This window comes from Mesoplodon densirostris, chromosome 15 (assembly GCF_025265405.1).
Source record: "Mesoplodon densirostris isolate mMesDen1 chromosome 15, mMesDen1 primary haplotype, whole genome shotgun sequence".
In the NCBI taxonomy this organism is placed as follows: Eukaryota; Metazoa; Chordata; class Mammalia; order Artiodactyla; family Ziphiidae; genus Mesoplodon; species Mesoplodon densirostris.
Window position 1 is genome coordinate 26,923,647 of NC_082675.1, and position 67,835 is coordinate 26,991,481.

The window sequence follows — 67,835 nt, forward strand, 5'->3', positions numbered from 1 at the left end:
AGACAACTGTAATGGGTGTAAAATACACACAATTTTAACAGCAAGATCATATGGCAAGGGCTTCCCTGGTGGCGCAGTGGTTGAGAGTCCGCCTGCTGATGCAGGGGACACGGGCTCGTGCCCCGGTCCGGGAAGATCCCACATGCCGCGGAGCGGCTGGGCCCGTGAGGCATGGCCGCTGAGCCTGCACATCCGGAGCCTGTGCTCCGCAACAGGAGAGGCCACAACAGTGAGAGGCCCGCGTACCGCAAGAAAAAAAAAAAAGGTCATATGCCAAGGGCTTCCCTGGTAGCACAGTTGTTAAGAATCCACCTGTCAGTGCAGGGGACACGGGTTCGACCCCTGGTCCAGGAAGATCCCACATGCCATGGAGCAACTAAGCTTGTGCGCCACAGCCCACGAGCCGCAACTGCTGAAGCCCGGGCACCTGGAGCCTGAGGAGAAGCCCGCGCACCGCAACAAAGAGTAGCCCCCGCTCACCGCAACTAGAGAAAGCCCACGTGCAGCAACGAAGACCCAAAGCAGCCAAAAATAAACAAATAAAATAAATAAATTAAAAAGAAGAAAAAAGTTCATATGCCAATCTGAAATAGGAGGGAAGGGGGCAGGGCACAGCCTTTAAAAGAATGACATAGGGGGCTTCCCTGGTGGTGCAGTTGTTGAGAGTCCGCCTGCCGATGCAGGGGATGTGGGTTCGTGCCCTGGTCCGGGAGGATCCTGCATGCCGCGGAGCGGCTGGGCCCGTTAGCCATGGCCACTGAGCCTGCGCGTCCGGGGAGGCGGGGGAAAGAATGACATAGCCATTGAGGACAGGACAAAAGCTGGTTAGAACCAATGAGGCACAAGATGGTGGAAGATTTGACTTCCAGTGGACCTTGAGCCGCATTATACTCTCATTGTAATACATTAGCATCTAAATGACACACCCACAGGCACCTTGACAGTTCTGAGGTGGACCATCAAAGGCCACAAAGTGGGCTGTGGCCCACTTCCTGGAAATCTCCACCCCTTCTTCAAGATAGCTGGTATAATCCTCCCACTCCTTAGTCTATGAAATTACCCAGCCCATAAAAACTCCCCACCCAGGGGCTTCCCTGGTGGCGCAGTGGTTGAGAATCTGCCTGCTAATGCAGGGGACACGGGTTCGAGCCCTGGTCTGGGAGGATCCCACATGCCGCGGAGCAACTAGGCCCGTGAGCCACAACTACTGAGCCTGCGCGTCTGGAGCCTGTGCTCCGCAACAAGAGGCCGCGATAGTGAGAGGCCCGCGCACCGCGATGAAGAGTGGCCCCCGCTTGCCACAACTAGAGAAAGCCCTCACACAGAAATGAAGACGCAACACAGCAAAAATAAATAAATTAATTAATAATAAAAAAAAAAACTCCTACCCCCAACATCTTCTTTAAAAAAAAAAAAAAAAAAAAAAAAACTAACCACCCAGGGGCTTCCCTGGTGGCACAGTGGTTGAGAATCCACCTGCCAATGCAGGGGACACGGGTTCAAGCCCTGGTCCTGGAAGATCCCACATGTTGCAGAGCAACTAAGCCCGTGCGCCACAACTACTGAGCCTGTGCTCTAGAGCCTGTGAGCCACAACTACTGAAGCCCACGCGCCTAGAGCCCACGCGTGCTCGGCAATGAGAAGCCACCGCAATGAGAAGCCCGTGCACCGCCCCCGCTCTCTGCAACTAGAGAAAGCCCGTGTGCAGCAGCAAACACCCAACACAGCCAAAAATTTAAAAAATAAATAAATAAATTATATTAAAAAATAAAACTAACCACTCCATATTTCAGGGCCTCTCACCTTCTGAGATGGCCCACACTCAGTCTGTGGGGTGTGTATTGCTCTAAATAAATCCACTTCTTACCTATCACTTTTTGTCTCTCACTGAATTCTTTCTGTGATAAGACATAAAGAACCTGAGCTTCCAAAAAAAGGCTGGCGGGTGGGTGCCGGACTTCCCTGGTGGTCCAATGGTTAAGGCTCCATTCTTCCACTGCAGGGGGCAAGGGTTCGATCCCTGGTCCCTGGTCAGGGAACTAAGATCTCACAAGCTGCAATGCATGACCAAAAAAAAAAAAAGAGTCATTGCTACATCACAGCCCCTAGATTACCTGCTGCAGGTCATCCCACAGAACCGATGCAGCCCGGTTTATTTATGGACAGATGTTGCAGGAGAAGGGGGTGTGAGAGGATGGTCATGTCCCAGGAATCGGGCGAGTCCCTGGGACTGGCCGCCAAGTGAGAGTCCTTGGCTTCATGCAGGAAAGAATTCAGGAGTGAGCCACAGTAAAGTGAAAGCGAGTTTATTTAGAGAGGTATACATTCCATAGACAGAATGTGTCCCTCTCAGAAAGTGAGAGTGGCTCCGGGCTGCGGGAGTGGTTAGTTTTTAGGGCTGGGTAATTTCAAAGGCTAAGTAAGAGGATTATTTCAATTCTTTTGGGGAAGGGGCGGGGATTTCCAGGAATTAGACCACTGCCCACTTTTTGGCCTTTTATGGTCGGCCTGGGAACTGTCCTGGCCCTGGTGGCTGTGTCAGTTAGCTAATGTATTATATTGAGCATATAATGAGGCTCAAGGTTCACTGGAAGACACACTTGCCACTGTTTTGGACCTAGTTGGTTCTAACCAGTTTATATCCTCGATGGCTGTGTCATTCTTTTAAAGGTTGTGCCCTGCCCCCTTCCCTCCTGTCTCACATCCACTTTGGTTCTGCTTTTTCACAATTGAAAATATGCCACAGTGAATATCCTCCACTACGCTGTCTCACTTCCATCTGGGGTATTTCTCCAATGTAGATACCCAGAAGTGGCATTGTTGGCTTGCAGAGAGCCACTGTACATTTATTTAAATGTTAATAGCTACTACCAATTGTTCTAGGTATCAGTTATCTAGTGCTGCTGCATAAGAAATTACACCACAGCCAAGTAGCTTAAAACAACAATAATAAACATTCATTATCTTCCACCCTTTCTGTGGGGAATTCAGGAGAGGTTGAGCCGGGTGCTGGCTCAGTCTCTCTTGAGGTTCCAGGCAGATGTTGGATTCCTTCCAAGGACCACAGTCCTCTGACAGCCTGGCTGGGGTAGAGGATCTGCTCCCAAGGCAGCTTGCTCCTAGCTGGCAAGGTGGTGCTGATTTTGACAGAGGTCTCAGGTCCATGCAGGCCTCTCCTCAGGGCTGCTTGAGTGTCTTCATGACATGGTGGCTCATGGCCCACAGACAGAGCAAGACACAAGGTGCAATGCCTTTTATAGTCACACATGTTTCCTTCTGTCTCATTCTGTCTCTTAGAACCAGTCACTAAGTCCAGCCTGCATTCAAGGGGAGGAAGGAAGATTGGGTTTTACCTTTTGGAGGGAGGAGAGTGAAAGATTTTGCAGGCATGTTTTTTTGTTTGTTTTTTTTTTTGCGGTACGCGGGCCTCTCACTGTTGTGGCCTCTCCCGTTGTGGAGCACAGGCTCTGGATGCGCAGGCTCAGCGGCCATGGCTCACGGGCCCAGCCGCTCTGTGGCATGTGGGATCTTCCCGGACCGGGGCACAAACCTGCGTCCCCTGCATTGGCAGGCGGACTCTCAACCACTGCGCCACCAGGGAAGCCCTGCAGGCATGTTTTTAAACCACTACTAAGCTCCAAATTGGCTGTTCCAACTTACATTTCCATCAGCAATGTACGTACTTTCCCACCCTCACCAACTGCTGCTTCATCTCCCCCTACTTTATATTTTGCCATGTTGATGTTGACAAAGACTCTCCTTGAGCAAACTTTAGTCAGCTCCTTTGAGTGCTCTTGACTAGGCCTCCACTGTGGCACTTGTCCCGTTCTTGGCCTGCCTAACCCAGCCTAGGCAAACCATTCTGTCCAATCAGTTCGAGGAGAATCCCCCCCACCCCTGAAATCTGATCAAGTTCCTCGTCCTCCACTCTGGATAACCCCATTGGGCCAGTGTAGTAAGAATCCCCCACCCTTGATGTCTCAAGTTAATAATTTTTTGGGGGGGCCCCACTGCACGGCATGCGGGATCTTAGTTCCCCGACCATGGATCGAACCTGTGCCCCCTGCAGTGGAAGCGTGGAGTCTTAACCACTGAACCGCCAGGGAAGTCCCTCATGTTAGTAACTTTACATCCAACGACCCCCTCAGCCTGCTCCTTTGCTTTACATCCCCAGCTATCTTTGCTGTATCCAGAGTTGAGCCTGAGCTCTCCCCTACTGACAACCCCTGATTGCAATAGTCTTCCTGAATAATCTTTCTTACTGTTTTAACAAATGTCAGAATAATATTTTCTTTAACAATGTAGGAAAATGTGGTGTAGCATTTGCATTTCCTGAGTTTTAATGTGATTGAACTCTACTTCCTTTGTTTACACCCTCTGGGACTTCCTCTTCTGTGAGTTCGTAGTAAAGATCCTTTACCATTTTTCTGGTTGGTTGACTTTCTAATTATTGATTTTTAAAAGTTCTTTATTAAAAAAATCCCTTATACATTTTGAATAATAATATTTTGTAGGTTATGTTGCAAATACATTCATTGATATATGTTGTCATTTGCATTTTTTTACTTTCACTGATACTGATGATTCTCTCAGGTATTAAGTTATGTATTTGTCCCTCCTTTTTTTTTTTTTTTTTTGGCAGTGCCACACAGCATGTGCGATCTTAGTTCCCCAACCAGGAACTGAACCTGTGACCCCCGAATTGGAAGCGTCGAATCTTAACCACTGGACCACCAGGGAAGTCCCTGTTTTTGTCCTCTTTTGAGTGTTAACTGTTCATGTTCATTTCCATTTAATTAATGGAATCAATATCGTTTCTTATTGTTTTGTATGAAAATAACCTTTTTTTTTTTTGGCTGCACCACGCAGCTTGTGGGATCTTAGTTCCCCAACTAGGGACTGAACCCTGGCCCTGGCAGTGAAAGCGCCAAGTCCTAACCACTGGAGCGCCAGGGAGTTCCCTGTATGGATTTTTTATATACTATTTGCCACTTGCTCCCAGTTTCGCTGCCAGTTTCCTCAATTGTTTTTTGTTTGTTTAGGATGGCTGTGATCAAACTGTTGTGCAGGCAAATGCATTGGTCCTTTCCTTTAAGATGTTTCTGTTGTGTTGAGACTTCAAATCTTCCATTATCTATACCAGCCCTTTTATTTTTTAAAATAAATTTATTTATTTATTTATTTATTTATTTATTTTGCGGTACGCGGGCCTCTCACTGCTGTGGCCTCTCCCATTGTGGAGCACAGGCTCTGGACGCGCAGGCTCAGCAGCCATGGCTCACAGGCCCAGCTGCTCCGCGGCATGTGGGATCTTCCCAGACCGGGGCACGAACCCGTGTACCCTGCATCGGCAGGCGGACTCCCAACCACTGCACCACCAGGGAAGCCCTATTTATTTATTTTAAACAACAGTGCTCCAGTTTTTTAAAATTAATTAATTAATTTATTTATTTTTGGCTGTGTTGGGTCTGTTGCTGCACCTGGGCTTTCTCTAGTTGCAGTGTGCGGGGCTACTCTTTTTTTTTTTTTAAATAAATTATTTATTTATTTATTTATTTATTTTTGGCTGCATTGGGTCTTCATTTCTGCGCCTGGGCTTTCTCTAGTTGCGGTGAGTGGGGGCTACTCTTCGTTGCGGTGCGTGGGCTTCTCACTGGGGTGGCTTCTCTTGTGGCGGAGCACAGGCTCTAGGCGTGCGGGCTTCAGTAGTTGTGGCTCATGGGCTCTAGAGCACAGGCTCAGTTGTTGTGGTGCACGGGCTTAGTTGCTCCGTGGCATGCATTGGCAGGTGGATTCTTTTTTTTTTTTTAATAAATTTATGTATTTATTTATTTTTGGCTGTGTTGGGTCTTCGCCTCCGTGTGAGGGCTTTCTCTAGTTGTGGCAAGCAGGGGCCACTCTTCATCGCGGTGCAGGGGCCTCTCACCGTCGCGGCCTCTCCCGTTGAGGAGCACAGGCTCCAGACGCGCAGGCTCAGTAGTTGTGGCTCACGGGCTTAATTGCTCCGCGGCATATGGGATCTTCCCAGACCAGGGCTCGAACCCGTGTCCCCTGCATTAGCAGGCAGATTCTCAACCACTGCGCCACCAGGGAAGCCTGGCAGGTGGATTCTTAACCACTGTGCCACCAGGGAAGTCCCTATATCAGCCCTTTAACCAGTCTCTCTGCTTCTGATTTCTCTCTACTCCAATTCCCACAACTTGTATTTACTTAGCACCTACTGAGCACCAGGCCAGCCCTGTTCTCGGTGCAGTGCAGGAATACAGATATGAAGGAGCAGATAAAGCTCGTAACCTCGGGGAATGGAGGATTTGCTAGGAAGCAAACACATCCCTGGCAGGACACCCCACTTCTGAGGCCTCCCCCACCTTGCCACTCCTCTCCTTGTGAACGTTACTGTGGGGGAACCACAGACTTGATCCAGGTGGATTTTGAGATAATGGTCCCTCCAGCTTAGAGAAGACTGGGGCATGTCCTCGCCCCTGAGTCCTGGCCAGGGGCCCCCCTTGCTCCTGACCTCCTCCCCTCACTCATCCTCATGCTCCCCACCCACCAGCTCCTCTCTCCTATCCTGGAGGTGTCCTCCTTCAGCCTCTCCCCCAGACTGTCGTCCCATCTGTCCTCTAAGGGGTTGGGCCTCTGAAGCCTGTCTTTCTGTCCTCACCTCCTTTCACACCTCAGTCACTGCAGGCTGGCTTCTGACACCCCGAGGAAAGGCCTCCCCTATCCCTGGCCCCATTGGGCCTTTGAGATGACTCCTCCCCTGTCCCCTTTGGGTGCCCCAGAACACCACTGTGCTCTGCACTCAACCCACCCTCCTTTTCCCCACACCTGTTCTGACTCGGTGTATCACCTCCAGAAGTGCATGACTCCCCCAGAAAGGCCCTCAGCTGGACATCTGCAGCCTCCTTACCGTCCTGGGGCCATGGTGGGTCTTGTCTTTCCCTAAACCTGCTCCTGCTCCAGGCTCCTTGTGACAAGGATAGCCCCACTGTCCACCGCCATGTCTTGGTCTCACCCCTCCTCACCCATCACTCCGTGGTACTGGGGGACCTGCCTCCCTCCCCAAGTTTCCAGCTAGCACTGTCCTTTGACCTCACTACCTGTCCACCTGAGGCCACAGCTTCCCTGATGCCCCCTCCAGTCCAGTCTCTGCAACAGGTGCTGGCATCTGCCGCCCAGGCTTGAAGGCTGAAGGCTGCCTTCAGGGCCACATCCATCTCTAGAGGTCCGGGTGTGGTCTCTAACTTTCCCTTCAGGCTCAGAAACTCCTGGCAGCCTGCCAACCACTCGCTTGGCTGCATCTGTCCTCCATGCCTCTGCTAACACTGTCCCCTTCCTGGAATGCTTTCCCGCTCCCCAAAAGTCCTCATCTGTTACGCAGCGGGAGGGTTACCACCTCCGTAAAGCCCTCCTGGAAGCCCTCTCCCATTGGGAACCTCCGCTCCTCGGCTGGCTCTGTCTCCGAGTCCTCTTTGGAGCCACACGCAGCTGTCTACGCTCAGCCAGGACAGTGCTTCTCTTTCACTTACTTTCTCCCTCTTCCACGTTCGCTCACCGTTCTTTTTAACCTCGAGCCATCCCCAGCCACATGCTCCTCCACAGCTCCCCACCCTCCGGACGCGGCCATCACCCATGAGCCTCGGAGGATGGGGTCCTCTGGGGGTGAGGCGGAGAAAAATGAACGCAAGAGCCGCCGGGTGTAGTGGTGGGACCCGGCTGCGGGATGGGGAGCGGATTTACTCCACAACCTCGATAAACACGAAAACACCTGTTCACACTGGCGGTGTTTTATGTCCCTGCCAGCATCCAGCAGGGGGCGGGCGACTCAGGGGACCGCGAGGGAGGGACCGAGGGGAGGAAAGAGGAAATGGATTTACAGGGCCCCACCCTCGCCAGAACGCATTCCTTCCCGTCCTCCTTCCCGTCCTCATTCTTCTTGCGTTCTGCCGCCCCTGCGTCGGAGTCGGGAAGCGCTCGGAGACTCGGCCTCCAGGGAGTCTAGCCTCCGCCCGGGCCCCGCCCTCCGCCCCTCCCCGCCCCTGCCAGGGCCACGCCCCCCGCTCCACCCCGCCTCTCCTCCGCCCGCTTTCGTCCGGCGCCTGCGCAGTGCGGCCACGTGATGCCAGAGGCCCCGCCTCGCGCGCCCCGCCCCGCCTCCACGAGTGCGGCCTCAGCGTGCGGCGGCGCCAGGTGAGCGGCAAGCGCGGGCCGGCGGGGATCTCGGCGCGGGGCCGGGGCCGGGCTCGGGCCGGGCGCGCGGGGTGCGGGCGCGGGAGGACACGGGCGGGGGCGCGGGCCGGGCGCGGACGGGGCCGGGGTGGGGGCAGCGGCCTGAGGCGAGCCGGCGGCCTGACGTGGCGGGGGCGGCGGGCGGGACCCCCGGGCGCTGCGGGGTCGGAGCTGAGGGGCCGCGGGGACGCCGGCGTCCGGGCCTTGGTGGGCCTTTCGCCCCCGCGGGTCCGCGCGCGTCCTTTGGGGCCGCGGCCCCGGCGCTGCGCCGGCGGCCCTGCAACAGGCGGCCGGTCGGGCGCAGTCCCCCTGGCGCGACCTTGGACCCCGGCATGCCAGCCTCGGCCCCTCAGCCGGCCCAGGTTCGGCTCCCACTTGCTGCACGGACGGACCTGGACGGACCCCGACGGCTCCGGCGGCCGCGCTGTCAGTGCGACGCCTCGGCCCGGAGCGCTGGCCGCTGGTCTGCCCACTCCCACCCCGGCCCCGAGCCCAGCGCCTTCCGCCCGGGCGCGTCCCTGCCGCGCTCCGGCCTCTGCGCCGCGATGGTCCAGAACGCATCCCATCCGCACCCGACGCGGGCCGTCCTCTGGGAAGTGGGACCCCCTTTCCCTTTGCTGCAGACCTTGCTTCGTGCTGCCAGGGACTGGGCTTCGTGGACGGCAGACACTGTTTGGGGTCCTGCAGAGGACTGAGGGTGCCTACTCAGTAAATTGTGTTGAGTTGAACATTGTTCAGAGATGCTTCCGACTCTGTCATCCATGAATTCATGAAAATTCATTTTACGTCCTTCAGTTTGTATCTACTTGGGACATAAAACCTCCTTCCTGCTCCCTCCAAAGCTCTGAACTGAACAGCACTGAACGCAGGGCTTTGCTTGCCATGACTAGAATCGGGGACATTATGGGGCCGAGGGTAGTTAATCTAGGGAAGGGCTTCATCATAGAGGAACCTGGGTAAAATGAATAGGAGGTGAGGGTGCCAGAGAGTGAGCCCCCAAGAACATTTTTTATTTCAGAAAAACAGGCATGGGAAGGCAATCGCAAAAGATGTGCAGCATTCCACTTAATATTTTATTTTTTGAAATTTTATGAATTAGCAAAACGAAGTTACACTGTGAAATGGTGTTTTTCATCTAAGTCAGCAAAGATTACAAAAAAAACACTATTGGTGTGCTAGACAGTGGTTGCAATCCGGTTCTCATACTTTGCCGGTGGAGAATAAATTGGTACAACCTCTACGGAAGGCAATTTGGCAATATCTATTGAAATGTCAACTGCACATTCAAATTAAGATGATCCAGCAGTTCTGTATCTAGTAAATGTTCCTCATTTAACTGCTACATATATGGCATATCTCAGTGAATTTCAGTGCAAAACTGTTGGCAACAGCAAACAATTGAAGGAAACCCAAATGTCTCTCTGAAAAGGATCGGTTAAATAAAATATGGTTATACATACAACGGACTGTGGGTGGGATACGAGGATATCATGTGTAAAAGCTAATAAAAAGGGGGAAATTTTGTTCTACAGCTCTGCCTGCAAATGCATAGGTGCTACCTGGAAGGGTGACGGGAAAGTAGAATAGCTTCCTCTGGGAGAGGATCTGGTTAGGGGGCATGAATGGGAGGGAAATTTAAGTTTCATAATACAGTATACCTTTCTGTTTTATAGTAGAGTCTATTTTTCATTTTTTCTTTCAAGGGTCTAGTAGGGGATTGAAAAAGAAGCACATTTGGGGAGGGGATAGTGGAGGAACGTGAGGTGGGGAAGGAAGATGTGGCAAGTGGTCCGCTGGCTGGCAGTGCTGTGGCCCGGAGAGTGCACAGCTCGACCCCACAGCTCGGTGTAGGACTGGCTGCCCCCTGACCCGGAGCAGCCAGCTGTCCACAGTCACTTGTGGTTGGCTTGGAGTGCTTGGCCAAAATGTGTTTGCATTAGCTGGTTTTACTCATGGGGTTTCTGAGGCTCCTGTTCAAATCAGTTTGCATTTTTTTGAACATATTGACTCAATTATTAGAAGTTAAGCTTGAATTTAAAAGACGATGCAGACAATCTTGAATGTACCAAATTTACTTGAAGTTACAGTGCTTGACTCAAAATCTCGGTAAAAGAAGGTAGGGCCTGGAACCCTCCCCTGTACCACCACCTAGGCCTGTTGTCTTTTTTATGCATCCATTCCTGTTGTGGGGGGGGACCCAGTGTTCTTTCCCAATAGAAGAGAGGAAGAGCCCTTGAGAACCTGGTCTGTGCTGGTGCTTTGTGTTCGTCCTTTAGGAAATTTGAGAATGCCCCGAGGGGCTGGGTGCTTGTAGTCCCCTTTTCTCAGCTGAGGGGCTTGACACTCAGGTTCACCACACTGAGTCCACCGTGGGTCTGGGTTTCCTGCCTGGGTCGGTCTGTCTCTAGAACCCTTTTGTTTCATGGCGATGCTGAAGCAGATAAAATGGAAAGGAGAATCTTGGCAATGAAGGGACACAGGTCAGGAGGAAGAAGGCCCCAGGTTTGGACAGCAGTGGGAGGGGAGAGGGAATTAGAGGTTTGAGACCACGGGGAAAGCACAGGTGAGCAGGAGGGAGGGACCCGAGCAGCTGGCCAGCCCTACACAGCCGGGGCTGCCTCCCAGGCTCATTCCTCGCCCCTGTGTCTTGGCAGCTGACAGCCGCGGTGCTGAGGTTGGGAGCGGTGGTCAGGATGGCGGAGGAGCAGGAGTTCGCCCAGCTCTGCAAGTTGCCGGCACAGCCCTCCCACCCGCACTGTGTCAGCAACACCTACCGGAGCGCACAGCACTCTCAGGCGCTGCTCCGGGGGCTGCTGGCTCTGCGGAACAGCGGCATCCTCTTTGACGTGGTCCTGGTGGTGGAGGGGAGGCACATCGAGGCCCATCGCATCCTACTGGCTGCGTCCTGCGATTACTTCAGGTGAGTCTGCATAGTAAGGTAGCAGGGATGCTGGCTCCACCAGGTGGACGCCTTGGCACCCCGGGCTTCTCCTGCTTCTCGCTGTGCAGGCAGAGGGGGCTCAGGGTCTGTTTTTCTCTCAGCTGCCCCATCTCTGGGGCATGTGCTCCCTTTTTTTTTCTTTTAAAGGCGGTATGCTTGGCTTTACTTATAATATTGTATTTTCTAGAATGAATTTTCTACTATAAGTACAGTATCTTGGTGTGAAACAGATTTTCTTTCTACTTTACTCTGGCTTCCCATCATCTCATTTAAAAAAATTTCAAACCTATGGAAACGTTGAAAAGAATAGTATCACAAACACCTGGACACCAGTTGTTACCATTTTGCCGCATTTGCTTTCACTGCCTTTGTAACACACGCCTTTTTTAAAAGACATTACGATGCTTTATGCCTTAGACTTTTCAGCCCCACCCAGTGTTCTTGTAAAACCGTCAGGAAGCCCATACGGGCCCAGGCACCTCTGTGGGGGCCGAGGCAGGTGGTCAGTACCATATGCATGTCGTCCACACAGCTACGTGATGTGGAGTCACTCCGTTTGCACCCTCACCTGGCCATCCACCTCTTGCTCTCACCTCCTCATCCCTTGGGCCTCGGCCTCCCACCCTCCCTGTGGGTTCTGTGTCCCCCTGAGTTTCTCATGACCTCCTATGTGACGCCAGCCCAGCCCTGAGCACGTTGGGCAGAGCTGGTGCCACCATCCCACTTGAGACCTGAGACCCTCTATTCTGTCTCCCATTCTGTTTGGTTCTTTTGTCTTCAAGGCTCATTTGTAGTTCTCATCTTTTTTTTTTTTTTTTTTTTTTTTTGCGGTACACGGGCCTCTCACTGTTGCGGCCTCTCCCGCTGCGGAGCACAGGCTCCGGACGCGCAGGCCCAACGGCCACGGCTCACAGGCCCAGCCGCTCCGCGGCACGCGGGATCCTCCAGGACCCGGGCACGAACCCGTGCCCCCCGCATCGGCAGGCAGACCCCCAACCACTGCACCAGCAGGGAAGCCCTAGTTCTCATCTTTTAACTTCAGGAACTAATGAGCAAAATATTTCTTTATGGTTAAGTGCTTCCTGTTCTCCAGAAGGAGTTTATGGAGAGGGTGACCCCGTGGTTAGTGGTGCCTTAGAACAAACATGTCCAGGGACAACATGTCCCTTCAGTTCATGGGGATTCAGCTTTTACAAGCCTTGAGAAGACAGGGCAGTGGGCAGGGCAGAGTTGTGGGAGGCCTCAGGGCCCAGAAGTTCAAGCACTGGAGTCCTCCTGGCTTAGGGCCTCCTGGACACACTGTCAAAGCCCTTCAGGTGGAGCTCCTCTCCCCACGCAGGCCATCCTGTCACTGTCACAGTCACGGTCCTCTTCCTAAAGGACAGTTACTGGCGCCACCTCTCCCTTCTTGGTGGAAACCTCCTGTGTCTCCCCACATCCTCCAGGAGCTATTCCTGGCCCTTTGGCAGCCGCTTCCAGTGGGCCTGTCCTGGGAGGTGTTCCCCTCTCAGGCCCGGTCACTGTGCAGGATGACACCCCCTCCCACTGGGACCAGGGAGAACCCAGACTCATCTCTGGTATGTGCATATGAAATGATGATTCCCAAGCTTTAGCGGGTTTATTTCCTTATTATTCATTTCAGTTATTGACTCAGGTTGAAATGATGAAGGGTTTTTCCCAGTGAGGCTGGTGAAGATATCTGATGTGGGCAGGGGTGGAGGGAAGGGCTTTGGAGGGCAGTGGGCCCATGGCTGGGCCCTGTAGGGGACGCCCTGTGGGGTGTCTGCCAGGTGCTGAGCGGTGTCCAGCCAACACACGGAAAGCTGTAGTTCCTTATGAATCAGAGTGTGTGAAATGCTCAGTGAGACCTGGGCACGTGGAGCAGTAGACCCCCGCCTGCTGGGCATTGTTTGTGGAAGGACAGTTGGTTCCGTGTTAGGAAACCTCTCTTCCAGTGCGAGTCCCTAATCAGCCTGAGGCGACCTGGTGTGTGGCCATCTACAGACAGGTCAGCAGGCATGTGGTCACATCCAGCATCCACTGCCACAGCTGAAACGCTGCTGGAGTAGGAAATCATGGAAAGCACCACTTTATCCCTGCCCTCCCACCTCACCCTTGTGGTAACCATTTATAAACGTTCCTTATCATCCACACTGTTTTCCCTTGCAAATCCTAGTTCATAATACTCAAACCGCAAAGCTCTGATACACAAAGTTGTTTGGTTTTTGTTCTAATGTGTTGCTAAAACTTGTCAAGTGTCCTCTGGAAGTCTCCCGGAGCTGGTTTTTCTGATTGATTTATTTATTCATTCATTCATTCATGCTTGCATGCATGCATGCTGTGCCGGATCTTAGTTGTGGCATGCGGGATCTTTTTTTTTTTTTTTTTTTTTGCGGTATGCGGGCCTCTCACTGTTGTGGCCTCCCCCGTTGCGGAGCACAGGCTCCGGACGCGCAGGCTCCGGACGCGCAGGCTCAGCGGCCATGGCTCACGGGCCCAGCCACTCCGCGGCATATGGGATCCTCCCAGACCGGGGCACGAACCCGTATCCCCTGCATCGGCAGGCGGACTCTCAACCACTTGCACCACCAGGGAGGCCCCATGCGGGATCTTAGTTGCGGCACATGGGATCTAGTTCCCTAACCAGGGCTCGAACCTGGGCTCCCTGCATTGGGAGCGTGGAGTCTCACCCACTGGACCACCAGGGAAGTCCCTCCTGGAGCTCTTTTGTTTGTGGATAGCTGTCCAGTCTGTCCAGTCGTTGATCTTTGAGGGGGGAGGCAGAAGTTGGATTCTCCTACTTTTTAAAAGTCTAAGTTTGGCAGAAATTCATTAAACCACGAAACCCGCCCTGAACTGATATGAGGGTACTTTTATATGTGTCCTACTTAGCATGGGTCTTTGTACATTTTGGTTTGGAAATATTGAGGTGTTTGGATTTGATTCAGACCCTGTGGGGGGCAGCGTGACATCATATGTGGCACAGATAAGGGTTTCTTCAGGTGAAACGTTCTGAATTCTGAAACACACCTGACCTCAAAGGTTTGGAAGAGGGGTTGGGGGCTGGTACAAGCTGGCACAGGAAATGTTCTCCCCACCTCATATCCGAGGCAGCTTATTGGCACCTTGTAACATCTGATTATGACATCCTGGCAGTAGAGGTGGCCCGGGTTCTCTTTGTGGTCTGTGCTATCTGTGCCCGCCTGCTGGGGACTTGGTGAACATCCTTTAAAAAAAAAAAAAAAAACCCTATAGAATTTACCATCTTAACTATTTTTAAGTGTACAGATCAGTAGTGTTCTTTTTTTTTAATAAATAAATTTATTTATTTGTTTGTTTGTTTTTGGCTGTGCTGGGTCGTTGTTGCTGCTTGCAGGCTTTCTCTAGTTGCAGTGAGTGGGGGCTCCTCTTTGTGGCGGTGCGCGGGCTTCTCGTTGCTGTGGCTTCTCTTGCTGCAGAGCACGGGCTCTAGATACGCGGGCTTCAGTAATTGTGGCACACGGGCTTTAGAGTGCAGGCTCAGTAGTTGTGACTCGTGGGCTTAGTTGCTCCGTGGCATGTGGGATCTTCCCGGACCAGGGCTCAAACCCGTGTCCCCTGCATTGGCAGGCAGATTCTTAACTACCGCGCTACCAGAGAATTCCCTGGATCACACTCTGTAATTCTGTTTTTCATTTTTTGAGGAACCCCATACTGTTCCACAGCAGCTGTGCTGATTTACATGCCCACCACCGATGCACAGAGGTTCCAGTTTCTTTAAATTGACAAGACAGAGTCTAACAGAAAATGGGCAAAGCATCTGGACTGTTTGGAAAAGAATATAGAAACAGCTGTTAAACCTGTCAAGAGAGCCTCTGTCCCATTGTTTACAAGGTTTCTCCCTCACCTCCTGGCAGTTGGAGCCGCGTCTTCCTCTGGTTCTGAGGGTGTGGGGGTGGCGCTACCTGACAGGCTGTGGGCAGTCCCATCCAAGTGCGTGTGTATGAAACTCTTTGACCCAGCAGTTGCTCTCCTGAAATTAATCCTGGCGTTCACATGAGCAACAGCTCGTGGGCGCAAAGCCATCCACTGGGAGAAATAACAAGAGATTAGAAGTAACCCAGGTGGACCCCGGCAGGAACGGTTAAATCAGTTGTGATCGCCTTTACAGAGAGGGGCAGCGCTGTGTGTACGGATGATCGGGGCTGTTTCCAAGGTGTCCTGTGAAGTCGAAACCAGGTGGGGATTAAGGCGCGGGCACTGCCTCTGGGGATAGTGCCACCCTTGGAGGGGGGCTGGTGACCAGAGCACCCTTTCATGTAATTTAGGTCTTGAGAGAGAGAGAGAGAGAGAGAGAGAGAGGGAGAGGGAGAGAGAGTATGTGTGCGTGTGTGTGTGTGTGTGTGTGTGAGTGTGTGTGATATAAAATGTAACAATAGCCACTCTGTCATCTCCGTGTTGCTGTCATATTTCAGCCCAGATTCCTCCCCTGACTGCCAGCCTCCTCCCTCCAGACACCTAACTGACACCCCTGCTGGGATGCCCTGGGGCACCCACAGTGTTGGAGCCACAATGGGACTCCCACTGCCCTCTCTCACTCCGGTCCCGCCAAGTCCCTTCCTGCCCAGCCTGGGTTCCTCCTGTGCTCTCCTGGGTTCCCTCCATTGCTTGTTCTCTCCTCTCGGCCCCAGAGTGGTCTCTACTCCAGCTCCCCAGTCGTGTGGCCTCCCCAGCCCTGCAGGAGCCTCCCTGCCTCTGCTCCAGCCTCTCCACTCTGGCCAAGGAGCCCAAGATCTGAAGTTCCTCTGCTCAGGCCTGTGTACGACTCGCTGATAGCACCTCAGTTGCCTTGATTTTGGTCCAGACCCTACCCTGCCCCGGGGGTAGCAGGACCTGGCCCAGGCTCACCTCCTGCCTCTTCCTCCTCGCCCTGCCTGCCTGCCTGCCTGCCTGCAAGCTCTTCCTGGCCCTGGGCGCCTGCCACCTCCACTTCCTCATCATGGGCCCTTCTGCCATCGCTCTCCACCCACTATTCTCCCGCGCTGGGCACTCCTCCGTCAGATGCCCTGTTGTGGTCCTTGACAGTGATTCCACCACCGGAAGTGCCCTGTGTCTTCGTGTCTGTCCTTTGGCATTAACTCCATGCACGTAGGGATCCTGCCGCTTCACTTCACTGTTGTCACATTGGCTCTGTGCACGGTTCCTGGCGTTTAGTGGCTGCTGGGTACGGAGCTGCTGAGCAGAGGACTTTTACTATTTGTTTCCCATTCATTTATCCTTTCACCGTGTGCCCTGGGCTGCGGCTGTGGCCCAGGAATTGCACGGGTGGATGCAGCAGAAAGCGCGCTGGACGTGGTCCTGCCCGCAGAGACTCACGTGCGGCTCCTGGGGCACATTAGATGGGAGGTTTCCAGAACAGCTGCCAAGCTTGGTCAGGAGCTGTGGGCGCTTCTGGGTGTCCCTCCTCTGCGGCCTGGCATCCTAATGGGTGTAACCCTGCCATCTCCTTTCTTCCCTTTGCAGAGGCATGTTTGCTGGGGGGCTGAAGGAGATGGAGCAGGAAGAAGTCCTGATCCACGGCGTGTCCTACAACGCCATGTGCCAAATCCTGCATTTCATTTACACATCCGAGCTGGAACTCAGCCTGAGCAACGTCCAGGAGACGCTGGTCGCCGCCTGCCAGCTTCAGGTGAGGCTCCTGGTCTGAGGCAGGCAGAGCCAGGCCCAGATGGGTCCTGGGTGCCCGCCAGGCAGTGGTGTGAGGGTGGGTGGTGAGCCCTTTGCTCTCAAGAGTGTTGGCAGGCTCCTCGTTTGGCTCAGAAGACAGCTTTTCCCTCGTGTCCTGAAACTGGAACGAAGTCTTATGCCGAGTTCCTTATCCTGACGTTTTATGAGGTCAGAGCACGTCTGGGGCAGTAGGAAAAGCAGCCTATTTGGGGGTGTCTGGAGGCTTCCCGCATGGCGGGGCCCTAGTAGCCCTGTGCCTTTACCCTCAGTGGTGGGTGGGCAGGTGGAGCTGAGCCAGGGCGGCCTTCACGCAGAAGTTCCCTCTTTTACTCAGAGAGCTCCTCTGTCCCCATGTCCTGTCCCCTCATTGCTGCTCTGGGGACCACACTTACCTCCAGTAGCCAGCCGCCCCCAGAACCTCTCCCCCGGTGCTTGCTGTTGGCGTCGCCCCCCGCTCCCCAGCACACTGCACACTGCCTTGCTCCCTGCACCGTGTATCCCACGGCCACTCTTCCAGCACCAGGCTCTCCTCTGTGTCCACCTTCGTCCTCTGGGTCCATGTCTGGACGAGTCATCCTTGTAAATGTGACCGTGTTCTCTGTTTCCCTGCCCTCGCCTCTGTCCCGGCCTCCTTCTCTCCGTTTCTTCCTCCCAGCTGGACTTTGCCTTCTGCTGCATCTGTCGCGCACACCAACACCAAACCACCTCCCCAAACCCACCCCCTCCCTCTGCCACCCGCTTGCTCAGAGACCTGCTGCCTCCCCTCAGACCTCAGGGCAGAGCCGTGGCTGGTGCTTGGGGCAGCCCAGCTTGGTTTTGTTTTATTTTTAACATACCGGGCTTCTATGCAATGTTGTTTTTTTTTTTTTGCGGTACGCGGGCCTCTTACCGTTGTGGCCTCTCCCGTTGCGGAGCACAGGCTCCGGATGCGCAGGCTTAGCGGCCCTGGCTCACGGGCCCAGCCGCTCCGCGGCATGTGGGATCTTCCCGGACCGGGGCACAAACCCGTGTCCCCTGCATCGGCAGGCGGACTCTCAACCACTGCGCCACCAGGGAAGCCCTGGCAGGCGGATTCTTAACCATAGTGCCACCAGGGAAGCCCCGCAATGTTGTGTTTAAAGCAAGTTTTACTTGGCATAACAGTTTGGAGCCCACAGGCCCACCAGGTCATGTTTGTTCATGTAGCCAGTGGCTGTTGGTGGCCTGTCCCCCATGTGCTGTGCCCTTTGTGGTATCCCCAGGGACGTGGATCTGAGTGTTGGTGAGACCGTATCCACTGGGTCACCCCGAGCAAATGAGTTCCCTTCTCTGGGCCTCTCGTGGGCCTCCTACACGGGGCAGGCCGGGCGATTCCTTGGTGAGATTCCCTGCCAGAGGTCCCTGCGCTGAGACAAGGATGAGGGACCTTGACCTTGCCAGGGAGGGCAAGACAGTCCCTGGTTCTCAGGAGCTGCTCCTCAGGCCCACTCAGGGCTATCAGCCCTCACCTTCCACCCAGAGCCTGGTGCTCAGCTCCTGGTCTCTGAGAGGTCAGAGGTAATATTTTAGGCAGAAGAGGCCAAGCAGAAGCACCTGCTTGGGAGGAAATGGATGGTCGAGTGAAGACCCTCAGGACCTAAGGAAGCAGCACTATGGGGACGTTCCTGGTGGGGGGACACACGCCTGGCACTTCGCAGGTTTCCTTCAGCCTTCAGCATGTCACCTGGCAAGCACCAAATGTCTAGAACCAGAAAAAATAAAAAGACTTTAAACATTTATTAATAAGCTTCAAATTCCAGCAGAATTAGTCTACATGTAATGAATTTGTTGATGGTGCTGGATAAGAGAGGGATTCCCATTTTGAGAAATTTTAAAATCCAGTTTTCCTGCAGAACTTAGCAGCCCCTGAGCAGCCTTCCCGGGCCCTTGCCTTGCCTCCTGGGTTCTTTGGTTACCTAATCGCAGGGTGTCCTCGCCCCGCGGCATGGTGGCTGTCCTGCTGCTTCCACTTCTCTGGAGATCCCGTGCTTTTGATTCAAAAGGCAGCTGGCGTGTGTCGGGGTCCGCCCTGTGTCAGGTGGTTCCTCGCCATGTCATCCCTGTTTTACAGATGAGGAGGCTGAGGCTCAGAGACCACCTCCAAGCCCAGACTTAAGCCCTGAAATGCTGTGAGCCCCGGGCGTGTCCAGTGTGGCGGGGAGTGGGGCCGGCGGAGCCTGTGAGCGCCACCCACACCTCTGCGCTAGGTCCCGCACCGAGACGCTTTGCCTGGGCTTGAATGTGTGTGTTCTGTTCACAGATCCCCGAGATCATCCACTTTTGCTGTGACTTCCTCACGCCCTGGGTGGATGAGGACAACATCCTTGACGTCTACCGGCTGGCCGAGCTCTTTGACCTGAGCCGCCTGACCGAGCAGCTGGACGCCTACATCCTCAAGAACTTTGTGGCCTTCTCGCGGACTGACAAGTACCGCCAGCTGCCCCTGGAGAAGGTCTATGCCCTCCTGAGCAGCAACCGCCTGGAGGTGTCCTGCGAGACGGAGGTGTATGAGGGCGCCCTGCTCTACCACTACCCTCCAGAGCAGGTGCAGGCTGACCGGCTGCCGCTGCATGAGCCGCCCAAGCTCCTGGAGACCGTGCGCTTCCCCCTCATGGAAGCCGAGGTCCTGCAGCGGCTGCACGACAAGCTGGACCCCAGCCCCCTAAGGGACACGGTGGCTGAAGCCCTCATGTACCACCGGAACGAGAGCCTGCAGCCCAGCCTGCAGGGCCCACAAACCGAGCTGCGCTCAGACTTCCAGTGCGTCGTGGGCTTCGGGGGCATCCACTCCACGCCGTCCACTGTCCTCAGCGACCAGGCCAAGTACCTGAACCCGCTGCTGGGGGAGTGGAAGCACTTCACTGCCTCCCTGGCGCCCCGCATGTCCAACCAGGGCATCGCCGTGCTCAACAACTTCGTGTACCTGATTGGAGGGGACAACAATGTCCAGGGCTTCCGCGCTGAGTCCCGCTGCTGGAGGTAGGGGCCCTCAGCCGGGCGGCTGCCCAGAGGGTGGCTTCTGCCAGGCACGTGCCACTGGCCAGCGCAGTCAGCCTTTTGAACAGGTCTGTACCTGTTCTGTGGGCACAGGTTGATGGGAAGAACATGGACGGCGGTGAGATGAGGAAGGGGGCCCATGATGTCACCTCCCCCTCTTGTCCCCCCTCCTCAGAAACCCCCTCACCCCTCAGCACACCCCACCATCTTGTGGCTGAGGGGCTGGGAGGGGGTGTTGGCAGCAGGAAGGAGGGGACCAGGCCTGGGAGCATGGCCACCTTGCCTCTCTCTGCTCTCACACCCCTGGTCCCAGCTTCCCCTCGCCTATCCACTTAGCTCTGCTCTCGTAACCACACAGGCTCCTGGTGGAGGGTGGCTTACTGTCGCCCTGCTCCCCTGAGTGCACAGTCCTCAGCCTGGGGGGCAGGGAAGGCCCACAGGCAATGCTGAACCTCAGACCAAATCCCCCCCACCCCCCACCCCCCAGGCCCTGTCATCAGCCATGTGCTGGGTGTGAGGCCCCAGGGGAGGCCGTGGTTTCTGTCAGTCTGCGAGGCTGGGATCCCACAAATCCATTTCATTGGTCAGAGCAAGGGAAGTGGGGCAAATCTCCACGGCCTCCACTTCCAGGAGGTTTCCAGGGCCCCCTCCCCTGTTCTTTGGTTTGATCTTAGGGTCTGGTGCCTGGGGTAAGTTTCTGCCCCCCACAAGCTGAAAGATGGCACTGCAGAGAGAGAGGGGTTGCCAGCTGTTTCTGGCAGCGGTGAGCTGAAGCCAACTGCGTTCCTGTTCTTGCTCCGTCTTGGGGGTGGGGCCAGGCCTGGCCATGCCCCTTGGGTAGGAGCCTGGGGACCCCAAGCCAAGAGGAGACCCCCGTCCATCAACCTCTGCTCTCCCCACCCCAGGAAGTGATCACTTTTGTCAGACTGGTGAGACCCAGAGCTTGGCAGCTCTTTGTGGTCAAATGGGAGGGGGCCCAGTTCAGAAGGGAGGAAACCATGCCTTCATCGTCTCCCTGACCTGATGTGTCCTCGGGGGGTGTGGGGGTGGTGGCAGTCCCAGGTTCAGGCCTCCCTCCTGCCAAGCCTCGAAGGCCTGCCACTTCCAGCTGGAGGGCCAAGGCCAGATCTTCAAAGCAGACTCTCCAGAGTCCTGTCATGAGCTGCTGACATCTGTCTCTCAAACCCGGTCTGTTTCCCTTTTGTGAACATGTGCTGTGAGACCCACCAGAACTCTGGAAGGTGCTGGTGTCGGCCTCCGTGATTGACAACCACAGCCTCAGACTCCAGTCGGAGGTTGGGTCACTGTTGGAGGTGGGGTCAGGGAGACCTGCCGGGCAGGCTGCGGTGCGGAGCAGCTGGTGAGCTGTGGGGAGACCCCGGGGTCTCATCTCTACAGAGTGAAAGTTTCATTCATCTCCTGGTGGACTCTTCACACTGCCAGGTAGATCTTAATTTGAGTTAAGAGTCTGGTTCTCTGCCCTTTCCTCTCAGTTCACCGCCCTTAGAATCTACAGGCTGTCAGAATATAAGAAAACAAGATTTTGCAGTAAATTAGCATTAGCGTTTTGAGGAGTTAGGGACTTAACAGGTTGTAGCGTGTGAAAAGGTAGCTCTGTCAGAGCACGTTGCCTCTGAGCTGTGACACTTCTCTTTTCATTCCTTGATTGTGTCTGTGTCGCCCCCATGGCTAGGGCACCTTCCCACAGCTGCAGCTCTGCACCCCTACCTGGTGGTGGCCAGTCCATGTTGCCAGATGCCCCGACCCTACATAGAGTGATAACTTGTTTTTGTCCTTAGGCATTTTCATGGCTATTAATATTTTAGAGTATGTTTCAAAAAATGTTTCTAACTGTAATGGACTTAATCAATAATCATGGGGAGGCTTAAGTCATGGAAACACGTGAGAGCAATCACTAAGTTTAATAAGGCCTCAGAACATTCTCATGCCAACCCTAGGTTTTGCCTCTGAGTTTGCAGTAGGATGGTCCAGAGTCAGCATTAAAGTGACTGAAGGATTTGAATCCTTATATGCAATAGTTTAGTTTATTTCTATTAGGTAAAAAAGATTACTTGAGGACTTATTCTGACAAAGTGGAAAATTAAACCAATAAAGAGGAAAATGTGGGATACAGAACATGGTGGAGAGATAAGAAATCAGCAAAACTGTGGTTATGTCTGAATTATTGATGTGTGGTGTCTGTATGTATGTGTTTGTGTATGTGTGTGTGTTTCCTTAACTGACACCGCAAATCCAGATGAACCCAGCCCAGGGAGCTGTGAGGGCAGGAGGCCAGAGGAAGCATCTGGAGGGACTCGTCTCCCTGGTGAAAATGGGGCAGAAGAGACGCATGTGAAATGTGAGCAAGCCTTGTGCACAGAAAGGCTGTGGGAGGCGCCTTCCTGCCCTGGGCTGCCTGGCCCAGCTGGACCTCCACTTGGCAGGGCCCGGTCACGCGTTCTCAGGCGCCCTCCCGGCCCTGCTCTCTCCTGTCACTTCTCCTCCCCGGCACCTGTCCTTATGTGGAGACTTGGCTACTCTGCTCCCTTTGGCCTGTTTCCCAACCTACAGTGGAAAGGGGGGCCCTGGGTGCCAGCGCCAAGAGCCATGGCTGGTCCACGTTGGGGGCAGTGATGTTTGTTGAGTGATTCCACCACTGGTGACCTCGCCCCTCCTTCCGTTCCCTGAGCGGACAGTGTGTGATCTGCCCTGAGCCAGGTGCGCCACCAGGTCTGGGAAGACAGACATGGACCATGGTCCTTTAAGGAACCCTTGTCACATGACTTGACCCTCGTGATCCCTCATGGTAGCTTTTCTAGGCAGGCAGCATAACCCCGTTGGGTGTGGAGCTGAGTGAACGTCGGGACAGTAAAACTGATGGCCAAATGTGCCCAGACCTGGGTCTGTGTGGCCCAGGTGCCTGTCCTCTCTCTCCCTTCGGCCCGTTTCCTGTATTCTCGGCTGGCAGGGAGGGGCTGCGGCGGGAAGAAGCGGCTGTTGAGTGCACTTGTTTTGGGGGTGAAAGCTGAAATGGGGGCATCTGGCACAGGCCAAAGAAAACTGTCTGCTTCGGAGCTGGTCTTATGGTGGAGAAATAAACACTTATCAGAGAGAGGCTGTAAGTGTGCAGAGGCCATGCATGGAGTGAGAGGGCTCCAGAGGCCGGCGCTTAGCTGCCAGTGCCGGAGTTGGGGGCCGGGTTGGCGGGGAGCTAGGGGAAGGGTGGACGCAGTCGGGGAGGAGTGGGCTTGGGGCCTCGGGCTCGCGGGCCCTGGCCCTCGAGGCTCTGTGGTCACCTGTGTCCACTCAAACAGCACACTGGCCTCATGCCCAGCAGGGTGCCTGGGGCCTGGAGAGATGGGGCAGGGGGCCAGCCTGGGGCAGGGGCTGAGTCTGGGCTTTGAAGGGCCTCAGCTGCCGGGCTCGGGCATGTGAGGATTTGGGTGTGACTGGGGGCTTGGCTGGTGAGCGAGGGGTGGGATGTAGGGAGCCCGGGGGTCCACGTGGGACCGGTGAGCAGCCGGCTGGAGGTGGCAACAGGCATTAGCAGTGTGAGAAGAGAACGTGGGGTGGCTGTGGGCTGTCCTGGAGTGGCCGAGAAGACCCGGCTGAAAAGTGAAGCCCTCTGGAGGCAGGAGAGGGCAGGGCTGGGGGGAGGAGCAGCTCCATTCTGGGGGCATAGAGGAAGCTGTCGCATGGGGGTTAGACTCTTTTACGAAGGTTGATGGGGTGAGGTGAAGGCAGGGAGCTGCGTCCCCTTGAAAGGGGTGTGGAGGTGGCCTGATGTCAGGAGAGCGAGCTTTGGTGATGGTGCTGGGCTCAGCAGAGGTGGGCTTCTCTCCCCTCCCCTCTTCGTGGGCGTCTGTCCTGGAATCCCGCTAGGGAGGGCGGGAACTGCACATAGGAGATGCACAGGCAGTGGGGGGCGGGGGTCAGGTGGGCTGTGATGGGAGCCTGGCGACCAGCCTGAGGGAGTGCTGGCTGGAGGCTGTTGTGCCCAGTCGTCCAGTCGAGAGGCCATAATTGAGGGTGTTCCTGATTGAGAGCTGGGCTATGGGGATTTTGAGGTGAGACAGGTGAGATCGAGGTGGCTGTAGGAACAGCCATTGGGCAGCTTGGGGTGGACAGTGGAGGGTCTAGAAACCACCGTGAGGTCACACCTGGAGGGCCTGGCGCTGTGGGCGGAAACCCAGGAGGCTCCGGGCCCCACCCTCCAGGCTGAGGGAGGGGGTGCTGGGGGAGGGGCTGCTCGGTGACATGCTGTCCTCTGTCCCCACAAGGTACGACCCGAGGCACAACCGATGGTTCCAGATTCAGTCGCTACAGCAGGAGCACGCCGACCTGTGCGTGTGCGTCGTGGGCAAGTACATCTACGCAGTGGCCGGCCGCGACTACCACAATGACCTGACCACTGTGGAGCGCTACGACCCTGCCACCAACTCCTGGGCCTACGTGGCCCCGCTCAAGAGGGAGGTAAGGAAACCCCTCCCATGGAGCCCTTCTTCGGCCGCATTGCTTTCTGGGCTGTGCGGAGGGAGTGGGAGGCACAGCCAGGGAAACCGGCCGATGATCAGAGCCCTCTTCCCTCCTTGGACTGTGCCCTAAGGTTGGGGTGGGGGACTCCTGAGATTGAGCCAGCCGCCTCAGGAGAGACCCCCTTCCCCAGAATTCCACCCCCACCTGGGTCTCGCCACCTTGGCCCCGGGTAGCTGCTTTAACCCTGCAGTCAAATGTGGACAGAAGCCTTTCCCTTCTCTTCCTCAGCACGGCTGAGATGAGCTGGAACAAGTCCAGAGATGTTGTCAAACCTGAGGGATGCGAGAGGCAGGGCCCAGTGGCCTCAGACCCCCCCCCAACCCCCCACCAAGGACGGGGCCTTCAAGAAGCCAGAAACACTTTAGAAGTTTTATATATATATATATATATATATATATATATATATATATATATATATATATATATATATATATATATATATTTTTTTTTTTTTATGGTACACAGCCTCTCACTGTCATGACCTCTCCCGTTGCGGAGCACAGGCTCCGGACGCGCAGGCTCAGCGGCCATGGCTCATGGGCCCGGCCGCTCCACGGCATGTGGGATCTTCCCAGACCAGAGCACGAACCTGTGTCCCCTGCATCGGCAGGCGGACTCCCAACCGCTGCGCCACCAGGGAAGCCCTAGAAGTTATATTTTACATGTTTTTTTTTTTTAATCATGTGTTTCCTACACAATACTTTGGTTTGTTCCAGCTTGAAGATGTGAAAAATACGTCCATTGTGCAAAAGTGATGCTTTAAGGGGGGTAACTCTCTCACCTTATGGGCTTGCAGTGCTGAGACCCTGGCCCCCAAACCAGACATTAGACCCCAGGGCAAGAGGGGGCCTTGCTGGTCCCTGCTGCACCTCGGGTCCCAGTGTCTGTGAGCACCGCTGGGCACCCTGACTCCCCCAGAGGAGAGGATGGCTCTCCTCCGGGCTCCACTGCACTGGCTCCGAGGCCTTGGCAGGAGCTACTGCCTCCCTGACCCTCTTTCCTCCCCTCCCCTCCCCATCTCTCCCCTCCTTACCTTTCACCCTTTCCCGAGCCCCAGGGCCTTAGACTCCAACTTCGGGAGCCCAGAGGTCTCCCTGATGGGCCCAGCTCCTCTCCACAGTCCGCGAGGCTCCAAGGAAGGCCAGGGGCTCCCACTGCAGTTATTCCCAGGCAGGGAAAGCCAGCTTGCCCCCTGATCCTTGGCTTTTTGGGGGAGGAAGCCCCTCTGGAGGGCACTCCCTGCCTGTTCAGGAGAAGAGGACAGGTTTTTCTTGGGAAAGACCAGGGGTCCTTGAGACCTAGTGGGCGGTGGTGGACCCTGAGCTCTGTCCTGGAGGGGAGTGGGGGAGGGGCTCCAGGGGCTCTTTGGACGGCGGGGAGGCTGCACTTCTCAGCGTAGCCACAGAGGGGCAGCCTTGGCCTTCAGCCAGCTTCTCCCTGGTGTCCAGGTTCCTAACTTCCTTCATCCATTCGTTCCTTCAGCAGCTATTTATTAAGCACCTTCTGGATACCAAGTCCTGGGGATCCAGTGGTGATAAAAAGTGACCAGGGTCCTCCCATGGTGTTTGCAACTTAGTGGGAGAGACCACTCTCAACCACTGAACAGATGAGTAAAGGACCTTGAGGGCCGAGCTGAGCTGTGCTTAAGGAGGGGCTCCAGCAGGATGGACCTCGCTGGACTGTTTGGGGAGGGTCCGTCTGAGGAGATGTCAGTGAGACCAGGTCCACGGAAGACAGGCAGCCATTGGGAGAGGCAGGAAGGACCTTCCAGGCCGGGAGGAAGAGGGGAAGCATGGGGAGTACATGTGAAGAGAGGGTGTTAGGGGAGTAGGGCCAGGGCACTTGGGTGATCTGGACAGAGGTGAGGATGGTGTGGGCTGTGGTGGAGGCTATGGGGGACGAGGGAGACAGGCAGATTCGACGTGTCACTTGGAGGTAAACTGACCAGACTTGCTGATGGGTTAGGAATGAGAGGCCATGGAGACTCCCAGGCCACCCGTGTGAGCAGCTGGGTGGTGACTAGGCTGCTCCCCCAGAGCACAGGTGGGCTCGGGAGTGAACAGGAAAGGAGGGGCTCCATGTGGAAAGTGACAAACATGAGATGCTGGGGACATCCGGTTGGAAGCCAGGCTCGGGGATGTCAGCCTAGAGATGGAGATGGGCGGTGCTAGCCATAGGTGGGGTGATCAGCTCAGGAGCAGGGGCAGTGCCAGGCCAGAGGAGGAGCAGAGAGGCAGGGGGCCCATGGGTCTGGAGACGTGGGTGTGCAGCCACTGCAGAGGCCTTGAGGGTGTCTGCAGGGCCTGTAGTGGGGTGGGCCCTCCCCCTTCCTCCCTCCCTCCCTCCCTCCCACCTGTCTCTCAGGGTCCCACCCATGTGGCATCCTTAGGAACTGGTCACTGATGTGCCCCCAGTGGACTGAGAGCTCCCTGCCCCAGCAGCGGGCAGAGTCCTCCAGTCAGAGGTTCTCTTCTGCACGGCCCAGACCTGAGCGTGGCCGTCCCATGCTTTTGGAGGAGAGGAAGGAGGTCTCGGCAGAAGCCCTTCTCTGCTCACTTAAAAACCTTCCCAGAGAACTCGCACCTTCAGAAAGGTAGAGTGATATATCCTTCTTGGTTCCTCCTGCTCAGTACAACACAGAACTCTGGACGTTATGTGTAAAACAAACTCGGAACACTCAAAAAGGTTGAAAGAAGATGGCAGACCAGCTAGGGATCTGGTGACCTGAGGATACCTTGATCTGAATGAAAATGAAAAGACAACATGTCAGGACTTCCCTGGTGGTCTAGTGGTTAAAAATCCACCTTCCAGTGCAGGGAACTCGGGTTTGATCCCTCGTCGGGGAACTAAGATCCCACATGCCACGGGGCAACTAATCCCATGCACCACAACTAGAGAAAAGCCTGGGCGCCGCAACGAAAGATCCCACATGCCACAACGAAGATCTTGCATGCTGCAACTGAGACCCAATGCAGGGCTTCCCTGGTGGCACCGTGGTTAAGAATCTGCCTGCCGGGCCTCCCTGGTGGCGCAGTGGTTAAGAGTCCGCCTGCCGATGCAGGGGATACGGGTTCGTGCCCCGGTCTGGGAGGATCCCATATGCCGCGGAGCGGCTGGGCCCGTGAGCCATGGCCGCTGGGCCTGCGCATCCGGAGCCTGTGCTCTGCAACGGGAGAGGCCACAACAGTGAGAGGCCCGCATACCGCAAAAAGAAAAAAAAAAAAAAAAAAAAAAAAAAAAGAATCTGCCTGCCAATGCAGGGACATGGGTTTGAGCCCTAGTCTGGAAAGATCTCACATGCTGCGGAGCAACTAAGCCCATGCGCCACAACTACTGAGCCCACGTGCCACAACTACTGAAGCCCATGCTCCGCAACAAGAGAAGCCATCACAGTGAGAAGCCCGCACACCACAACAAAGAGTAGCCCCTGCTCACCACAACTAGAGAAAGCCCGTGCTCAGCAACAAAGACCCAACACAGACCAAAAAAAAGACCCAATGTAGCCAAATAAGTAAATAATTTTTTTTTTTTTTTTTTTAAGAAAAGACAACATGTCAAATTTTGTGGCACCCCAGCTAAAGCTGTGTTGAGAGGGAAATTTGTAGCACTAAAAGCCTACATTAAGGAAGGAAAAAAAAATCTTAAATCAGTAATCTAAGCTCCTCCCTCAAGAATCTAGAAAAAAAAATAAGAGCAGAATGAAACCCAAAGCAAGCAGAAGAAAAGAAATAATAAATACCAGAGCAGGAATCAATGAAATTAAAAGCAGAAAAACAGAGGAAGTCAGTGAAACAACTGGGTCTTCCACAAGATCAATAAAATTGACAAACTTCTAGGAAGCCCAACAAAGAAGAAAGAGAAAACAATTAAAAATATCAAGAATGGGGCCTCCCTGGTGGCGCAGTGGTTGAGAGTCCGCCTGCCGATGCAGGGGATACGGGTTCGTGCCCCGGTCTGGGAGGATCCCATATGCCGCGGAGCGGCTGGGCCCGTGAGCCATGGCCGCTGGGCCTGCGCATCCGGAGCCTGTGCTCCGCAACGGGGGGGGCCATGGCAGTGAGAGGCCCGCATACCGCAAAAAAAAAAGAAAAAAAAAAAAAAATATCAAGAATGAAACGGGAGCATTACTGCAAACCCTGCTGACGTCAAAAGGATAATAAGGGGATACTGTGAACAACTCTACATGTGTAAATTCGACAACTTAGATGAAATGGACCAGTTCCTCCAAAAACACAACCTACTACGACTCACACAAGACTAAGTAGACTTTGAATAGGCCTATACTTGTTAAGGAAATGATTTGCAGGCCTAGATAGTTTAATTGGAGAATTTTACCAAACAGTTAAAGAAAAGTTAATACCAATTCTGCATGATTTTTTTCCCAGAAAATAGAAGAGGGGGAATACTTCCCAGTTCATCTTCTGAAGTTAATATTACCCTGATACCAAAACCAGATAAAACAGTCCCCCCGCAAAAGAGCAAGTCTGTCATAGATACACATATATATGAATGTTCTTAACTAAATATTAGCAAATAGAAGCTCCTCTCCCCACAAAAGAAATTCATGACCAAAGGCTGGTTCCATATTTGAAATTCAGTGTAATTCACCATATTAAAAACCACATGATCATATCAGAGCAGAAATAGCATCTTATAATATTTTGCATCTATTCATGATCAAACTCTCACAAAGTAACAATAGAAAAAAATAACAGAAGAATTACCTCGACATGATGAGGAGCATCTACAAAACTCCCACCACTACGTTATACTTACTGGTGAGGACTGAATGGAATGCTTTCTCCTAAGGTAAGGAACAGGGCAGAGATGTCTGATCTCACCAGTCTTATCACAGTCCTGGAGGGTGTAGCCTGTGAAATAAGGCAAGAAAAGAAACGCACGCAGGTTGAAAAGGAAGAAATAAAACTGACTCTACAGATGACAAAATTGTCAAAAAATCTAAATGTACCCCCCCAAATTCTTGCATTAATAAGTGAGTTTAGCAAGATTGCAGGATATGATATAAACATATAAAAACCAACTGTATTTTTGTATACTAGTAATGAACATGTTGACACTGAAATTAAAAATACAACACCATTTACAATTGCTCAGAAATGAAATGCTTAGGTATAAATCCAACAAAACATTTTTAGGATTTATATGCTGAGAAGTATAGGTGCTGATGAAAGAAATAAAAGAAGATGTAAGTAAATGGAGAAACATATCATGTTTATGGATTCCAAGACTCAAAGATGTCCGTTCTTCCCAAATTGATATATGGTATACATCACAGTTCCTATGAAAATCCCAGCAAGAGTTTTTTTAGATGTAGATGAGATTCTGGAATTTATATGGAAAAGCAAAGGATCTAGAATACTTAAAGTAACTTTCAAGAAGAATAAAGTGGGAAGACTCCATCTACCTGGTTTTAAGACTTACTACGTATATACTTGATACAGTAATTATGACTGTGGTATTGGCAGACGGATAGACCCGGAGATCAGTGGCACAGAATGAGAACTCAGAAATAGGCCCACAGAAACATGCCCAGCTGAGTTTTGACAAAGATGCAAAAGCAGTTGAATGGAGGAAGGATTACCTTTCCACAAGTGGTACTGGGGCAAGTGGACATCTATAGGCAAGAAAATGGACATTGACCCAAGTCTCACACCTTACACAAAAGTTGACTCAGAATGGTGCATGGACTTACGTAAAATACAAAACTCCACAGCATTTAGAGAAAGAAGAAAATATTCGGGGTCTGGGGCTAGGCAGTGAGTACTTAGACTTGACCCCCAGAGCATGACCCATAAAGAAAAAATGATAAACTGGACTTCATCAAAATTGCAGACCTTTGCTCTGCAAAAGTCCCTGTTAGGAGGATGAGAGGAAGCTGCAGCATGAGAGAAAATGTTTGCAAACCAGTACCTGGGAGACGACTGGGATCTAATATGTGTAAAGAACCCTCAAAACTCATTGGGAAACACACACACGGGGACCCGCTGGAAAGAAGGCAGAAGACGGGAGGAGACGCTTCAATGGGGAGGATGTAGACGTGCAGTTAGGGGATGCAGACTGGACGCCACAGCGGGGAGACCGCCTGTCGAGCGGCTGAAATGGTAACTGAGACAGTACTAGGTGCGGTTCACTTCCAACTGCCATGTGACCCAGCAGTCGCCATCCTGGACATTTACCCCAGAGAAACAAAAACTTCTCTGAACACAGATACTTACAGCCGATTTATTGGTAACAGCCAGAAACTGGAGACCAGTCAGATGTCCTTCCAGGGGCGAGAGGCTCACCAAACAGGCAGGTACACGGTGCAGAGCATCACTTGGAGTCAGAGAGGAACTCTGGGTCTGCACAGCGACATGGGTGACCTGTCACGGAGGTGACATACCACATGATCCCATTCAAGCCGCACTCTGGAAACAACAACGTGGGGAGCAGGTGGTGGTTGCCAGGGACTGGGGGGTGGGGAGTGGATGTGACTGTAAGAGGGAGACAGAAATGTCCTGTGTCTTGATGGAGCCAACGTCAGCACCCAGGCTGTGATGTTGTGCTGAGGCCCACAAGCTCTTCTCCCAGGGAGTCAGGGTGAAGGATGTGGGGTGGTTGTATTTCTTACAATTACATATGGATCTACACTTACGTCAAGCTGAAAACTTTAGTTAAAAAAAAAACACCTCCCCAGATGCCCACCATTGGTGGGAGAAGACCTAGCCCCATGGTGTGTTTCCTGCCCACTGCTCTGTCCCCTGCCCTTTGCCCCATCCACCTCTCCAGCCCCTTGCTATGCTACCCACAGCCTGGGTGTCAGTGACTGGCCCTGTAACACAGGCCCTGGGGCTTCCCGGGCAGGACATCTCTGCCAGCAGAGCACATGGGCACAGCAGGAGGTCCTTGTGAGCTGTAAGAGGGGGGCCTGGAGGCAGTGGGGCCCGCTGGGCAGAGAGGCTGTGCCTCCCGGGTGCAGTGGAAAGCAGGGGTGAGGTTGAGGACCAAAATCCAAAGTAGGGGGTGAGTTTTCTCCCATAACTAAAGACTGCTCTTTGTTTGATTTTGTATCTCGCTTTTGTGCTCACCAGGTCATATCATTTGTTATTTGCAAACAAGCAGATTTTTTTTTAAATTTATTTTTGGCTGCATTGGGTCTTCGTTCCTGTGTGCAGCCTTTCTCTAGTTGAGGCGAGCTGGGGCTAGTCTTCATTGTAGTGTGTGGGCTTCTCATTGCGGTGGCTCCTCTTGTTGCGGAGCGCAGGCTCTAGGCGTGCAGGCTTCAGTTGTTGTGGCGTGTGGGTTCAGTAGTTGTGGCTCATGGGCTCTAGAGCGCAGGCTCAGTAGTTGTGGTGCACAGGCTTAGTTGCTCTGCGGCATGTGGGATCTTCCTGAACCAGGGCTCGAACTCGTGTCCCCTGCATTGGCAGGCGGATTCTTAACCACTGAGCCCCCAGGGAAGCCCCAGACAAGCAGATGTTGAAAGTGGAGTCGGGTGGGGAAAAGGTGGAGGCGACCAAGGGCCTCACTGAAGACAAGGCTTTGATTTCCTTTGGGTCCCCGTGCAGCTGTCACCTTTAGGGGTGGGGGAAAGACAGAGATTCTGTTCTTCCTCTTGTAGAAGCCCAGCATCACCTCAGGGCCCTGAATCATCTTCCACTGGGAAGAGGTCGGGTGGGGGACAAGGATGGTGTGCCCAGCGAAGATCCAGTCAGACGGTGAGGAGGAAGTCGGCAGGGCCGCACACACACACGCGCACACACGTGCATGCACATGCACACCCCCGGTTCTCCCGGCCCACAGGTGTATGCCCACGCGGGTGCCACACTGGATGGGAAGATGTACATCACGTGCGGCCGCCGGGGGGAGGACTACCTGAAGGAGACCCACTGCTACGACCCGGGCAGCGACACCTGGCACACGCTGGCTGATGGGCCGGTGCGGCGGGCCTGGCATGGCATGGCCACCCTCCTGGACAAGCTGTACGTGGTCGGGGGCAGCAACAACGACGCAGGCTACAGGAGGGACGTGCACCAGGTGAGCGGTGGGGTGCCCACCTTCTGCTTGTCACCGATAAAAATTGCCATGTGGGGGGTTTTCCCTTGTAACAGACTATTTTTTAGAGCAGTTTTAGGCTCACAGCCAAGTTGAGCAGGAAGATTTCCCGTGTGCCCCCGGCCCTCACACACCACGGCCTCCCCAGGCTCAGCATCCACCAGAGGGTGTCATTGTTATAACCGATGACCCTACACCGGCCTGGGGTCACTCCTGGTGATGCACATTCTGTGGCTTTAGACAGATGGCATGTATCCACCATTAGAGGATAACACGGAAGAGTTTCACTTGTCATTATTATTAAAAACTTTAATTACATAAAGTTAATATAACCACATTGCAGAGCTTTGAAAAAATGGAGAATGGTGAAGAAAAACTCCCATAACCTGGCCCTGTGCTACTAGCTTCAGCCCTCCTACCTGTACGTGGTGTCCACTTAATTGTACTCAAAGAGCATCATCCCATTTGGCTTCTGGCTCAAGTTTGTTGTGGGCGTGTCTTCTAGTTTGATGACCACCCCACCCCCACCCCACCCAGTGGCTGTGCAGAATTCCATCAAACTGGTGACGTTTGGGTTGGTCAAGTTGTGGCTATTCCAGGTAACATTTCAAGTAATATTTGCTTTATAGAGCTTTTGGGTATTTTGGGGTATTTCCTGAGGTGAGAGCAGTGGTTCTCTAAGTGTGGTCCCCAGGCCAGCAGCACCCACATCACATGAGAACTCATAAGAAATGCAGATTCTGTGGCCCCTCTCAGACCCACTGAGTTGGAAGTTCCTGGGTGGGATCCTCCAGTGTTGAGAACCATTGGGCTCTAGCATTTTCGTTTTCTATTGCAGCCGGGACAAATCACCACAAATTTAGCCACTTAAATCAACTCAAGCGTGTTACACGTCTATGGCTCTTACCAGACGACAATCCAGGGGTCTTTCCTTTGTGGGGCCTGGGGAGGATCCACATCCTGCTCACCTAGGGTGTCAGTGGAGTTCAGTTCCCTGTGGTTGTAGGACTCGGGTCCCGATTCCTTGGCTGCTGTGGGCCGAAGCCCTTCTCGGCTTCTAAAAGACTCCACGTCCCCCAGGTCAGGCCCCTTCCTCTTCTAAGCCAGCAGTGGCAGCTTCCCCTCCCTTTTCAGCCCCCATCAGACCTTCCCTTCTGTTTCCAAGGGCTTGTGTGACTAGGTGGGTCCCCCGAAAATCCAGGATAAACTCCCATCTCCATGTCCCACCCTAATGCGTCTGTAGGGTCCTTCTTGCCATGTAAAGTAATACAAGTCCCAGAGATCTGGGCACAGGCTCTTTTGAAAGCCATTCCTCCTCCTGCGGCTGGAGAACTGGAGGGGATCATCATTGAGTCAGAGGGTAGTGTCCGAGTGGCTCTTGATAATTTTGCACGTTGCTGTGCTGGCTGGTCAGACAGGTGCACAGCAGGACAGCTTCACCACGCCTCCACCAGCCCCGGGCTTGTGCCTTTTCTTCCCCAGTGGCTGCTGGTTAACAGCTGACAAGTTGTCCCTGACATTTTATTTTGCATTTCTTGGATTACTGGTAGGCTGAACATTTTCCCATGTATTTGTTTACTGTTTGGAGTAATTTTGAAGAGAAGAGATTTTTTTTTTTTTTTTTTTGGCTGCACTGCATGGCTTGTGGGATCTTAGTCCCCTGACCAGGGATCAAACCCAGGCACCAGCAGTGAAAGCACCGAGTCCTAACCACTGGACTGCCACGGATCCCCCAAGAGAATGTTGATGGTCATCATGAGTTAGCAAGCACCTGTTTCCTTATTTTATCTGTACCTCCCCCATTGCTGGGTGTGCGCAGGGTCTGAGTCTTCAGCTTCAGTGGTGGAGGGGAGTGAGCTGGCACCCCCAGGCCAACTGGGAGACACCCACACGCCTGGGGCCACAGGCTGGCTGAGGGGCCAGGATAGGGGACAGAGCGTCAGCCTGGCCCGAGCCCTTTCTCCGGGGGGTGCGTTTGCCCACAGCCCCACTGCGTCCCTCAGCCTCATATGTGAGCCTGGGGCCTTGCCTTGCAGGTGGCCTGCTACAGCTGCAAGTCCGGGCAGTGGTCATCCGTCTGCCCACTCCCAGCAGGGCACGGTGAGCCCGGCATCGCCGTGCTAGACAACAGGATCTACGTGCTGGGTGGCCGCTCACACAATCGGGGCAGCCGCACTGGCTATGTGCACATCTATGACGTGGAGAAGGACTGCTGGGAGGAGGGCCCGCAGCTGGACAACTCCATCTCGGGCCTGGCGGCCTGCGTGCTCACCCTGCCGCGGTCCCTGCTCCTTGAGCCGCCCCGTGGGACGCCTGACCGCAGCCAGGCCGACCCGGACTTCGCCTCTGAGGTGATGAGCGTGTCTGACTGGGAGGAGTTCGACAACTCCAGTGAGGACTAGGGTCCCAGGCCAGGTGGGGGGTGTGGGGGGGTGTAGCTCCCACACTTTGACCTGGAGCACTTGACCCCAGGCTAACAGTGGCCTTCCCTCCCGCCACCTCCCATCGGCAGGTATTTTTGGGGCCCTGCAGACCTGTGGCTGTGGATCACCCCACAGTGGGAAACCTTCGGGAAGGGCTCAGTCCCCTGAAGTTCACCGGGCTCTCTCAGCGGGGATGGGCTGTGCCGCCACCAGCTGTCCTGGCCTCCCTGCTCCCTGGTTCTGGTCCCTACTGGGCCGAGAGGGTGCCCTTCTCCCAAGGGACCTGGAGACTGGCCCCTGGTGAGGGGGCCAGGGCACATCTTGTCCCTCTCGTTGGCAGAGAGGGGGCGGGCTGAGCCCATCGCCTGCCTAGCAGCTCCTGGGGCTGGAGGGGGAGAGAGATCCATCAGGTTGCCTGAGGCTGATTCTGTGATAAAATGATGCCCTGTAGCTGGGCTTTTCAGCCCCCATGTTGTTGATAAATGAAATAAATCATCTTACACGAGGTGTGCATCGCTTTCCTTTGGCCACGGCCTCACTTCCTTTCACAGCCTGTCCAAGGCTGCAGCCCTGGAATCTTGGTTTCTAGGGGGCAGAGCTGTTGGGGGTGATGGGAGGCCGAGAGCCCACCCCCAGGCTAGAAGGGTGTCACCAGGATGCCCGCCGCAGTCTGGTGACAGGTGGTTGCCCGCCCACTTGAGCATTTTCCCTGGTGAGGACCTCTTCTCTGAATTTTAGTCCAGTCCCAGGTGGCCATCTCAGCCCCAAGTAAAGCCTAGCACCTGGGGAGGAAGAGAGAGATGCCTGGGCCTGCCCACCTCCTGCATCTGAGCATGTGACGGGGAGGGGGCTCTGCATTTCCTCCAGGTGAGTCTCCAGGGCCGTGCTTCAGCAGGTGGGACCTGTGGGCAGGCAGGGCTTCCAGCACCACCCTCACTTCTGCACAGCCCAGCCTCCACCTGAACACCCCCCCTCCTTTGGGGTCCCCATATCACACCCCCTGCAGACCCCTAGGCCCGGGGATGGATCGGGATGAACCCCCAGTGCTCTGTTCTCTGTTCTCTCCTAGCCACCTGGGACAGCTGAGTCTTTGTCCCCGTGCCTTGCCTAGAGCCTGCTGCCCTGGCGCCCTGCCATGGAAGAGGGGGGCAGAGGGACGGTGTGCGCTCCTTGGTGGGAGGAAGGGCATGGGGGGTGCAGGCAGCCACCTGCTCTGGACTCCTTTGGGGGTACCCCAAAGATGGGCGTGGGGGCGAGGCAGTCGCTGTGTGTGTGACTGCTGTCTCGGGGCCCAGGTACCCCTGAGGAAACGTGTCCTACTCCCTAACCCCACATGACATCATGCACTTACACTAAAGGTGGCAAGCCCAGGGTTGACCCTGATGGTTGCTTCCAGTGGGACAGGATGGCCACTTCTCCAGTGTCATCCTCCTGCTCCCAAGGGTGAGGTGTGGGAATGTGAGTTTGGAGTAGGAACCCAGCACTTCCTGTCTCTGCCAGCACCTTGCAGGCCAGGGCTGCAATCCCTGCAGACCCCAGAGGTTCCTGGGAAGGAGCCAGAAATGTCCGCCTCCGCCCCCAAAATGTGTCCGAGGTTGCCAGCGCTATCTCCCCACCCAGACACCAAGGCACAGCTTTTGCAAGAGACCTCTGGTCTGCAGTGGAGGCGGGGAAAGGTCTGTGAGGCCCCACAGGGCATGGGGTGGGGTAGACATGAGCCCTGGGAGGGATCCTGAGAACTGGGCAGCAGCCTAGCCCTGCCACTGTCTGGCCTAGCATTCAGAGTTGGCCTCCCCCAGGAAGTCATCCCGGCCAGAACCGGTCGGCCCAGGCTCCTGGCTCCCACGGTCTGCATGCTGGTCAGTCATATGGGTGCCTATGAACCCCCAGCTTCCTCAGCCTGGTATTCACCTGGCACAGGCTGGGCAGACAGACGATCGTCCACTCCACCTGCACTCAGTCTCCCGATGGAGATGTGGTGGTTGGTACAGACGTGGGCCCTGCCCTTAACACCTGAACTCACCATCAAGTGCAAGGTGGCTGCGACAGGACACAGGCGGGGGGCTGTGGGTCGAGACGAGGCTGGGGATGGTCCTGTCCTGCGGGCACCAGACACAGGTGGTACATGGATGGGGTGGGTAGAGATTTGTGACATTCAGGCATTCAGGTGGTGCCCCCACAGAGGTGGGGTTGTGGGGTGGGAAGCAGCTCTGGGGGGAGATGAGGGAGTTTGAGATGCCTGTCCATGAACCCAGTCTAGCTAGGGTGATGCCTCTAAAGTCAGGAGCTGGGCAGACAGTGCAGCCACACAGACCTCTGCTGGCCTCCATTGCTGGCAGCCAACAGGGGTTCCATGGGAGGGGCCCGGGCACTGCTGAATTCAGGGCCATGGCCAGGCAGAGCTGCCCAGAAGTGGTTGGCCTTTTCACTTGTCCCAGAGAAGTGTTTGCATTCATGACCACATGGGTGCAACTTCCCTGCCACCCTCCCCAAATTGTGCCTCTGTCCTGCACCAGCATGGCTCAGGGAAGGGCCCTAACCTCCGAAGCTCCCTCCCATCCCAACTTCTGCCAGCCTGGTGATCCCCACAGCCTTGGGCCTTTCAGTGGCCCTTATTCCAGGCCCCCTCCGCCAGCCCCACCCTTCCAGATGGGGCCCCCGCATAACTGAGGCAGGACGCCACTTCCCCTCCTCAGCAGCTGCCCTCTCCCTGCCCAGGCCCTTCCACCAACTCTCAGGTCCTCAAAAGCCCAGCTCATCTTTTCGGGGACCTATCTGCCCCCCTTTTTGTTCCATCCCCAGCCCTGCCCGTCCTGCCCACCCCATGGGCCTGGGGTTGGGCCTGACCCCTCTGCTTCCTGGGCCCCCTAGGCCCTCCTTACCCACTTTCTCTGCTGCCCCTGCTCTGCTCTGTGCTGTCACCCCACCCCTCCCGAGGCAGGAGCTCCCACGACTCCAGCCCTGACTCCACCTTCTGGACTTTCTCCTTGGTGACTAGCGGCCTCCAGCCCATCGTCACACCTTGACAGGGGCTGCAGGTAGGGTCTCAGTCCGGGAGCTGTCCCCACCCCCACCATACCGCCTCCCTCAGCCTCCGCCACCTGCCTTTACCTCCATATTCTCTCGGAGCCCGCGCGGAGCCACTCTGCTCCCGGCATCTCTCCAGTCTGTTTCTACCGGGCCCCCTTCACCCAGGCCTCTCTGGTCCAGACCGAGTCTACTCACAGGCCTCAAGCATCCGGCTCCGCCGTCGCTGCAGGCTTTGATTGCGCCCGGCGCTCGGGAGGGGCTGACCGCACAGCCGGACATAGAAGGGCCTCACGGGGGGAGCAGAGGCCGGCTTGCAGCCTTGACCTGGCGATTCCTAGGCGCCCCTGGCCAGGGGGCTTTCGTGCGTCGCGCCTGGTCCCCACCCGCTTCCCGCCCCGGGCCTGGCCTCGCCGGGAGCGCGCAGGGGCCGCTTCTCTGGTGGGTGCCTGGGGAAGGGAGGGAAAGGCAAGGCGACCGGTGATTCCTCGGGAGGGCCCCTTCCAAGTTCGCCCCCAAGTTTGCGCGCGGCCGCGTGGGGGCGGGGGCCGCGCGGAGGGGCGGTGGCGCGGCCGGAGGGTGGGGTCTGGCGCGCGGGGCGGGCGCTGCCGCCTGGCCGGCCGCGGCTGGCCCTGGATCAGGGAGCCGATGTGGAATTTCCTGCCCGGCCCGGCGCCCCTCCTGCCGCCCCCCGCCCGGCCGCGCACTCCGCTTCCGGCCGCTCTTGCTGCGGCCGCACCCGCGCCCGCGCCCGCCCCGCGCCTGCCCCGCGCCGCATGGAGGGCGCAGGGCCCCGGGGGGCCGGGCCGGCGCGGCGCCGGGGAGCCGGGGGGCCGCCGCCGCCGCTGCCGCCGCTGCTGCTGCTGCTCTGGCTGCTGCCCGGCCCCGCGGCGCCCCAGGAGCTGAGCCCGCGCGGCCGCAACGTGTGCCGCGCGCCCGGGTAGGAGCCGGCCGGGCTGGGGGAGGGGGCCGGAGGGACGCCCGGGGCCGGGGGGAGGGGGCGCCCAGGACCTCCCTGAGCCAAACGCGCGGGCCCCTCGGGCCGCCCTCGCCGACGCCGGCTCCGCTCCAGGCCGAGCCCGGGCGCCGGGCCACGACGGTGCGTCCGAGGATACCCCGGGCGAGAAGCGGGCGAGGGTAGAGCGGAGGGCAGCGGACGCCCAGAGGGCTGACACACGGGGTCCGAGATTTCAGACCCAGGAAAAGGGACCCTTGGGCCGGATTGTGAAGGCCGTAAGAAGACGGGAAGCTCATTCCAAGCCCATGGCATGGCATGTGCAAGGGCCCAGACACACGAGTGTGGCTCGAGCCGTGATGGAGGGAGGGTGAGCGTCCAGGAGAGATGGAGCGAGGCTCCTGAGAAGAGGGAGTCGCGGAGGTCTTGAGGCAGGCGAGTCGGAAGGACAGATTTGTGTCTTAGAAAGAGCGGGCGCGGGTGGGAAGAGGGTGGTTATGGAGGTGGGCGTCGAGGAGCCTGAGCTCAGAGTGACCCAGAAGCGGGAATAGAAAGGACAATGACGTGCGCCGGCATCGGGAGGATGGGGGACTCCCGGGTGGGGATACGGGGTGCAGAGGTGGGCGCCACGAGGAGCCGGGCTGGGGAAGCCAGTGTGGGACAGGAGGGGACAGGCCCTGCCGGAGGGCGCCGGGCCCAGGACCTTGCCCGGAGGTCGAAGAGCGCAAGCCAGAACCCAGGAGTGGGCGCAGGAGTCGGAGGACCCAGTCGGTTTGTCAGAGGCCACTGCGAGGTCAAGGGCATCTCCGCGCGGGGGCGAGGAGCCGGCGTGAGGGGGTGCCTTGGCGCGGGCGGGGGGCGCCAGGCAGGCGGGAAGCTGGAGAAGCATCACGGGCTCCTGGCGGGTGCGGTGGGGGCGCCCTGGGCCGCAGGGCCCAGGGAGGCCGCGTCCGGGGGCAGGCGGTCGCGGCAGACAAGGGGCTGTGAGGGGCCGCGCGGGGTTTCCGAGCTCGGATCCCGAGGCGCGCAGACCCCTCCCCGCTGCGAGCCCCGCCTCTGGGGCGGGGGCCGGCCTGGCCCGCCATCTGCTTCACATCGACGCCGACGCCGCCGCCTCCCGGGCCTCCCGGGCCTCCCCGGCCCCAGGAATGCAGCGGCTGTGGCGGGCGGGGCCACCTGGAGAGGGGGAGGGCGCGATCGTCGCCGGCACTGTCCCTCCGCCTCGGCTCTCCTTCCCTGTGGGGGTCCGTGCCGGGGGTGGGGGGTCGGGGGATCCGATGGCAGGCCAGAGCTGTCCGGAGCCTGCTCCACTCCCCCTCTCCCCGAGATGTTCCATCAGGCGGCCTGTTCCCGTAGCCAAGAGCCTGGGTTGGGTTTCCGATCCTGGTGCCACCTCTCCCCATCTGAGTGGCCCCAGGCACAACGCTTAACCTTTCTGGGCCAGTCCATACTCCTGTCCAGTGGGGTTGGTGGTGGTAGAGGAGGGATGACTCTGATCCTGTGTGGAGCTGGTTAATGGGAAAGTCGGCACTCCCCCATCCCCCCCAGGGTCTGGACCATCTCTTCATTACCTTCCCAAGGCTGGGCCTTGCCAGGCTCCCACTAGCGTTCCCTCCCCCCGGAGGCAGGAGGACTAGGGCAGGGAGCAGCTCTCAGTCAGTAAAATCCCATACACTCACTGTGTGCAGGCCTGTTGTTGGTGCAGGGATACAGCTGTCCTGTGTGGAGGAGACTTACAGCAAATCATCTGACATCTGGCAAGGGCTGGGGAGGAGGTGTTCAGTTGGGGAGACCCAGTGGGAAATGATGAATGAGAGAGGCCCGTGGGAGAGGATGCAGAGCAGGGTGGCATCTGGGGCAGGGTCCTGAGTGCAGAGGGCCTGTTGGAAGCACAGGAAGGAGCCCTGGGAGCTGGGACAGGGATGGTGGAGGAGAGGCCACAGGGCGATGGGAACCCCTGTGGGCTTTGCACAGAAGAGGGGCAGGATGTGACCTGGGTTGGCTGTCAGGTGGCAGATGAACGGGGGCAGGAGGGCAGAAGGTGGGAGAGAACCAGGGAGGGTGAGGGTGGCTCTCACAAGGCTGGGCGGGGGACAAGTGGCCTGTCCCATCCTAGATCCAGTTTGGAAGGTAGAGCTGGCGTGTTTCTCAGTTGATCCACTCTGGGAGAGAGCAGAGTCCCCTCCCAGCCTCCCAGCCTGGAAGGACAGTCTTTACCCTGAGATGGAGAAGACTCGGGGTGGGGGAGGCTAGTGGGGAGGAGGGCCCCCCTCGAGGCCTCCGAGGCATTGTCAGTGTCTCGATGGGACTTAGGGAGCTTCCCCAGGGAGCTAGAGTGGACAGAGCAGGGGAGGGAGGCGGGGGGTGGGGCAGAAACCAGGGGAGGGGTGCCCAGGGGGGGAAGGAGGAGAGTGGGGCAGGCATGGAGTCCCACGGGGCGTGGAGGCAGAGGAGCTTCCTGTCTGGACTGGGGAGAGAATGGGACAGACACTGGCACAGTGAGCAGGCAGTGCTCTTGGGGAGCTTTGCCGAGGTGGCTTGGGCAGGTTCAAGATGAAGGTTTAAATCACCGCAGCTTCATTTGCAGTAACAGTGATCTATGGAGGGGGCAGCCTGCAGCACAGCCTGCTTGCTGAGGGGCCTGGATTGACACCCCAGGGTCCTGCCCTAGTGTAGTAGCTACCCCTGCACTGGGCCATCTTTCTTGTCATCTCATTTTCATAAGATCTGGGAAAATGGGCCTGCCAACCTAGCCCAGCCCTTTCTGCCAGCCCGTCCCAGAAGGAAAAGTCCCACAGACTCATCCTCCATGTGGGCTCTGTCCTGTCGGGGAGCAGGGTTGTTAGCTCTTTTGAGTGGGGCCTGGGCACCAGCCATGCTAGGGGGACCAGGTAAACTCAGGGACTTCCTAGAGCCTGCTCAGCATGGGCTGGAGCTCACAGCACAGCCTCGGCTGAGCTCATAGTTTGTGCTGGACACATCTTGACTCTCTTAATCCTCCTGCCAAACCTATGGGCCCCATTCTACAGATTTAGCAGCTGGAGCTCAGAGGGGTAAAGTTCTGTGCCCAAGGTCACACAGCAAGTGGCAGACCCAGGCATCCAATCCAACTTAGTGTGGCCCTAAAACCAGGCTCCCAACCTGATTACAGAGCCATGCAGCCAGGTCGTCCAGGATGGAAGGTGGTCAGTGTTCCTGGGCCATCCCAGCAGGCCATCTGGTGAGGCTGCCTGCAGGAGGGACCTCTACAGAGGCTCTCCATCCAGAGACCTGGGTTCAGACTGGCAGAAGAGGCAGGAGGGTGATGGGCCCTTGGAACTGGGTCTCCCTACAGATGGCCATCTCGGAGCTGGGTGGGTGGGGACAATGGGGGCCAGAAAATCCAGGCCTGCTTAGAGTTCCTGGCTCTGGTTTCCAGTTTTATTTGTGGAAAATAAGCTGGCCCATTCCTTGAAGTTTGGGGTTTTATGGGTCCTGTTCCCCAGGTCCCATATCTTTGGCCCAAAGGAGAATCCAGCCCTTTCTGGGAGAGGGGGCTCCCTTGGAGTCCGGGGGCCCCATCCAGAGTGTGGTGATCATTTTGAGCTGGGAACGGTTGGGGGGCATCTTCTGAGGGGTGTGATATGGGGCAGCTGCAGCCTTTCCCTTCTCAGGCCATCCCACCCCCACCCCAGGGTCCTCAGGCCCCTCCCACCTCCTCTGATCACCACATCCCGGTTCTAGATTCACATCCTTCCCAAGAGGCCCTCTCCTTTTCTCTGAAGTGTGAATGGTGGCTGTGTGCCTTTAGCATTTGGCTGAAGTTCTAGGTCTGATGGGACCCTGCAGAACTGCAGCCTGAGTGTCTGTTCCTTCTCAGCCTCCTTTGCCCCACAGTGTGGGCCCACCCCACCTCAGCCCTCATGGCCCTCACCAGTGGCCATGGCTTCACTTGGGCAGGGCCCCCAAACCTTTGTGTCTACATACCCCATAAGCCCAGGGCTTGGGAGGCTGCACCACCCTGATATGGGACACATAAATTTTTTACCTCCTACTGTACCTTGTAAAGCCAAATAAAATTAAACAAGATTTTATGAAATTTCACGGAGAGGACATTCTAACGTTGCCTGCCTCCAGCCCAAGTCTGCCCTGGTGCTCTGCAGCCCTCAGTTTTACTTTCCTTACTCGGATGGAGGACTCCCTTGGTGTACCTTGCCCCTCTCCAAGTGGACACCTCGCTGTGTCCACCATGCTCAGAGGCTACCCATCTGCCTTGGTGCTCCAGTTGGGCATCCAGATGTGCCCACCGGGCCCAGCCAGTCCTGGCACTGCCCAAGTCACATCATATCTGGATCCCTGACACCCATCTGGCCAGACCCCCACCCCCAGGGATGCCCTAGACCTCCATGCCTGAGCAGGTCCTGGAGGCCCAGGGACCTTTGCCCCACCCCCACCTCACTGCTGCCCCTCCTGGGACATGTGGGGGTCTCTTCTCTGGCCTAGTGGATGGGGGAAGAGGGCACAGATCAGGAGGAGTGGCGAGACCCCTTGTAGAGGGAACTGGGAAGTTCTTGGAGGTGGTCTGCCATCTGCCGCCTCCCAGTGTCCGCTCTAGAGGGCTGGAATTTGTGTCTTATTGGCTTCGAGTCTCCCGAACCTACAGCAGTGCCGGGCACAGAGCAGGGCCTTGATAACCACCTCCCTAGGGCAGGGTGGAGGTTGCTGGGGGACCCAGCGAGGACTAGGAGTGGGTCCCGAGCTCAGGCGCCCTCTCTCTGCCTGCAGCTCCCAGGAGCTCACTTGCTGCGCCGGCTGGAGGCAGCAGGGGGACGAGTGTGGGATCGGTGAGTAGGGCACCCTGGGACTTGGGCAGGGGGCGGGGTCACGGAGAGGAGGGATAGTGTGGGGGCTGAACTCGCGACAACTTGGGCGCGTCTCGTCCGCAGCTGTGTGCGAAGGCAACTCCACGTGCTCGGAGAACGAGGTGTGCGTGCGGCCGGGCGAGTGCCGCTGCCGCCATGGCTACTTCGGTGCCAACTGCGACACCAGTGAGCGCGGATTGTGACGGGGTGGGGGGCAGTGGGGCAGGATCCCAGAGATGGGCGGGGCCTGAGTCGGGATCGGGTCCCCGGGGGCGGGGGGCTGGACGCGGGCAGGTTCGGGCTGGGTCTGGGCCCCCTCGCGAGCACCTGGGCCTCCCACCCTCTCCGCTCGCTCTGCAGAGTGCCCGCGCCAGTTCTGGGGTCCCGACTGCAAGGAGCTGTGTGTCTGCCACCCACACGGGCAGTGCGAGGACGTGACGGGCCAGTGTACATGTCATGCGCGGCGCTGGGGCGCACGCTGCGAGCATGCGTGCCAATGCCAGCACGGCGCGTGCCACCCGCGGAGCGGCGCGTGTCGCTGCGAGCCTGGCTGGTGGGGCCCACAGTGCGCCAGCGCGTGCTACTGCAGCGCCACGTCGCGCTGCGACCCACAGACGGGCGCGTGCCTCTGCCACGCAGGCTGGTGGGGCCGCAGCTGCAACAACCAGTGTGCCTGCAACACGTCGCCGTGCGAGCAACAGAGCGGCCGCTGCCAGTGCCGCGAGCGCACGTTCGGCGCGCGCTGCGAGCGCTATTGCCAGTGCTTCCGCGGCCGCTGCCATCCGGTGGACGGCACGTGCGCGTGCGAGCCCGGTTACCGGGGCAAGTACTGCCGCGAGCCTTGCCCTGCCGGCTTCTACGGCCTGGGCTGCCGCCGCCGGTAAGCGCGGGCCCCGGCCGGGGAGGGAGAGGAGGGGTAGGCGCCGAGGGAGCCGGGTGAGGCGGCCGGGACCCCGCCTAGCCTCCCAACCCTTCCCCAGATGCGGCCAGTGCAAGGGCCAGCAGCCATGCACGGTGGCCGAGGGCCGTTGCCTGACGTGTGAGCCCGGCTGGAACGGCACCAAGTGCGACCAGCCGTGCGCCACCGGCTTCTACGGCGAGGGCTGCGGCCACCGCTGCCCGCCGTGTCGCGACGGGCACGCCTGCAACCACGTCACCGGCAAGTGCACGCGCTGCAACGCGGGCTGGATCGGTGACCGGTGAGCAACCCGTGTCCGCCTCAGGCACGCAGCCCCCAGCCGGCCTCCCCCGATTGCCCTCCGCGGAGGGCTCTGTGGGCTTAAGGGTCGTTTGCCCTCTTTCCGTTGACGCCCCCTCCCCGCGTTCCGAGGTGTGAGACCAAGTGCAGCAATGGCACCTACGGAGAGGACTGCGCGTTCGTGTGCGCCGACTGCGGCAGCGGCCACTGCGACTTCCAGTCGGGACGTTGCCTGTGCAGCCCGGGCGTCCACGGGCCCCAGTGAGTGCCCGGGGACCCAAGGGGTTTGAGGTGTCTGTATCCGGCACTGGGCTCCAGCCAGACCCCAGGTGCTGCTGCGTTGGCCGACCAGGCGGGGCCCAGGCTTGGCCCCTCAGCCTTGGCCCCCATACTTCAGCTAGGGAGCGACAACAGGCTCTTTGGGGCAGTTTCCTGCCCTGGGGTGGAGCCAGCGCTCGAGCGGGATCTGGCGACCAGGTCAGCCTGTGGCCAGTGGGCTCCTTGAGGGCTGCAGGGCTGAGGTGACCCGGAGATGATGTGGAATGAGCAGGGACCTCCACGTACAGCCAAGGGTCTCGTCTGGCAGCCCCTTTTCCCCCCACAGAAGAGTCAGCCCCAGCAATGGGCACTGCGGCCAGTGTACACGGCCCGTCCCCCAGACTCCGTCCCACTGGAGTGCACACATTTGTTTCCAAAACATTGATCGCTCAGTGTGTGCTGCAGTCCCTAGAGAATGGAGAACCCGGGGCCGGGGCTGGCTGGCCGCGGGGGCGAGGGCGGGAGGCGTAACCGAGGGCCGCTTGGCGCTCCCAGACCCCAAGCCCCTCACTGACCTCGCGCCCCCGCAGCTGTAACCTGACTTGCCCGCCCGGGCTCCACGGCGTGGACTGCGCCCAGGCCTGCAGCTGCCACGAGGACTCGTGCGACCCGGTCACCGGTGCCTGCCGCCTGGGTGAGTGGGTGAGGGCGACCCGGCGGGGACGCGGGGGCTGCCGGCACCTCGCTGACCCTGTGACCCCCACAGAGACCAACCAGCGAAAGGGCGTGATGGGCGCGGGCGCGCTGCTCGCCCTGCTCCTCGGCCTGCTGCTCTCGCTGCTCGGCTGCTGCTGCGCCTGCCGCGGCAAGGACCCCGCGCGCGGGTGAGGCTTCCAGCTCCCTCCCTTCTCCGGTTCCGGCCGCGCGGGGTCTGCAGGGCGGCGCGCCCTTCCCAGCCCCGCCCTGGGGGGCCCCGCCCTTCGTTAGCTCAGGCCCCGCCTCCCTGAGGTTCTGCTCCCTTGGGCCTCCCCAGCCTTAGGCCCCGACCCTCCTATCAGGCCCCTCCCTCCCTGTGGGTGGGCTCCCACGGGCTCGCCCCGCCCCTCTGGCGAGGCACGGCCCCGCCCCTTCGCTCAGGCCCCGCCCCCGCAGGGAGCTCTCGCTTGGGAGGAAGAAGGCGCCGCAGCGCCTATGCGGGCGCTTCAGCCGCATCAGCATGAAGCTGCCCCGGATCCCACTCCGCAGGCAGAAGCTGCCCAAGGTCGTAGGTAAGGATGACGTAGGTAAGGAGTCTCCGGGGAACACTCCCCGACGCAGGAGGCTGTTGGGAAATGGGTGTGACGGGGTCGGTGTAGGAACTGCGGGGCCTTGAGTGTCGATGTGGGGGCGTGGGGTGGTGCGACCAGAGGGAGGAAAAAAGGAATGCGGATGCAGGGGAGCCCTGGAGGAAGGCAGGGGTCCTACGTGTGCGGGCAGGTGTGGGCCCTGTCTCGGTGACTGTGAGTGACTGCATGTGTGGTGTGGTGGGGCAGTGTGGACTGGACAGCCGCGGCCGGCAGGCCCCCGCAGTCTGTGGGAGTGAGTACACTGTCAGTCCTGATGCGAGCCGCAGGTGGACGCGGGCACCTATGAGTGGGAATGCCCTGCCACAGGAAGACCCTCCCCCAGCCGGGATCCCCAGCTGTGCCCTGGGTCTTTCCCGGAAACTGGGCAGGCTGGTCCCTCGGCCCCCACCCTACCTCAGGACGGGGCTGGGTGCGGGGCGATGCTGCTTCTCTCCTTCTGCCTGCACTGACTCACACCGGGGTGGAGTCTCTCTGCGTCTTTCCCACTTGTTTCCAAAGATGAGGGGCATGGGGAGATGAAGTCTCCTGGGAGGTAAAGATGCAGACAGCTAAGAAAACCCCTGGGCTCACTCAGCAGAGTGGGATCTATGGGCACCGATGTGGGGGCTGGAACCCACATCCCATTTGTGAGAGGGGGACAGGCTGGCCAGCCTCTGGGATTCCCCCGTTGTGGGGTCTACGTCTGTGGAGCCCGTGCCTAGGGGTGCAGCCTGCTGAGATGGCTGAGGCAAAGGGTGGCTTCACCACTGCACATTTGCATTCAAAAACTGCTGCAAGACAGGGTCTGAAGCATGGCTTGGAGGCCCTGATGGCCTCTCCCAACCAGGTGCTCTCTCTTTTTCCAACTTTCGGCCCGACCTTGCTCAGCTCCCTGGCCATACACTAGCCTGTTGAATTGCCTGTCCCACCCACTATCTTGGGGTAGGGCTGGCTTGGGTCCCTCCATCATTTGTGGCAGGAGGGCTGGCGAGGGCACTGGCTTGGGCAGGCGGGGCCCCTGGCAGCTATGCCTCCCTCCTTCTCCAGTGGCCCATCACGACCTGGATAACACGCTCAACTGCAGCTTCCTGGAGCCGCCTTCGGGGCTGGAGCAGCCCTCGCCATCATGGTCTTCCCGGGCCTCCTTCTCCTCGTTTGATACCACGGATGAAGGCCCCGTATACTGCGTACCCCACGAGGGTGAGTACCCCTCTGCTTGGGGTGAAGACCCCTCTCACTCTGACCCAGTGAAAGGTTCCAGCTGAAATTTCTGTGCTCTGAGGGACAGGCAGCATGGGGAGGAAGGGCTAGTGATGCTGTTAACTGGGGGGTGGATACACAATTGAGGTTGCAGAGTGGGCTTCTTTGCTGCCCAGCACCAGACTGGGGTAGGGTCTGGGGAGGTAGCCACAGCCCAGGTTCACTTCTGGGGAGACAAGGCAGAGAAAATTCCGGGCCTGGGGAGGGGGTGGCAGAGGAGACAGGAAATGGGGTTTGCAGGATATGGGGACACACTTTCACCTGAAGCCTTGGCTCACAAACATCAAGAAGCAACCTGAATAGCTGGGCTTCTGGCCTCTCTCTTCCCCAGACACCCCCGTGAATGACCTTGGGCAGGTGACTAACCTCTGAGCCTTAGAAGGCCTTTCTCTTAAAGAAGGACTATGAATCGAGGGTCAAATGTGGTGATGGTGGCCCCCCAGGCTGGAGATGTGGTTGGGGAGGGCTGCGAGTCCAGGCCGAGTTGGGGCTGCAACCCAGGAATGAGCCCCACTACCCCAGCCCTCCGCCCCTGGGGCTCTGAGCTAAGTTTGTGGTCAGTGCAGTGAATGTGCCAGGCATGTCTGGATGCCACGGCGACTGAGCGCCAGCTGGGGCGGGAAGAGGAGGGGAGGTGGGGCGCCAGCGAGGGTTTGCTCTTGGAGGCTGGAGGGCCAAGCTCTTTCCGGAGGAGGTGACCACCCCGCTCTTCCCTTGTCAGAGGCGGCAACCGAGAGCCGGGACGCGGAGGGCCCCTCCGCCCCAGCCCCTGCCCCTGCCCCTGCCCCTGCCGAGGCACTGGCTTCGTCCGCTGCACCGGTGACTACGACCGCGGAGGAGGCCACGCCCCTCCGCGCGTCCTCCGACAGCGAGCGGTCGGCGTCGAGCGGGGACGGGCCCGGCGGGGCGCTGTATGCGCGTGTGGCCCGGCGCGAGGCCCGGCCGGCCCGGGTCCGGGGCGAGGCCCGAGGCCTGTCGCTTTCGCCATCGCCCGAGCGCAGGAAGCCGCCGCCGCCCGACCCCGCCACCAAGCCCAAGGTGTCCTGGATCCACGGCAAGCACGGTGCCGCCGTCGCGCGTGCGCCGTCGCCGCCACCCGCGGGCCCCGAGGCCGCTCCCAGCCCCAGCAAGAGGAAACGGACGCCCAGCGACACGTCGGCGCGGCCGGACGAGCCCTGCAGCCCCAGGGCCCGCGACCCGACGCCGCGGCCCCCGGGGCTGGCCGAGGAGGGGCCGGCCCTCGCCGCACCCTCGCCGCCCCGGGCTCGGGCGCGGGGCCGTGGCCCGGGCCTCTCAGAGCCCACGGACGCTGGCGGTCCCCCGCGCAGCGCACCTGAGGCCGCCTCCATGCTGGCCGCCGAGCTGCGCGACAAGACTCGCAGCCTGGGCCGCGCCGAGGGGGCCGTGGGCACGCAGGGCCCCCGAGAGAAGCCGGCGCCGCCGCAGAAGGCCAAGCGCTCGGTGCCTCCCGCCTCGCCGGCCCGCGCGCCCACCGCGCCCGAGGCCCCAGGGCCCGAGAAGACGGCAGCGGGCGCGCCCGGATCCGACACCCCCCGAAAGAAGACCCCCATCCAGAAGCCGCCTCGCAAGAAGAGCCGGGAGGTGGCGGGCGAGCCGGGCCGGGTGAGCGCGCCCACCCTGTAGTAGGTCGGCCCCGCCGTGCCTGCAGCTCCTCGGCTTAGCAGCGCTGCTTGCCACCCCGCGTCCCGTGCGCGCCCGGCGTCTCCCGCGGGGGCCCCAGCCCAGAGCAGTCTGGCGGGAGGCTGCGTCTCACTGGGTCAGGCTCAACGGCCCTCCTGGATGGGGTCCCGCGCTCGGGCAGGAAGCCCCATCCCAGTGGCTAAGGCCTGACAGACGCTTTGCTGGCCCCTCCCTTCCCATGGCCTGCCTGTGGAGGGCTCCCACCAGCCCGGGTCTCAAAGGCCAAGGGTAGGAGGGCTCTGCCTAAAGAACACCTCTCACTGGCCAAGAGTGCCTTGGCTGGGTCACCTTCTCACTGGCTGAGGCCAGAAGCACTTCCACCCTGGCAGCCTCTCTCTGGCCAGGGCCTGGCGCCTCTGGCTGGAGGTTCCCTTCTGTGACCCTAGCCAGAGGCTACTTCCACTGGCCGAGCCCCAGGGCATCTGGTTGACCGGAGCCTGGGGAGGAGGGCTGGTCTCTGCTCCTCAGGAGGCTTGGCTGTCTCCCCACCCACCCCAGCCCCACCCACGCTCTCCCAGCCCCAGGCTCCCCAGCCCTGGCCCCTCCGCTGTCGAGCTGGTTTTGATGGCCTCCCACCACCCCACATGCCTGGGAATCCGAGGGGCAACTCCAGTGGCCTGTGGAGACGTATTTATAGGCCCCCGGCAGGGCTGCTCCCACCCCATCCGGGTGCCCCAGGATGGGCTCCTCCCGGCAGGGGCTTGGCCAAAGCTTTCTTAATAAAGTGCCTTTTTTCTCCCCGTGTTCTGACTGCTTCCTATCTGCTGGGCCTCTGACGAGGATGTCCCCCCAAAAGAAACTGTGCCAGGACCCCTCGACCCAAGTGGAGACTGGGATCCCAGGTGTGGGTCTCCCAGGACCACGTTGGAAGTGGGTCATGTCCATCTGCCCATCCTTCACCTGTTTATCAAGTTTATTGGGCACCCACCTCGGCCCACCCCATCCTGGACTGGCAACCTGGGATGAAGGGTGTGTAGGAGCAGACAGAGTGGCACCCTTGGCTACGAGGAAGGAGCCAGCGCATGGGGCTGCTTCTGTCCTGCACCTTCCCCACTGCCCACTGCTGTTACACTTGGAGCCTCGAGCTGTTTGGTGTGGCTGGGGTGGGTCAGAGGCTGGGGCCAGGGGGCAGCAGGCCACGGGCACAGCCTCCAGCCGGGCCGCATCTGACACAAACAAGATAGTCTGGCACCGCACAGAGCCCCGCTGTCCATCTCAATGGGCTCCCTGTCCTCAGCCGGAAACTCTCCCAGCCCGAGAGGTGGGGGGAGGGGGAGAGCCCGCCTGGCCCAGAGCCCTGGCTGGCCCTGCTGGCAGTGCCCCCCCCCCCCTGCTCCCCCACCGAACCTCGGCCTGCTCCCACTCTGGCCTGGCCTTCTTTCTGTGGCCATTTGTCCTAATGTCTTCACTGCTTCTGGCCCTCAGGATGGCCTCGCAAGTGACCTTCCTGAGCTCCAAATCCTCACTTTTCTACCGTGTCCGCTGTCCCTCGTCTATCTGGGCTCCTCCCATCTCCCTGCCTCTGCCTAGCAGGCCTCTTCTTCACCTTTTGCTGCCAGCTCTTTTGATCAGGAGATTCTGCCATGAGTCTCCATTTATCTCCCCACCCCCGCCGGCAGCTCAGGGATCTCACCTGGCAAGTCTCTTGCCCTCTGGCCAGATGCCACATGGAGGTAAACATCAGTGACATGTACAGGGGCTGAGCCACCTGAGTGGAGATGGCCTCATGGCACAGGTGGGACATCTGGCGTGGCTCCCGTGGCCGTAGTCCCTGCATCTGGCCTGGTCAGGCAGCACGTGGAAGGCAGGCTCCCTATCCCCGGGGCACGCACCTTCCCTCGAGCCAGCTGGGCACCCTCCCAGCCGTGGCCCTGCGCCTGGCCAGCCTCATCCCTTCTGGCACCAGGCCATGCTGGCTGCCGGGGCTAAGAACACAGGCTTAACATCAGCCAGGAGGGGCAGCTGCCCAGCTGGGCTCAGCAAGGGCAGGGCAGTGGCTGAGGAAGGTGGTGGAGGGCAGTGAGGTGGTTTGGACCACAGTCTTGCCGTGTACCCCCCCCACCCACCATGTGCCACCCTGCCGCTCCCCAACCCCCGAACCCCTGCTCCAGCTCGCCTGCTCCCTGGCCTGGATCAGCACTGTGTGGGGCGACCAGAGCTGTTGCATCGGCCAGGCCTTTCCTGAGGCCCCTCCGCCGCCTGCTCTGGGAGCCTCCAGGCATCCAAGACCCTGAGCTTCAGGAGCCCCTCTGTGTGGGTGCCTCACAGAGCAGGAGCACCTCCCGCACTTCCGGCAGCCAGCCCTGCCACCCTGGGGGCCAGATGTTGTGGCCTGGAGGAGACCAGGCAAGTCCTGGCCCAAGAACCCCGCCCCCCCCCCCACGATGATCTGGTAGCCGCCTGGAGAGGGAGCTGCCGGGACCCCCTCCCCACCCCCATAGGCCTGCAGCAGTTCTAGCTCCCAGGGCAGGCGCCACAAAAGGGAACTGCGGCTGCTGGAACTTCCGTTGCCATGGGGACGAGGACCACAGGACCCACATCTGGTAGCTATTGAGGAGGAAAAATTATGAGTCGTGGAAAACGCAAATATTTTTTGTAGCACAGAGCACAAAGGAGCGGGAGGAATGTGGGACTGGAGAAGGCCTGAGCCCTGCCGCCTTCAGGCGGGGACGGAGAACATATCACACAGAGGCAGAGCTACACCTACACACACACACACACACGCATGCACACAGACACACAGACACACACACTGAAACATACCCACCCACACCTACAATCAGACCCAAAGAAAAACAGAGATACTCACCACTGGTACACTCACCCCCCCAGACGGAAATGGACAGTCCCGCCAACACAAACACAGAAATGCTGAGACAGAAGCCCTGCCACACCGCACACATGGACCAGAAGAACCAGTGAAACACCAGGAGAGATGCACACGCTGAAGCAAACGTGTGTACAGGGAAGCACACTCACCCTGCGAGACACACACAGACAGAACAGACTCAGCAGGAACGTTCCTGGCGGTCCAGTGGTTAAGACTCCAAGCTCCCACTGCAGCGGGCACGGGTTTGATCCCTGGTTGGGGAACTAAGATCCCACAGGCTGCACCACAAAAAAAAAAAACAAAAAAACCCCCTCAGCAGCACACACGATACCACCAAGCTCGGGGCACCAAAATGGATATAACCCTGCAATGCAAAACACACTCCCTAACTTACAGAAGCGTCGGGAGAGACACAGACCCTGCAACACACACACGCGTACACACACACACAGCCAGACCCGTAGCAGCACCAAGAGCACTCGCTCAGTCCACCACACACGCAGGAGAACCGAGACAGGATGACGATACTGAATTTATCTGAGCCCCATGCCCGAGATTGCACCCTGCTGCAAGCCCAGAACAGGCCAACCCTGAAAGGCTGTGTTGCCCTCTCACGTGCCAGACCCCCTCATTCTTCCTCGTGACTTCCTTGATCACCTGCCTCTAGAAAACCCCAGCCACTGCCTCTCCTTGTGATGTTTCTTGTTAATGAACCTTCCTCCTGTTGCTGTAGCCGGAATAAAATCATCCCCTGATCATCTCCCCCCACGGTTCTGCCACCCTGACCCTTGTCTTCAGGTCCTGGGCACCTGCTCCAAGTAGCGCCCTCCTGACGTGCCCTGGCCCCCAGCAGACCCAGGGTCCTGTGCTCTAGGCTCTTGTCTGTTGGGAACATGGTAAGAATTTGAGTTTGATCCTTTTTGAGGATTTGTTGATTTCTGATACTGGATTCTTTTGGGTTCATAGTCTGACCATTTGGTCTTGTGTCTGTTAGTCTTTTCTGTTCGCCTATTTGTCTGTTTTGAGCTTAAATCAATTAAGAGTTAGTACCCGCTGGGAAGATGGTTTGAGGTGGTGATAGATGAAAGAGCCATGTGGACACGAAGGGTTCCTTAAGGCCACTGGAGAGGCTGTGACAGGAACAGGGGTGCCTGTGACACACCCAGCAGTTGGTACCTTTGGGGATGCTCACCCAGATGCTTGGTGGTGCCCCCCACAAGAGGGCAGTGGTGAAGGGGGTGGGGTTAGGAGAGCAAAAGTCTGGGAGCAGAGAGTGAGAGTCCAAAGACAGGTGAGGGTGTCTGCAGAGGTTGGGGCCGCTGCGGAGGACAAGGAGGAGGGCAAGTGGGAGCATGAGACGGAGTCTGGGTGGAGGAGATATCGGATGGGGTCCAGACCACTTGTGCACCTAGGCAGGTAAATGGGGTTTTCACTAAACCATAACAGACTTCATATTTTCTTAACCAGTTTTTCAGAGTTTTTCCTTCCCACCTTGATTTACTTTTTTAAAATTAATTAATTTATTTTTTTTTTGGCTGCTTTGGATCTTTGTTGCTCTGCACAGGCTTTTCTCTGGTTGCGGAGAGTGGGGGCTGTTCTTCGTTGGGGTGCACAGGCTTCTCACTGCCGTGGCTTCTCTTGTTGCAGAGCACGGGCTCTAGGCATGCAGACTTCAGTAGTTGTGGCCCACGGGCTTAGTTGCTCTGCGGCATGTGTGATCTTCCCTGACCAGGGCCTGAACCTGTGTCCCCTGCATTGGCAGGCAGATTCTTAACCGCTGTGACACCAGGGAAGCCCTTGATTTACTTTTTTAAAAAAATAGTCTTTATTTTTTAGAGCAGTTTTAGGTTCACAGCAAAATTAAGAAAAAGGTACAGAGTTCCCGTATACCCCCTGCCTCCCAGTGCCCCCACTATCAACATCCCCCCCAAGTGGGACATTTGTTACAATCGATGGACCTACACTGACACCTCAGCATCATCCAGAGCCCATGGTTCACATCAGGGGTCACTCCTGGTGATGTACATCCTATGGGTTTGGACAAATGTACAATGACACGTGTCCACCATTATAATATCATACAGAGTAGTTTCACTGCCCTAAAAACTCTCTGTCCTCCACCTATTCATCCCTCCCTCTCCCCCAGGCCCTAGGAACCACTGATCATTTTATTATCTCCATAGTTTTGCCTTTTCCAGAATGTCATAGAGTTAGAATCACACAGCATGCAGCCATTTCAGACTGACTTCCTTCACTTAGATGTGCATTAAGTTTCCTCCGTGTCGGCTTTCCTGGTGGCACAGTGGTTAAGAATCTGCCTGCCAATGCAGGGGACATGGGTTCCAGCTCTGGTCCGGGAAGATCCTACATGCTGCAGAGCAACTAAGCCCATGCGCCACAACTACTGAGCTTACGCTCTAGAGCCCACGAGCCACAACTGCTGAAGCCCACGCACTTAGAGCCCGTGCTCCGCAACAAGAGAAGCCACCGCAATGAGAAGCCCGTGCACCCCAACGAAGAGCAGCCCCGGCTCTCCGCAACTAGAGAAAGCCCACGTGCAGCAACGAAGTCCCAACGCAGCCGTAAATAAATAAATAAATAAGTTTATTTAAAAAAACAGTTTCCCCACGTGTGCTTACGGCTTGATGGCCATTTTTTTCTGCGCCGAATGCTTTTCCGTGCTCTGGATGTACAGTTTATTCATCATTCACCTCCTGCAGGAGGTCTCCGCTGCTTCCAGTTTCTTTTTCATAACGGTCTGACATGCATTTCCAGAGGCAGTGTGTTGGTGGGAGGGGCCTGGCAGGGGGCTTTCAGAGTAGCTGTGCTACTTTCCGAGCGGTGGAGCTCCCGCGGACTGCCGTCCACTCGGGGAAGGGCTCCCGCGAGGCGGAGCGGGACGGTGGCGCCATCTAGCGGGAGGCCGCGCAGCACCGGCCGTCTCCGGTCTCTGGGGCAGCCCAGGGATGCGGGTCCCAGGCCCAGATAGTCCAGTAAAGCAGACAGGGCCAGGGGAGGAGCCAGAGGCCGGTGATAGCATCGCGCGACGTAGGTGTTATGTCACCCTAGACGTCGCGGTGACCTGATCCACGGGCACAGGCCCGGACCTTAGCTGGGACCACAGCCCACCGCTCCCTGCTCTGTGCCCAAGCAACCACTGGTTCTGCCCTCCACGTTCCGCGGGCACAGGGGGTAGTGTGCTGCCCCTGGACAGTCAAGTGAGGAATTATTGTACACTTAAAAAAAAAAACTTAAGGGACTTCCCTAGTGGAGCAGTGGTTAAGACTCCAGATTCCCAATGCAGGGAGCCCAGGTTCGATCCTTGGTCGGGGAACTGGATCCCCCATGCATGCCAGCCAGCTAAGAGTTCGCATGCCACAACTAAGGAGGCTGAGGGTCGCAACTAAGGAGTCCGACTGCTGCAACAAACACCCGGTGCAACCAAATAAATAAAATTAAAAAAAAATTTTTAATTAAAAATAAGAGAAAAGAAACAGTTAAAATTGGGACTTCCCTAGTGGTCCAGTGGTTAGGGCCCCACACTTCCACTGCAGGGGACCCGGTTTGATCCTTGGTCGGGGAACTAAGCCACGTGGCCAAAAAAAAAAAAAGAGAGAGAGAGAGAGAAACAACCCAGCTAAGACTGATGTTACCTGTATTTTATCACAATTAGTATATATATATATATCTATTAAACAAACGTGACTGTGAGTAGAGGCTGGAGGTTGCTGAAATAAGGCCTGTATAGAATATATTAGCCAAATGGTAACAACAGAATTCTGGCCAGTGGAGCACTGCCTGCCGGTGCCACTTCGGCTCTGCTGGGACAGGCCTTAACTGACCACTGGTTAAGGTCACAGCAGTTCACCACGAGGTGCCATTTGTCCTTTCTGGGTTGAAAACCAGGCCAGTTTGGACTGATAGCTAGAGAAAGAGGGGGATAATCACCCCTTCTCTTAATGCATCTTGTGTAATGGGTCTCCTCCTTCAAGTCCCAGTTTTAACGTATTTGGGGCCATATTAACAATTTTAATGGCTCAGGAAGTCTTCAGGGTCTGATTTGGCAAGGCCAGAAGTAAGGGACAAAGTTTTTCGTTTTTCCTTTTTTAAAAATTTATTTATTTATTTATTTATTTATTTATTTTTGGCCCCATTGGGTCTTCATTGCTGCACGCGGGCTTTCTCTAGTTGCGGTGAGTGGGGGCTACTCTTCGTTGCGGTGCGCGAACTTCTCGTTGCAGTGGCTTCTCCTGTTGCGGAGCACAGGCTCTAGGCGTGCAGGCTTCAGTAGTTGTGGCACGTGGGCTCAGTAGTTGTGGCTCACGGGCTTAGTTGCTCCGTGGCATGTAGGATCTTCCCTGACCAGGGCTCGAACCTGTGTCCCCTGCATTGGCAGGTGGATTCTTAGCCACTGCACCACAAGGGAAGTCCCTGCTTTTGTTTTAATACTTATTTATTTGGTTGCACCGGGTCTTAGTTGCGGCATGTGGGCTCCTCAGTTGCGGCACGCGAACTCTTAGTTGTGGCATGCATGTGGGACCTAGTCCCCCGCCCAGGCATCGAACCGGGGCCCCCTGCATTGGAAGTGGGGAGTCTTAACCACTGTGCCACCAGGGAAGTCCTGCAAAGTTTCAATTTTATTCCAACTAGGGCTTCTATCTTGATAATGGGCAGTCCCAGAGGAGTGGGAGCCAGACCCTGGGAGTAAGGTGCATTTTTCCTTCTGAGCTCTGACCCCTGGGGAAGCCCAGGTCGCAATGTGCTGAGACCAGGTGGGGGCAGCCATGGACATCCTGAACTGGGGGCTTTCCTTGGTGGGAGGGTTTGGTGCTTTGGGATGAGAAGACCACGTCTTGGGATGCTCCTCAATAATTCCAGGTCACCTAGGGCCTCAATAAGAGTAGTGGTTCCTTGGCAAAGGATGCTGTGCAGCCTCGGAATCTTTAGGCGCTTCTCTGAGAAATGGTGCCATGTGTGTGCTGAGAACACTTCTTCCCAGGCATCCTTGGGGCCGGTCCCCATTCCACTGCATCTGTCATACTTTTCCTTCTCTACCTCAACTCTGTACCACGATCCAGAGGGGGAATTGGCAATCTACAGCCTGGGGGCCAAACCTGGCTGGATGCATGTTTTCATAAATAAAGGTTGACTGGACCGCCCCCCCCAACCCCGGGAGCGCTCAGCGCAGTGTAAAGCCCTTGAACCCTGCTAGGTTGTTTAATAATTGGCCTCCCTCCCCTTAAGTAGCCAGTGAGTGAGAGCAGGCCACTGTCCAAGCCACAGATGGCAGAGCGAGGGGAGGGCGGAGGTCGTGCCCAGGAATGCGATGCACGCGGTGGATGGGGCGTGGCCATTCCTGAGAGGCTGGTGCATCTCGTGGAATAGATTATTCATTTGGGTGCCCAGTTTGAGGGCACTGAGATATGCTGGCCAATTAAAGTGAATCCAGAGCCAGTATAAGCAGGGGCAAAAGCTACTTAGTGCCTTTTTCATGGTCCAAATCCTTAATTGTGTATTAAATTTTGAAATTCTGATCGAACCAAATCTCAGGCCTGTGTTACAGATTCTCTTTCTCCCTTGCAGAGGGGCGTGTGTGTGTGTGCATGTGTGTGCACTCTCACAATATAACTCAGAGGTACCCTGTATCCTATATAGGTCCTTCAGTGTGTCCTATATCCCATAAGAGGTACTCACGCTGCAGGCCCCCTCCTCCAGGAAGCTCCAGGCAATACTTCAGTACGAGCCTGAGGCCTTGGGCCATGGACCAGTTAGACACATTTATCCTAAGAATGTGATTTATTGCGAACACGTGTTTTGCTCTGGGGTGCAGGTTTGGGGCCTGGAGTCTGAGAGACGGAGGTCAGTGGCATGGGTGCTACAGCCCATGTAACTGACCCCCAGTAAAAACTGAGGCTGGGGGGCTTCCCTGGTGGGCAGCCCTTTGCTCCCAGTCACACATAGTTGCTGAGAATTAAGTGGGGCTCCGTGGGGGAGGGGGACGCCTGGGAGCCAGTGCCTGGTCTCTCCTGGACGTTGCCCTGAGTGCTTTTTTCCTTTGAAAGGGGCACTAGTTGGCCTTTGTGACCAAATGATCCTGGCCCTGAATTTGCTTTAACCTCTGGGAGACGTGAGATGGGGCTGCATATCCGCGGGCCTCAGTCTAGTAACAAGGGGGGCCGCAGGACTTGGGGATCGGCTGGGCCCCCCTGCCGGCTCTGCACACACCTGGGGGCCACTGCTCATCCCTAATCACCGGAACCCTGGCCCCAATTCCCCACTCCCAGCCCATCCTGAACCCCAACCCTAACTTGGGTCTCTCGGAGCCTTGCCCTGACCATGACCCTGACCCTGACTAGCACCCAGACGCCGTGACCGCTGGACTCGGAAAGGTGTCCTCCACTGCTGGGGTGGGCCTGCTGCCCTCCCATCCTCTTCAGGCTCTGCCACAACCTGCCTACAGGCGAAATGTCCAGGAGCCCATGGAGGTGGCCTGTCTGGTGCCCCCTACCCCCTCCTGTGTCTGTCATCATGACATTGGATAGGAAAGAAGAACAATGTCACCCCAGAGCAGTGCCGCGGGAAGAACTATGGACCCTGTAGTTTCTCATTCACAGTGGAAATTGCTTTTTGTACTGATATCAAAAGTAATGTGTCTGTTGTTTTAATAATTCAGAACATGAACAGTCAGTCCTAACCCATCACCTAGAAATTGGTAGCATCTGGTGCATATATTAAGGGGTCCTTGTGGGTTCCGTTCCAGCCCCCATCCCCACTTCAGCCTTCATTTCTTCTTCTTCTTCTTCTTCTTCTTTTTTTTTTTTTTTTTGAGCGTGCAGGAGACCAGTCCCGCAGGAGGAACGCAGCCACTGCAAGCAGCTGAGGTTGGGCCCCTTCCCGCTTTGGAGCAGGACAAAGCCCCCATCACGGGTGGTTATTTCCAGGCAAAACCAGAGTGACGTCTCAGGCTCACTGCTGGGCAGTCCTGCTGGCTGCACCCCAAGTCCACCCATCCTAAACATTAACACACTGTTGACGAATGGGGTTCATCCCAGTGATACAAAGATGATGGGATGATAGAAAACCTCCTCATAATCCAACTGTATCTCCACCACAGGAAAGAAACCCATACAGTCATTTCTGGGACATGCTGAGGTGTGGCTTAATTCTGCATCCAGCCCTGATTTTTCAAAGACCTAGCAAACTAGGCCTACAAAGATAATTCATTAACAGGATAAAAATCCGTTGTGGCCAAGAGTTGGCATTTCGCGCGACAGTAAAATACTAGCTCTGTTCCCCCTTAAGTCAGGATGGAGACCTGAACCCATGAATAATCAGCCAAGTTCGTTCCACCTGCCGTCCGTCCCTGGTCAAGGTGGGTTTAAGACATACATGTCCTCCAGGTGGCACGGAGCCTAAATAAGGTGTTTGCCCAAGCTGTTTTCCAGGAGCCTGGAGTCAGCTGTGTCTAGTTTGAGCTGATATGGTTAAGCCTGGATGGGACCACCCACCCTCCACTGGGCCTGCGCCTGACCTTTCCCCCATCACCTTTCCCCAAGCCTCGGACTGCCCTGTTCCTTCAACCCACAAGTGCCCCAGCCCCTGGCCTTCGGGGAGGCAGCTCTGTAGCTAGTGCTCTTCATGGAGCTGCAGACCTTGGCGGCTCAGCATTTTCCTTGCTGCATGTCGGGCAAGACGAGCCTGGTCAGGGAACTAACTTAGCGGCCAGCCAGGAGGTAAGTCCGGACGACCTTTTGCCTGTGGCTCGTCCAAGGCTGGTACTGAGAGGCTGTGGCCGAGTCTGGGCAGCGGCGTGGTCCGTCTGTTCCAGGACCGTCCTCGGATTTCCCTGGAGAGGTGCTGAAAACTTCCTCTCTTAGCTCTGTTTTCAGCAAAGAGACAGTTTGGGGGTTTGGGTTTGGAAGACACTTTTGGGTGAGTAACCTCATTACAGAATTGCACATGTGCCTAGATTGCCTGGCAATCCATCCGGGTTGGAGGCCCACTTGACGGGATGCTGACAGAGGACACAAGGTTTGCAGCTGCTGAGGTACCGCAAGCCAGGGTTAGAGGCTGGGGCTCTGGGTTTTGGTCTTGTTTGTTCTGGTTTGTTTGTCTATGATTGTCTTAATTGTTAAGAGTTGGCTACTGGGGATTGAATAAGGACCCATAGGGAGATTTTGCTGCTGTGACCACCTGGAAACAAAGCCCCTTCAAAACGGGAAGTGTTAATTCAATTCCCCCTTGCAGCCCTCAGGCTGCATTCTCCAAAATTGGGTGGTTTTTCAGGTGTAAATCCGTAAGAAAAAGATGGTAACACTGTGTGGCCACCATTTCCTTTAGACTCCGGAGCAAAATGGTCTGAAAATGGATCCTTAAGTTACAATACAAATTTGCGACTTGATTTATTTTGTAAACGGGAAGAAAAATGGGATGAAATCGCTTCTGTACAGTCTTTGATGTTACTGTATCAGAATAAGCCTGTGCCAAGATGTCAAGTTGTGACTCAGTGGGAAAGGAAGCCAAGGAACCCCTCTTGCTTGATTCTGATGAGGAGGAGGATGACTTGCTGCTGCTCTTTAGCTACCACCGCCTGAGCCTCAGGCTCCCCCCTCCCTACCCCTCAGGTCTGGGGATTGAGAAATAGGAATGGTCTCGGTCTCCCCATCTCCTACCCTCCAGGGCACTCGACTTGGCCAGGGAGCTGCCTAAACTCAGGCCGGGCAGCATTGGTTAAGGGGAGTCCCCGCTGGGGGTGTGAAAGCCGAGAGTGGACAGCCGATGGGATGGGAGGGATCCGCGTCCACGCCCCTCCTTCAACTTCAGCTTTTTTTTTTTAATTAATTAATTTTATTTTTTCAGCTGTGCCACGCAGCATGTGGGATCTTAGTTCCCCGATCAGGATGGAACCGGCACCCCCTGCATTGGAAGCCTGGAGTCTTAACCACTGGACTGCCAGGGAAGTCGAACTTCTTATTTATTTAATTGGAAGAACAATGTGCCAACTTAGAGAGATGACCAAAGAGAACAGAAAATCTTTCATCGATCCTTGCAACCTGCAACCCGACCTGGGCAGATGCTTGAAATTCATTAACTACCCTCCTCACCTCAGAAAACCTTCGAGAGAGATGCTGGGTGGAGCCTGGGAGGAGGCAGATCAGCTTCACGAAGGAACACCTGGTGCCCCGTGCAGCCTACAGGGAGCGTGGCTTTGCCAACAGCAGATCCTAATTGGGATGTGAGTGCTGGGGATGGATGAAACTCAAACATTCCATAATATGGAGATGGCATTCTTGCAGGATTGTGAAGAAGGGGCCAAGACATGGAAGCCTTACTAAAGCAAAGGAGGTAAGACAAGTCAAATGAGGAGCCTTCAGAATTTCTAGGCAGGGTCTGTAAAGCCTCCAGGCAATACAGATGCAGACCCTGAGGCCCCAAAGAATTCAAAGGTGGTCAGTGTGATTCTCATTGGCCAGAGCGGCCCCTGACATACAGAAGAAACTTCGAAAAGTCGGGGGGCTTTAGGGACACCTACCTTTCAACTTAAGTTGCCTTCAAAGCTCTTAATGGCAGAGACCAGGTTCAGGAGAAAAGGGAACAATGAAGAATGAATCGGGCCACTCTGCTGGCGGCTGACTGAACCCGGGGAAGAGCCGGACCAAACCGAGGAGGTAAGCGGCCTAAGCTCCCACTTGAACGGGGCACCTGATAGCGGGATCCTGCCAATGTGCATATTGCAAAGAGCAGGAAGACATCCTAAAAGAGAGTCCTGCCCTAAATCAGCCTTTTTTTTTTTCAAGGCTGCGCTGGGTCTTCGTTGCTGCGCGGGGGGCTTTTCTCTAGTCGCGGCCAACGGGGGCTACTCTTTGTTGCGGTGCACGGGCTTCTCATTGCAGTGGCTTCTCTTGTTGCGGAGCATGGGCTCTAGGTGCGCGGGCTCAGTAGTTGCAGCATGTGGGCCCTAGAGCACTGTTTCAGTAGTTGTGGCACACGGGCTCAGTTGCTCCATGGCATGTGGGATCTTCCCCGACCAGGGATAGAACCCGTGTCCTCTGCATTGGCAGGCAGATTCTTAACCATTGCGCCACCAGGGAAGCCCCTAAATCAGACTCTTGAAGAAGGTAAACAGGTGGGGCATCAGCTGCCTGAGCTAAGCATGATGGTGACCACGAATGATGGGGCCCTGGGGAACCCTTTAAATCCCCCTGAGTCCATCACTATGTCCCACACAGAGCCCCAGTGACCATGATGGTTGGAAATCAACTTGACTTTGCAATGGACGCGGGGGCCACTACTCAGTTTTAAATACCCAGTTTTCTAACCTTTCTTCTGAGACTGTTAGTAACTGGGGTGTCAGGAGAAACCTTCAAAAACCCTGTTCTCCAGCTGCTAGACTATCAGAGGGAGCATACCTTTCTGTACGAGATTTACAAACTAAATACCTGGGTTACCTTTACACCTGGACGAATGGACATTGAAGCATCACAAGAGCAGTCTCTCAACCCCCAAGGAGAACAGCCTGCATCCACTGGGAAAGATATCCTGCAGGAGGTGAGTCTGGAGGTGTGGGGTGTGTGGGGGTGGGAGGCTGCGCCTATACGGGTTAGGTTCTGTCCCGGAGCAAAAATTCCAAACTTAAAGCCCTTCCTATGAAAGGAGCCGGCAAAGTGTGGAATTCAACCCCTGCCTTTCTGGAATATGACTTAATACACCCCTGCTGGTCACCTTATAAAACTCCACTTTTACCAGTCCAGAAACCAGGCACAGGTGGATATCAGTTTGTACACCTCTTCAGAGCAATGAATCAAATTGTAGGAGATACTCATCTCTAGACCCTAACACTGCTCACTACTTTGTGCAGAGATTTGTTGGTTTACCCTATTGGATTTGAAGGACTTTTTGGGTTTTTTTTTGCATAACCTGAGTTTTGAATCCCAAGATTTGTCTGCTTTCAAATACAAGATACAAAACTTAAACAAAAGTACCGCTGGACAGCATTTCCTCTGGTATTTAACAGTCTCCCCTCAAGATTGGGAGAAATCCTGACCACAGGTTTGAGGGACCCTCACCTAAATGAGGGAGCCCCCAGGATGTGGATGATACTCTGATGGCCAGTCCAACAAAGGATGCCCTAGACCAGAATACAGTTTTGACGGAACTTCCTGGTTGAAGGAGGCAGTAAGGTGTCCAAGAACAAAGCACAGAGTTGTCAGCCCTCTGTTACACACTCAGGTTTTGAACTCACAAGGACAGGCAGCTGCTCCTTGATGGAGGGAAGCTCTCGCCAGGGTTGCTGTTCCCACCAAGAAACAACCGTGGGGGTTCCTGGTGATGACCGGGTTAGGTCCCACTTGGATCCCCAACTTCTATGTTGTAGCAAAACCCCTTTAGGAAGATTTTTGTTTGTTTGTTGTTTTTGCTTTTTTGGATTTTTTTGGCTGCACCAAGTGGCTTGCATGATCTTAGTTCCCTGACCCGGTGTGGAACCCGGGCCCACGGCAGTGAAAGCGCCGAGTCCTAACCACTGGACCGCTGGGGAATTCCCTAGGAAGTTCTTAAAGGGGGAGACCATGACCCTTTAGACTGAAGTCTTGGAAGGATAACCAGCCTGAAGACCAGCTCCGTCCTTCCTGGACTGGACCTTGGGTGGTTGTCCTCATGACCCTTTCCTCGGTGAAGTTGAAGGGACACAGACATCTCCAGGCTGGCAAATGACTCCCTAGCCATCTTAAGTTGGTTCTCAAAAAGAAGTTGTGTAGGGCTTCCCTGGTGGCGCACTGGTTAAGACTCTGCCTGCCAACGCAGGGGACATGGGTTCGAGCCCTGGTCCAGGAAGATCCCACATGCCGCGGAGCAACTAAGCCCATGTGCCACAACTACTGAGCCTGCGCTCTAGAGCCCGCGAGCCACAACTACTGAGCCTGTGTGCCACAACTACTTAACCCCGTGAGCCTAGAGCCCATGCTCTGCAGCAGGAGAAGCCACCACAATGAGAAGCCTGTGCACCACAATGAGAAGCCCGTGCACCGCAACGAAGGGTAGCCCCTGCTCGCCACAACTAGAGAAAGCCCGTGCAGCAACGAAGACCCAAGCAGCCAAAAGTAAAATAAATAAATAAATAATTTTTTTAAAAACTAATTTAAATTATTAATTTATTTTATTTTTGCTGTGTTGCGTCTTTGTTTCTGTGCAAGGGCTTTCTCTAGTTGTGGCAAGCGGGGGCCACTCTTCATCGCGGTGCGCGGGCCTCTCACTATTGCGGCCTCTCGTTGTGGAGCACAGGCTCCAGACGCGCAGGCTCAGTAGTTGTGGCTCACGGGCCTAGTTGCTCCGCGGCATGTGGGATCCTCCCAGACCAGGGCTCAAACCCGTGTCCCCTGCATTAGCAGGCAGATTCTCAACCACTGCGCCACCAGGGAAGCCCAATAAATTTATTTATTTTTAAATGCTGTGAGAAAGAAATGAAGGTGTAGGGATTGATGCAGAGCTGACTTTGGTAAAGTGAAACTCTTTAGAAGGCAATGTTTTTTTAATTGAACTATCGTTGGTTTACAATGTTGTGTTAATTTCTGCTGTACAGCAAAGTGACTCAGTTATACACACACACATATATATATATATTCTTTTTTAGATTCTTTTCCATTATGGTTTATCCCAGGAGTTTGGATATAGTTCCCTGTGCTACACAGTAGGACCTTGTTATTTATCCATCCTATATGTAATAGTTTGCCTCTGCTCATCACAAACTCCCAGTCTATCCCTCTCCCACCCCCCTCCCCCTTGGCAACCACAAGTCTGTTCTCTATGTCTGTGAGCCTGTTTCTGTTTTATAGATTGGTTCATTTGTGCCATATTTTAGATTCTACATATAAGTGATATTATATGGTATTTGTCTTTCTCTTTCTGACTTCACTTAGTCTGATAATCTCTAGTTGCATCCACGTTGCTGCAGATGGCATTATTTCATTCTTTTTTATGGCTGAGTCATATTCCATTGTATAAATATACCACATCCTCTTTATCCATTCATCTGTTGATGGACATTTAGGTTGTTTCTGTGTCTTGGCTATTGTGAATAGTGCTGCAATGAACATTGGGGTGCATGTATCTTTTCAAATTATGGTTTTCTCCAGATATATGCCCAGGAGTGGGATTGCTGGATCATATGGTAAATATATTTTTAGTTTTTTGAGGCACCTCCATACTGTTTTCCATAGTGGCTGCACCAACTTACATTCCCACCAACAGTGTAGGAAGGTTCCCCTTTCTCCACACCCTCTCCAGCATTTGTTATTTATAGACTTTTTAATGATGGCCATTCTGACCGATGTGAGGTGGTACCTCAGTGTAGTTTTGATTTGCATTTCTCTAATAATTAGCGATGTTGAGCATCTTTTCATGGGCCTATTGGCCATCTGGATGTATTCTTTGGAGACATGTCTATTTAGGTCTTCTGCCCATTTTTCTATTGGGTTGTTTGTTTTTTTGTTATTGAGCTGCATGAGCTGTTTGTATATTTTGGAGATTAAGCCCTAGTCGGTTGCACCATTTGCAAATATTTTCTACCATTCTGTAGGTTGTCTTTTCATTTTGTTTATGGTTCCCTTTGCTGTGCAAAAGCTTGTAAGTTTGATTAGGTCCCATTTGTTTATTTTTGCTTTTATTTCTATTGCCTTGGGAGACTGACCTAAGAAAACACTGGTATGATTCGTGTCAGAGAATGTTTTGCCTATGTTCTCTTCTAGGACTTTGATGGTGTCACATCTTATGTTTAAGTCTTTAAGCCATTTTGAGTTTATTTTTGTGCATGGTGTAAAGGAGTGTTCTAACTTTGTTGATTTACATGTGGCTGTCCAACATTCCCAGCACAACTTTCTGAAGAGACTTTTTCCCATTTTATATTCTTGCCTCCTTTGTCAAAGTTTAATTGACCATAGGTGTGTGGGTATATTTCTGGGCTTTCTATTCTGTTGCATTGATCTGTATGTCTGTTTTTGTACCAATACCACACTTTTGATTACCCTAACTTTGTAGTATTGTCTGACACCTGGGAGGGTTATACCTCCTGCAGCATTTTTTTTTTCCCTCAGGATTACTTTAGCAATTCTGGGTCTTTTATGGTTCCATATAAATTTTTGGACTATTTGTTCTAGTTTTGTGAAAAATATCATGGGTAATTTGATAGGGATCATGTTAAATCTGTAGTTTGCTTTGGGTAGTATTGACATTTTAACAATATTAATTATTCCAATCCAAGAACATGTGATATCTTTCCATTTCTTTGAATCCTCTTTAATTTCCTTTACTAATGTTTTATAGTTCTCAGTGTATAAGTCTTTCACCTCCTTGGTCAGGTTTATTCCTAGGTATTTTTTTTTGGTGCGATTTTAAAAGGTATTTTTCTTTTTTTACATTCCTTTTCTGATATTTCATTGTTAGTATAAAGAAATCTTGCTACTTTGTTGAATTCATTTATCAGTTCTAGTAGTTTTTGTGTGGAGTTCTTAGGGTTTTCTATATATAGTATCATGTCATCTGCATACAGTGACAGTTTTACCTCTTCCAGAAGGCAATTTAAATACCTTGTTAGTTGCCAGAATGACTGTTCTTTTCTCTTGTGATGCCTTCTTTGTTTCTAACCTCCCAGGCTTGGAAAGACAATTCAGTGATTCGGATTTCTCAAACTTTGTCAAAAACAGGTCATCTCTCTAGCTGTTGAATTTGTCATCCAAAACTTCTTTCTATATTTGATCACGCTGACCCCTTGACTGCGACTGTCACTCATTTTTCAACCATCCCTAACTTCCTTGACTTCAGAGGTAACATATCAGATTAGGCTCATCACCTGTCCCATCTTTCCTTGACGAAGCTGAAATTCGGTTCTCTCCTTGTGTCCTCAGATAAAAATAAATAACCCTTGTGTGTGTAGCCCCCGTCAAGGTCATACTTGATTAGGATATTGTAGAAATGGTTCTTATTTCCCCAGCTTAAGTCCCTTCCATATTTAATACCTAAGTGTTTCAGCCAAACGAATAATGATCCAGATGCTCCAACATGTAAAAAGGTAAGACACTGATCCCTGCCTGAGTGTCCTAGATAAAACCCATATATGTGTGTGTGTGTGTGTATGTGTGTGTGTGTGTAGGTATATATACGTGTGTATATATATATGTGTGTATATATGTGTGTGTGTGTGTATATATATATAATTTTTTTTTCTTTGGCCGTGCTGTGCAGCTTGTGGGGTCTTAGTTGCGCCACCAAGGATTGAACCCATGCTCTTAACAGTGAAAGCGTGGAGTCCTAACCACTGGACCACCAGGGAATTCCCTAAAATCCCTATGAGTAAGAGCCTAAATTTTTAAAATTAATTAATTAATTAATTTTTATTTTTGGCTGTGTTGGGTCTTCTTTGCTGCACACGGGCTTTCTCTAGTTGTGGCGAGCGGGGACTACTCTTCGTTGCGGTAGATTCTCTTGTTGCGGAGCATGGGCTCTAGGCACATGGGCTCAGTAGTTGTGGCTTGCAGGCTCT

At 55.7% G+C, this 67,835-nt stretch overlaps 2 protein-coding genes and 1 long non-coding RNA gene across 6 annotated transcripts; 2 read left to right on the forward strand and 1 right to left on the reverse strand.

Moving 5' to 3' along the window:
• The first annotated feature begins 8,118 nt into the window (after positions 1–8,118).
• Positions 8,119–35,413, forward strand: KLHL22 (kelch like family member 22). Of its 4 annotated transcripts, none has more exons than XM_060118934.1 (8): positions 8,119–8,193; positions 10,887–11,152; positions 16,676–16,841; positions 19,158–19,876; positions 24,175–24,367; positions 32,234–32,467; positions 34,522–34,836; positions 34,998–35,413. In XM_060118934.1, the coding sequence occupies exons 2-8, from the start codon at positions 10,926–10,928 to the stop codon at positions 35,262–35,264; spliced, it is 2,121 nt and encodes a 706-aa protein (XP_059974917.1). In that variant the 5' UTR covers positions 8,119–8,193; positions 10,887–10,925; the 3' UTR covers positions 35,265–35,413. The 4 variants fall into 4 exon arrangements, with proteins under 4 accessions (XP_059974917.1, XP_059974919.1, XP_059974918.1 ...); XM_060118936.1 differs by lacking the exon at positions 34,998–35,413 and adding an exon at positions 32,991–33,084 and having other exon boundaries at positions 34,522–34,685; XM_060118935.1 differs by having other exon boundaries at positions 34,522–35,087.
• LOC132502780 (uncharacterized) lies at positions 29,209–37,061 on the reverse strand. Its single transcript, XR_009534518.1, has 3 exons — positions 36,932–37,061; positions 30,667–30,813; positions 29,209–29,301 (listed from the first exon to the last, which is right to left on the reverse strand). It is a non-coding gene; the product is annotated as an uncharacterized LOC132502780 (long non-coding RNA).
• A 1,650-nt stretch (positions 37,062–38,711) lies between these two features.
• On the forward strand, positions 38,712–50,217 carry SCARF2 (scavenger receptor class F member 2). Its single transcript, XM_060118515.1, has 11 exons — positions 38,712–38,875; positions 43,655–43,713; positions 43,816–43,917; positions 44,092–44,611; positions 44,712–44,930; positions 45,062–45,190; positions 45,778–45,881; positions 45,954–46,071; positions 46,340–46,455; positions 47,560–47,712; positions 48,494–50,217. Exons 1-11 carry the CDS (start codon positions 38,712–38,714, stop codon positions 49,414–49,416), a joined length of 2,607 nt encoding a protein of 868 aa, XP_059974498.1. The 3' UTR covers positions 49,417–50,217.
• The last annotated feature ends 17,618 nt before the right edge of the window (positions 50,218–67,835 follow it).

Coding starts and splice junctions, on each gene's coding strand:
- KLHL22 (XM_060118934.1), top strand. CDS start 10,926: ATGGCGGAGGAGCAGGAGTTCGCCCAGCTCTGCAAGTTGCCGGCACAG. Junction 19,877..24,174: donor GCTGAGTCCCGCTGCTGGAG/GTAGGGGCCCTC, acceptor TGTCCCCACAAG/GTACGACCCGAGGCACAACC. Junction 32,468..34,521: donor ACAGGAGGGACGTGCACCAG/GTGAGCGGTGGG, acceptor CTTGCCTTGCAG/GTGGCCTGCTACAGCTGCAA.
- SCARF2 (XM_060118515.1), top strand. CDS start 38,712: ATGGAGGGCGCAGGGCCCCGGGGGGCCGGGCCGGCGCGGCGCCGGGGA. Junction 45,191..45,777: donor CCGGGCGTCCACGGGCCCCA/GTGAGTGCCCGG, acceptor GCGCCCCCGCAG/CTGTAACCTGACTTGCCCGC. Junction 46,072..46,339: donor GGCAAGGACCCCGCGCGCGG/GTGAGGCTTCCA, acceptor CCGCCCCCGCAG/GGAGCTCTCGCTTGGGAGGA.